At 36.1% G+C, this 53,820-nt stretch overlaps 1 protein-coding gene across 1 annotated transcript; it reads right to left on the bottom strand.

The window, feature by feature from the left end:
* Positions 1–3,654: 3,654 nt before the first annotated feature.
* GPR125 (G protein-coupled receptor 125) lies at positions 3,655–45,692 on the bottom strand. The gene is made up of 21 exons (XM_010076573.1): positions 45,503–45,692; positions 44,497–44,638; positions 44,078–44,149; positions 39,602–39,673; positions 38,218–38,289; positions 37,248–37,319; positions 35,492–35,652; positions 34,432–34,645; positions 33,335–33,499; positions 25,543–25,744; positions 22,232–22,381; positions 19,345–19,506; positions 18,867–19,070; positions 17,610–17,823; positions 17,250–17,458; positions 12,316–12,440; positions 11,665–11,775; positions 9,549–9,552; positions 9,319–9,464; positions 5,406–5,501; positions 3,655–5,233 (listed from the first exon to the last, which is right to left on the bottom strand). The coding sequence occupies exons 1-21, from the start codon at positions 45,690–45,692 to the stop codon at positions 3,991–3,993; spliced, it is 4,026 nt and encodes a 1,341-aa protein (XP_010074875.1). The 3' UTR covers positions 3,655–3,990.
* Positions 45,693–53,820: the final 8,128 nt, after the last annotated feature.

Genomic DNA, 53,820 nt, shown 5'->3' with positions numbered 1-53,820 from the left:
GCTGAATTTTCACATAGAATGGCATTCTGGGTGAGCAACAACTTACAGTTAGAAGGTAGCTCTGACTGCCAAGGCTGGATGTGATCACGGCTGGGGCGAGAGCATTGATTCACTGATATTCTACATCTGTGGAAACAAGGAGTTGGGGCCTCATTATCACAAGGCACACAGTACTGACAGCTCCCCTCCAGAATGCCTGCCTGATAGCACCCCAGCTTTGATTTAGTCTGTACAGAACGGGCAACAGAAACGGCAGAGCCGAGGAACAACGTGTGAGCATTAACAGGCATTCGCTGTAGCTTTGTAGTTCTGGACACCTATTCTGTCACAAATCGAAAGACTTGTCTTAACATAAAAATACACCCTAAATAGTAATTTGGATCTTTTCAGCAGGTACAGTTTGAAAAGAAAAAAACAATTTCCTTAAGGAGGTTTGTATGTGTCTTTAATTTTTAAATAGAGTTATATTAAACAGCCTTTTAAAAGTTACATTCACAAGTAGGCATAAATTTAGAATATCTGTCATGTGCTTTCAGAAAAAAATAAAAAGCTCAACCCTTTAAGTGTTCTCCTGTGCATTAAGAATGATGATTTAGTATTCTCTTGAGAAGACAAGGCTAAGGCGATACTTGTTGAAAAGCAGAAACCCTAAGGAAATTAACAAGAATAATACAGCAGCCTTTAGAAATCTCCAGGCAATCTTTCACATTTCTGATCCAGACTAATAACGGCATCATACTACCATAGGGCCCATCATCTTTACATAGGTGAACAGTTGCTGTCTCATAGAAAAAAATGCTGTGGCCTTGCAGAAATCTGCCATTTCTATTTTAATTTCAATAATGTTGAATTAAACTTCAAAAAACTCTTCCCGTTCAATAAAGCTGCCCTACAGAAGCAGCTAGCATTCCTGGGGAAGGGTGTGCAGGGGACTTGAGGTGGGCTTTTTGGACTTCTGCTCGTTATGGTACACATCTTTAGGAGAAAAATGATCTTGGGAAATGAGAAAATTAGATGGATCCTGTTAGTAGAGGAAAGACACTTGACATATGTGTTGGACAAGCTGAGCTACCAACTTGCTGAGTTAACAGCTGTTACCTGTTAACTTCATAGGGGGGAAGGAAACAAACCCCAAATGGTGCCTATTTAAGGTAGAGTATAAGCTGTTTGACAGCAGGGAGGAAATAACTTTACCCCAGTCCTAGGACTGTGGTAATTATACTGTTCTAAAACAAGATGTTTTGGGAGCACAGATCATCCCTTGGATAGCCTTGGCTGTTAATTGCTGTGGTATTTCTAGCATGTAACCTCAACTCCAAGTGATTTTTTAGTGACACTCCTGAGTCTGCCTGCCTGTTTTCAGACAAAAGTTTCAAAAATAGGCTGGTAGGGGCTGAATTAGCACCATAAAATCACAGCAATTAGACTCCAGCATTATCACCATGTCTAGACACTGGACACTCTAAGGGCATCTCAGTGCAAGGAGAAGCTTCATCTTTGCTACAGTGAACACATTTTTACCTACTAAGCAGTACTAAAATTTTGCTCTCATTCCTTTTGGGATCTGCATCAGAAACCTGTTTGGTTTCCATGTCCAGGAAGGCTTTTTGATTGTTTGCCAGCTTGGGTTTTGTCTTGTTTTTGGGTTTGTGTTTTTTTTTTTTTTTGCAAGCATTGGATTAAAACTTTTCCTATCTCCTTTATCATAAGTATTGTACAGGATCAGGAAATCTTCCTCTCATTCCTTGAGCTTTCCTTTATGCCTGAGGTACTTAAGAGTTCATTACCAAACTGATGATCAAGACATAAGCTGTCTTTATTTAGTGGTTCTTGAACACATGAAATGTAAGGTGGCAAACATAACAGGGAAGGGGAAAATCACACTGATTGAGCTGCTATCTTTAATGATTGAAACTTGCTGTGTAGCTCTGTGTTGAAATATTTGATGAGAGCAACTTACATGAAAGAAAGGTGAGAAAAACCTCAAACTACAAACCACTTTTGTTAAAAAGACGGAGACAACAGGGTTCACTTCTCTGTTGGCTGCTGAAGGTAACAAGAAAGCCATTGGGCCACACACAATTTGTTCCACATGCACTTATCCTTGTGCACCCGACTCCGTTTCTTTGCGTGCCTATAGATACAGTAGCTGTAAGGTTGGTTACAAGCTAAAAGCTACCTCTCTTGAAGACAGTAAAATAGAATAGCAATCAAAATTGAGTCATACACTTGTCAAAATGTTGCTTTTAACAATTTGTAAATGGCAACTACTCACAAGCAGCAAAAATAGCACCCAAAACCACTGTCCTGCTGGAGAGGTTTGTACAATGCATCCAAGATTAGTTCAGACTATGAAACCAATGAGTAGAGGGTGCAGTAAACCTGGCAAGCAATGATCAAACATAGTTGAATGTGTCCTCACATGAAAAACTATTTGACATAGTATTTGAGTACTGAGAACATTAGACCTATATCTGTACTCAGACTTAACTGTAAAATACCCAACAGCAACAAGTTTGGATTAGGTAACCAAGTAGACAAGTATGTACAATCCAATTCCATTTGTTGCTTAAAAGTTGAGTTATCAGTACTAGATGATACAGAACCATTTTTTTGCTATTTAATACATGTGGTTTTAGCAAACTGAGTATCAGTTACTGGAAACAGGTAAAGCCCCAAGCATTACTCTGCAACTACAACCTCAAATTTGTCACAGCAGCAGGATGACACAAAATATGATCCTGTTTACACTGAGGTGTCAATAATTTAAGTATAGAAAACTACACTCATCATTGGCATACAATCTATTCTACAATATTTCATTTTACATAAAATATTTTGACCTTGACTCTAATTTTCTGTGATTATACTGCAATTAAATTTTAATTAGAGTGGAATTTAACTACAGCTTTTATTTTTCAAGATTTACACTACCGTAAAAGAGTGCATGTTTTCGCTATTTCTACTGCAGGAATTTACATGATTTATAAAACTGATAATCTCATTAATATAGCCCTTCTACTTAAATCTTTTTTTTTTTCTTTTAAACACATATGCTGTATAGTATTGGAGATTATTTTGCAATTATCACATACAAGGGTGAACTTGTAACTCAAAACACTCTCTCAAGAGTCAGCTTGTACAACAGCACTGAACCTGATTTTGCATCCTGATTATATTCTTAACAGATTATCCCATTACCACCTATCAAAACACCTGTGCTACCTTTCTTCCACACTATTACATATCTATGAAAACTCACTCAGTTGTACTGACAACCTTTGCAAATTAGTACCTATTGTCTGTGAACATTCATAACCTTCTCAATTACAAATGAATAAAACAAATTAAAAAAACCCATCCTACTCAGGTAATTATGAGACCAAAATAGAGTATTATCCAAAAATACTACCAAGTAAACTAAAACTCTGTACAAATGCATTAAAATAATCCACAGCCATCTGAAAAATATAACTAACTTATGCAGCAAGTACAAGACAACGATTTTGGAGTAAACAAGTTGTCTGTATACTAAAAATCTCTTTAAAATGTAGCTTCTTAATTTCAAACAAATTCTAGACCTTATAGTAAAATCAAGATGATATTTAGTACAATAATCTTTAAAAAACCCAACAAGTAAGTGCAACACTGGGCTGCTGGGGAAAATACTATTTATTATACATTTAAATACAAATTTGAAATGTGTTGTGGACACATCTGCAGGGTTACAGGTAAAAAATAAAAATGTACAAAGTAGTGTTTTGCATCTCTCAAGACTTCTTAAAAAAACAATTTCACAAAACACTAGAAGCTCATCTTTGTAAGAACAGCAAAGATAATAATGCATACAATCTTTTGTTTGGCAGATTATCTTTGTTCCCTCCCTGCATAAAGTACCTAGTGTTTGTAAATAGTCTTTAAAAGTGTTAATAGCTTAAAGGAATGTGTAATCACAGTTCATATGTATTTGTCCTGCAATGAATTACAATGCTACACAGTAGTTTCGTGTTTCCACAAACCAGTTCTAATATTACCAGTACTGTCTGCAGTGAGCAAGGGTCCATCCTGTCCACTGCTTTTAAGTGGTCCATTCTGAATGGCTAAATTTAAGCCGTAAGACTTTTGTTGGTTTTCAAGTTCAACCGCTATTGGTTTCCTTAGAATATCTTTTTTGTTGTTGTTAGCTATTGTTTTTTCAGTATTTCTGCTACTTTTTGGAAGTGTACTGCAAGCATCACTGCTATCCTGTTGTGACTGGTTATACTGACGTTCTCTATATGCCAAATAGGCTCTTCGGCTCCTCGAATGCCCTTCGCTGTTGCTTTGTCGACTTTTCGGTAAGCCATTTTGCACACTTCCTTCCACACTTGTGGGAACATCATATGCGTATTCCCTCAATACTGCAAGCCTGCTAGCACGATGTCCCTTGCTTCTGTTCTTATGATGCCGACTTGGGTGTCCGTTTGTCCGAAACTGTACCTCTAAGGGAGCTATGTGCATTTTGATATCATTATCCACTGAATGTTCAGTGAGACTGTTATCAAGTTGAGGACCTGTGTTCAATGGCAGAGAAGTAGGGTGGCACTGAGCTGCTGCAGCTTGTAAGTTAGTTAGTTTACAACCTGGAGAAGAATTTTTTAGGCTTGATGCACTTTTATTTGTGCATGAAGATTCTGCACTACTGTTGGTGCACTTAGGGGCTTCTCCATTAGTTGCACTGGAACTGGAGGGCTGAACATTTACTTGCACTGAATACGTACTTCTTCCAGGGCAGCAAGTCGTTATCCAAGCGTGCCTGACATCTTCTCTGTTAACACAATGGTGTACCATAAGAAAGGCACTGAGGCTTAAACATGTTGCCCCAAAAAAGCAGCTGAAGATCAGGTCCATGGGATAATACAGGGAAACTGACAGAGCTCCAAAGATCCACAGAGCAACATACAAAAGCAAAGTAAGGCCCACTCCCAGCAACTGTGCTTGAAAACTGTGCTCGTTCTCCAAAGCAGATGTGGAAACTAATGACACCGACAATGAATCTTGATGAGCCAGTTCCCCATGTTCGTTGGTGGCCAGACGCTGCTGTTCCTCAATTGGTTCCTTAAGTTCATATTTACGTTCAGGGTGACGTTTTAGTTGTATGAATATGCTGAGAAAATACATACAGTTTATGAAAATTATAAAGCTAGCTGGTCCATAAAATGCTCCTAAGCTAGGTTCCCAAGTCATCCAGCAACTGAAAAAGAAACAAACCAGAAAATCAAAATTAACGTCTTCTCACAAGTCACTTATGCTTTATCAGTTCGTAAGGGTACTTTGAAATGATTTGGCTGTGTTATGTTTTCTAGAAGAATCAAAATTACTTGCAAGAAGTACTTAGAAAAGCAAACCCATGAAATTGTACTTACTAAGGAGCATTAGGTCTGCTGCCATAATTTCGGATGTTTGCTGCTGCTGTTATTCCACAAACTATGACAGGGATCCCTCCACCAATAAGGTAGAACCTAGAAAGTAAAGCCAGTATATCAGTGACTGCTTAGTAGCTATGGATGTTCTTCAGTCACCATGAAGGAAAGGAGAGCTTTCCAGGATTCAGGAAACATGCAAGTTCTTTAAGAAAATAATTAGGCTGAATCATGTTTGGACTTCTGCAATATCAATTTTTTCTAAGTGTTCCTCACTACAATTTTTTTCCTCCTCTTTTCCTCTCTCACAGCTCTTCACCTCCTTCGAATGCACGGAACAAAGGCGTACACAGAAGAAAGAAGCAAAAGCTGTCAGTCAAAAGTTGTGAACTGCTGGAAGAGAATTCAGAAACTTAGAAGGAAAATACAAAGTGGCATGTCTCTTGTTCCAGAGATGAACTTGCCTAATATTATGGACACTATGTTCGATGATCAGCCACAGGAACTCTTGTTACTTGTGGTTTTTTTGTGTGGAGGGGTTTGAGAAGTGGTGTCAGTGCTGGTTTTATTTATTTATTTTTAATGGTCTCTATAATCCCATAGTATATACCTCCTGCTTCCCTGCAATGGTGTTAATAAGAATTATGTCTTCACAAGGACGAGGGCATACATTGTTGGAGTATCTAACTTTTCATTCCAATTTCTATGAATTCTCATTGAATCTACTAGTGGCAGATCCATAATTACTGACAATCATTAAAATTAAGGGCACTCTGTGCTGCATCTTATGTTAATCCAGTCCAAATTCAGATCATATCACACAATGAAAACTACTACTGTGACTGACATACAGATGGGTAGTTTGTTTTGTCAACATGAGACACCTATTCCGATGGTCCTGGACCTTTCCACTGCATTTCAGATTATTCACCAGAAGTCTTTCTTGGAAGTATAGGTACAGTAAATATATTACTTAGCTGCTGAATCCTACAAAGATCAAATTCTGTCACTGGATTTTTCTGTATCCTGAGGCAGCAATCAGGAGCTGGCCAGATGAAATGGATCTTTGCGGCAGATTTTACTCTACGTATCTTTCACTACAAATTACTAAATCACTGCCTCAAAGATGCACCACTATTCACACAAGAACACCTAGGTGAAGTTGATTCTATCCATGTCAAATTGTTACTGGTGGGAGAGTGAATCAATATGGACTGTTTGTAGCCATAGTTCAGTTTGTTGTATTGAAGGAACATAGTTACAACTGGCCTTGAACCATACCAAGATACCAAGTACCAACACCAAAAAAAAAAAAAAAAGAAAGAAAACAAAAAACCCCAAACCACTTGTGTGTTGCTGTGTCTAAGTCTTCAGTAATTCCTAAGAGCCCAAATTACAAATCAAAATTGTCATGCAGCAAGGAGCTCTATGAACAGAACAGTAACTAAAAAAAAATAAAAAATACAAAGTATGCTAGAGAAGATGCAGTAATATTAACATTTTGGGGCAGAACGCTGTACAAGCTAGAACTTTTCCTTAAGTCAGACCAAAAAGAGAAAAACAAATCTAATGACATGGGTATACAACAGGTGTTAGGATGGTAACTGAAAAAAAACCCCATGTAAATAGTGAAATGCTGTGTTTCTAAGTAGAACATTCACCCAGTATTTGTATCAAAGTAATACAAGGATTTGTATTTATCTTATATAAAATTACAAAATAAAATAAAAAAACAAATATTTGTATTTCATGCTTTACATAAAGTATCCCATTACTAAGACCTTCAGTGAGGTTCTTTGTAAAGTAGTCCTTTCAGTTAAAAAAAACTGAAATGGTTTTGTCTTCGTTGGAATCTGGTGAACAAAATACACTTTCTGCATGACAAACTCCATTTCATTCTTGTGATTGCAAGTGAGGACCTCAATTATTTTTACACCCTCTTGCCTGTCATGGCAACGCAATACACTTGGCATAAGTTTTTCACAGTTAAGAAATTCCAACCAGTGCCAAGTGTTGCACTACCTTCTCAACACAGCTAATGCGAGCCACAGCAAATCACTTCTCTACTGTCTATAGTGGCTTTCTGTGAACACCGGATCCATTTCAAAGTCTTTTTCCACCTTGTTCATGACCTGTGACAAAGTCCCATTAACAGTTAATGAACATCATCACCGCCAACAAAACCGTCGTACATGCAATTAATTTCCCAAAATAAATAATAAAGCTTATCTATGCTAGAGGTGAAGGAAGCTTAACAGGCATGAAGTACACCCTCAGAAAACACCTACGGGAAATAAAGACCAGTGTAAATGGCACATCTACCTATCATCTTCAAGGTGAACTTCTTTAAACCCAAAGAACATGAAGCAGGATAAATTACATATGGCAAATGAGAAAAATGTGTACCTACATACATTTATCAGGGCTTTTTTTCTGTTCCAAAAGACCCTTTGTAATTCTGAAAATGCATACAGAGGAGAAATATAAACAGTGTGGAGGCAGAGAGTTGGCTGTTTTGTCTCTTTAAATTCAAGTAACAGAGGGCATGATAACAGTAGGCAACTGGTTCCAAAAAAGCAAGGAACTCTTTCACAATTTTTTTTACTATTGATAGTTTTGTTTTGAACGTAAGCTTAAAAGACAATTGAATGGGGGAAAAAAAAAAGCGCCTTCTATGGCTGTTCCATGCAAAAACATCACACATCTGACTGAGGAAATCTGTGATCTGCAAGAAGCTGGACATTGACAAAAATCTGAAAAATATGAAGCATGTTTGCTCTGTTCTGACATTTGTCTCCAGAGTTACTGGCATTGTCAGAGATGAGGTGTCCAGATCTGAAATAGTACGTACATGTTTATGTCCATACAGAGCTGAACCTGTGAGGCTGGCAATTTTACTGTATCTTTTTCCAAAGGAAGAATTCCATGACAAATAATAAGGGAAAAAAAAAAAAATCACAACAGATATTAAAAAGGCTACTCAGTACCCTGCTGGAAGACACATGTTGGTGATGGGCATGACATCCTGCAGCAAATACAACAGATTTACTTTCTCTTAAAAGAAAAATAATAAAAAGTTAAGGAAAACAAAGACCACACTTAAGTGGTAAAAATATTAACCTACCTTCTAACTTATCAATTAAATGTTTCTGTATGCTTGTATATAGTACTGCAAATTTTAGTTGATGATATTCAGAAAAGCATTTCTGATCTTCTGCAGTCTATATACTTCAAGCTTTCTAAATATTTGCCTGTAACTAATCAAAGTTAATCAACTTCTGCCACCTTGTGGAGAATTTCAGCTTAGTAGTTTTTAATTAATATCCAGAGGCTTAGTAAGCTATACGAAAAAAGTATGTTGATTGTTTTCTATTAAAACTATTTCACATAGGGTGAATTTCCCAGATAATTAGTTCGTCTGATTTCAGAAATAAAAACTCAAAGAGAAATGCTTCACAAAACCCACTATTTTCATTTGATAATGACTGATACCTAGTTTTCAAACTATTTACAAGCAATCTTTGGAAAATGTATTAAACTTTATTTATGTAAATTGCCGTGTTTGTTAATTGTGTGATAATACAGTTCTCCACATTCTTTCTTCTATGATAATTTAATGGGAAGTGTTGCTATCTAAAGTCCTAGTCAGTGGTGATGCTGAAACACTACAAATTTCTTGATTCACAAATCAGGAACACAGCACTGCAACAGTAATATGCTAAGAGCAATCATCCTTCACCTCATCCTCCTTAAGATAATGCTGAGGAACAGAAAAAAACTTGAAGGGACTTTACAAACCTGGAAGGAAAATCTTCTATGAAAGGCACTTGCAAAAATCCAGTAGTGATCCATTACATTTTCTGATCAGAATACGTTGCGGGAAATAATGAGTTGTAGACACAAACAACAAACTCACCTCAGCATTGGTCTGGGTGGAGGAGGTGGTTCATCAGGATCTTGACATCTTTTTGCTTTTTTGGTTACTTGCTTGTAAATATTACGAGACGTCACTCCAAGCCACAGTACTGTCGCAAGAGTGGAATAATGGAGAATTATCCCAACCTTAAAAAAATTAAAATAAAAATGAACCCCTAAACATTTCCTTTTTACCAGGTTAAAAATTTAATCATTTAACATGCAACTTACATCACTTCAAGAGGAAAAAAAAAAACCCTCTTATTTTACTATGACTGTTCTAAATGCCAAGTGATGATGGTTTTCAAAAAAGGAAAGTATGTTATGCAAATTCATCTTTGTATTAGTTGTCTGGAAAGGCTACATAGCTGCAGTTGCCTCTAGTGAAAGGAAAACTTAATAACGCAGGAAGAATTTTGCTGGCCAACATTTTTAATATTACATATCAATCATACATTTTATTAAAAGCTTAACTTTAAAATGTCTTGTGTTACAGATATTATTCAAGTAAGGGAAGAACAAGCTAATGATACTGTGGTACCTACATAGCAGGCAGCAAAATACAGGCAGCTAATGAACTCATCACGGATTTTAACACAATGGAAAAAAAAAAAAAAAGTCATACTTCAAATACTTAACCAGCCCAAACATTAATGCAAAGTCATCCTCACAGACTGACTGGGCTCTACCATTGATAAAATAGTTGTCTGTCAGATCCTTTTGCATCTGCAGTATTTTATAAAGTGAACATTGTTTTCTTTTAAGAAGTTCTAGGAATTCCCAAGTCCCTGGAGTTTTGTCAAGGAAAGGCACAATCTGGTTGTCTTGTATTTCCTTACTTATAAGCCAATGCTGAGATGAAGTGACTGTAAGAAGTAGGTTTCATATATCTCTTAAATGACAGCACACGTGCATGGAAGAGGAGACACTTCAGTTTCTGTTAAAATGACAGGAGGTGGGTTTTCTGGAAGTTTCAATCACCAGTAAAAGCAAAACTCTTAAACAACCCATCTGTATCACAGAATTTCTCTTGGAGGATTACTGTCTCCAGGAAGGCAAGAGAAAAAGATTACAGTTTGCCAAACTATTTCCTCATCCCCATATATATACATATATATGTGTGTATGTATGTATGAGGACAGGCTGAGAGAGTTGGAGTTGTTCAGCCTGAAGAAGTCTCCTGGGAGACCTTACAGCAGCCTTCCAGTACTTAAAGGGGGCCTACAGGAGAGATGGGGAAGGACTCTTGATCAGGGAGTGTTGTGATCAGATGAGGGGTAACAGTTTTAAGCTGAAAGAGGGTAGTTATAGACTACATATTAGGAAGAAGTTTCTTACTTTGAGGGTGGTGAGGCATTGAAACAGGCTGCCTAAAGAAGTTGTGGATGCCTCCAGATGGAGGTGTTCAAGGCCAGGCTGGATGAGGCTTTGAGCAACCTGGTCTAGCGGAAGCTGTCCCTGCGCATGGCAGGGGGGTTGGAACTAGACGGTCTTTAAATGTCCCTTCCAACCCAAACCATTCTATGATTCTACATACATGTGTACATGTGTGTATATACGCATGCACACAGACCAGCACTCTCTTCATAATTGTAGGAGAAAGAACAGGAACGTATTTTATTGCAACACCATCAACCTAATAACTACTGTAAATTCAAAACAAAAAGCAGTATGGAATATGGTGAGGGATTAGAAACTTCTATGAATCACTGGACAGAAAAAAGAAAACATTAAAAAAATTTCATTGGTATCGTTCCAAAGCGGCAGCGGTTATTATACTGAAACACTGCAACTGTATTAGAGATGGCCAAATCTTAGAAGAACAAATCATTGTAGAAGACGAGTCTCCATAAAGCTACTGATGTTTGTTTACAGAAAGCATGGGTCTTTGACTTGAAACACTCCTGTCTCCCTCCCTTTTAGATTTTCATTAGCAAATAGAAAAAAACATTATAATACCTGTGGAAATCAGTTGTTGCATGGGCTGTAAAGGCTACATACGGGCTTATAAAACAATTCCATAATAAGTCAGTCTCAAAAATAAAACTAACAGGTAAAACTTATTTTTTGTGATAGCATTTTGGGCAAAAAAAGTTTCTGTTGCACTTCTGAAATTATTTATCAGTTTTCAAGCAATGAACTAGTATTATCTTTATGGCTGGATGAAAATATGAGAAAGCTTTAAGGTAAAAGAAAAAGAAAGATTTAATTTTTTTGTCTAAATTTTACATTCTGATGAAAATGCTTGTACAGTACTACTGTTCTGTAGGAGGCAAGGGTGGCATATACATACATAGGAGTATGAAACTGGTAACTAATTTTTTCAAGTCTTTGTGTGTTTACTTACTGCTTGGTCCTGGTCTGAGTTATGCCTCCAATAAACATCACACATGTCAGGAAAATATGAAAGCTCAGGTTAACTAGCATATGCCAGCTTTTTACACTGATCCTGATCACACTGTTAAAAGAAACAAATTAGACAACATAAAACACAGCTGCATTATTGTGTTTCAGAAACTAGCAAGATACACTTGTGATAAATGAGATATAATTACTGTTAATGATTGTTTGACTACCACGTACTTTGTAATCAAATATAATCTTTGGTCTCAATCACAAGAAATTACAACACCCTCCTATTAACTAGCTTTATACAACTATTTGGGGCCTGATTCAAAAATGTTAGGCTTCAAGCTTTCACATCAACAGAAATGTAAAAGGCTGAACAGTTTGTTTAATGCTGCCATCATTCTTGAGTGGTCTGTTCTTTCATCATGAAGCAAAAGTGAAGAATTAAAGAGATACATAGTTATGAGAGCTAAATTGTCATACTCAAGAACAGATGAAATAGCTACTTGCCCAACTATTAGTTTGCATCAACAAATTTTATAGGAAAAAACCCAAATGCAGATTACTATATTGTGTTCCTATCAAAAAGAAAAAGTAGTCCTAAGCACTATGGAACTAATTTTTTTAGTCTAGTAAATTTGATTCATACCTGTGGTGGTATATGTAACTGACTATGATCATCAACAGGCACATTAACAAAACCATAGCAGTGGCATAAATTACTGGATGCAAAAGATCAGCTGGCTGTGTATATAATTCAGCTCCTGTCAAGTCCTGACAACAGAAACAAAATTAACATCAGTCTTCACTTTGTGTGGGCAGGGGGAACAGCAAAGGAAACACTAAATAAAGAGGTAACAGGAACCTTTTCTTTCCAAACCCCACCACAACCCCAACCCTCCAATTATTAATTATTTGATGTTCTTGGCTTTCTTACACAATTATCTGCCATTCTAGCTGACCATCATTAACACAGTTGCACATCTTATAGAACATGTAAACTCTGAACATATGCTTGAATACACAGAGGAGTTAGCAGCTTACAGACACACACCATTTTTTTCTTCTTAAAATACTTCTATGTATAGCACGTAGAACAACTGTGTGTTTCAGTTATTATCTTCTGCAACAACCCAAAGAATGTTACAGAAAGTGCCCTCAGGAAGTTTGCAGATGATGCTATGGACTGGGGAGACTGACCAATAGATTGGAGGATATTCAGAGGGATGTTGCCAAGATAGAGAAATGGGCTGATATCCTGAAATTTAGCAAAGAAAATGTGAAAAGATCTGCATCTGGGATGGAATAACCCCATGCATGCAACAGTACAGGCTGGGCAATGGCCTAAATAGAAAGCAACCAAAGAACCACTTGAGGGTACTGGTAGACAAAAGTTGACCATAAGTTAGCAGCCTGCAGCCCAAGGCCACACTTTGCTGTACTAGCAAAACCACAGCAAAAGGGTGAATTTATTATTTCCTTCTGTTCAGCACTGTGACCCCACTTCTGCAGAACTGTCTTCAATTTGAGGCTCCTCAGTACAAAAAAGACACTGACATCCTGCATGGAGCAAGTGTAACAGATCACAGGGATGACTAGCAGGCTGAAGCACACAGTATAGGAGGCTGAAAAAGGTGGGTCTTTTCATCTTTAAGAAGAAAAAAAGATGGGAGAAATCTCATTATTAATATTGAACTACCTGCTGGGATGGTATAATGAAGACTGAGCCAAATTCTTCTTGGAGATTAACCATAAAATGTTAAGAGGCAATGGACATTACCAGCAAGATGGAAAATTCTGATTAGATACAGGAAAAAAAATCTGATGAAAATGGTAACATACTGCCCAGAGAGAGTGCGTAATCTCTGTCCTTGGAGATACTGAAAGCTTGACTGAATAAGATCTGGAGCAATACGATCAAACTTTGAGCAGGTAATTGGATCAAATGACACCCAGATGTTCTTACCAGACTCAGTCTATGACCACTGCTTGACTGGAGTAGACAGTTGATTACTCAAATAGAATTCAACAGCTCTTTGGCATTGTTCAAGTTTTCTGAACCCACCCATCAAAATACTCAAGGAGTAAGTACGAAATAGAACCTTGGGCTGTTAAAGCATGCCAGTGTTTCAAGTACCATCTGAGGAGTGACATTTTCATCTACTAACAAGAATAGCAAGCCATCTGTCTGGATGCCGTTACAATTTACTAGGGTTCCATTTCCACAACTGAGGGGAAAAAAAAAAAAACAAACAAAAAAAAACCCCCAAAAAACAACCACCACACCAAACAACCTCAGTCCCTTCCAGCACAAAACAAAACAAATTTGCTTAACTAGGTTTAGTAGAAAAATCTATTAAAAAGAATTTTTCAGAACAGACAGGATACAGAAAATTGTCTCATCTATAATTTTGAGTGAGAGTAACTCTTAAACCTCTAAACTGGCAAAGTTCAAAAGTATGCTGGAGGAAAGGAGAACAAATTCGGCATTCACAAAGAACAGTAGAACATTAGGAGGAAACTTCAGTTTGTTTTGAGAAAAACACAGTGACATACAATCTCTTTTTAAGGTTAAGACAGGTAATCTGATTTCATGGACAGGAGAAGAGTTCTTGAACTGAGGCTTACAACTAGAGTCAGCAGTCTCTCCACCACTCCTTCAACTGTTCTTTCATCAGAACATAAATTTTTTTATTTCTAACTAACATTACCAAGCTCATTTCAAACTAATTTGATCAGATTTCCAGCTTGATTTTTAAGTATTTGGTTTTCTTTGGCACCTGGAAAAAACACTTTGAGAAAGATCATAAGACATTATGCCTCAGGCAGGGAGTGTGATGCTGTTACAAGCATGAGCGAATGTATTGTCACACATAGCCAGTGAGCTGAGAGAACAGAAACTATATTTTTTCCTGCTGCTGCTTCTAGATCGGTGACAGGTAACAAGATGTCATGCATCCATTGGTGTGAACTTAGAGAACAAGAGATACAAAATTGCAAGATTTACAATAATCTTCTAAGATACCTGATAAAACTCATCATGCCTAGCCTAGCTACCAAAGGCTTTGACCCAATATCCATTAAGTCAATGGAATTCTTAACTATTGCACTGACATTTTAAATCAGATCTACTAAAAGGAGTGAGGGGAGTTAATAATGTTATTTCTGAGCTAAACTAATCCTAAATAATAATTTAATAAAAAAGAATGACATTAAAGTAACAGTAGAGATGACATTAAGAGGAACACTGGGGTGTTTATAGCCAAGTAGCAGAACTGTGTTTCTTCTCAGCTACCATTGCTGGGTTTTGCTGTTGTTGTTTTGGGTTTTTTTTGTTGTGTTTTTTTGCCTCCCCCCCCGCTAGGGGCCTATAATAATGAGATTTCAGCTGAGCCTCCTGGTTATCTCTTTTACTATTAAACAGTGGTTAAAATGATTTCCAAATAAGTACAACATTTTATAACTGTATCTTCCTAAATCACTAGATTAGAAAACCAGGCACTCAGTTACGAGTTTCCTTATCAGGAAAATGTTCTGAAACATATAAAGACAGGTCAGTACATCACAACTTGCTTTCTACTACACACATGTACTAAAGCAAAGTAGACTAAAAAGGTGTGAAATAACTCTGGTTAAGTCATTTGACATCCAGCCAGGATGATGGAATATTGCACTAAGGTCCCTCCTGTCACTACCATTCATGTATTTGATGTTAATGACAACTGCTGAATTAAAAGCCAGACTTCTAAAACTGAACCCAAAAGAATATCCTATAAGCCTAGGACCAGAACTCAGACTTTTACAACACTATGAGAGTCTACAAATCAAATAGGCTACTATGGCTTTTTTAGTTTATATATAGATAGGTATTATGAAAACCTTTTTCAGCAGCTACTTAAGACATCCAGAGCTTTTGCAGTGTATTAACTGTGTGCAAGGAACATCTAATAGATGAACACTGTCTCATTCACCTATCCCCTCCTCTCCAGTCTCTACAGCCTAATGTTTTGGGAAGTAGCTACATATTTTTGAACAAGCATAGAATGACAGCCACTGGCAGAAAAGGCAGAAAGCTGCCCCTTCCTCTAACGTTTTGATTTCTGATTGTCAACAGTTCTCTGTATAATTCACAATAAGATATTGGTATAATCTTACTATGTATTAATTTAGAAACAGTAATTTACAGCAGCGGATTGAATATGATCTTCATTTTTCTTCCTCCAGATGGCAGAAATGTGACCGATTTAAAGCATAGTCTATGTTTACATGCATACTACATGTACAAATGAAGTTTAATTCAGTTTTAAAGAATGCTGTTATGTTTTAGGAAAGGATTATATATCTTTAAAATATCAAAGAAAGTAACTATAGGATTATAACAGTTTGAAGTAATTTAAAACAGTACCTTCAGAAGTAAAGTGAAAAGTTGCTCTCTTTGAGTTCTTTCAAAAAGCTTGGCATGTAAATCTTAATTTATGTTTAGCTTTTTGGTATTCTACTATTTAATTCTCTTAAGAGGAAGATTTTCAAAAATTTGAGTTGCAAAACAAAAACAGCAGCTCCTCATGCACTGATCATCAAAAATGAATCATCTTTCTTCCATGTACGATTAAATAAAAATATATACTTAATTCCACACAGAGCACTTTAACTTCAACAAAACCTATACCAAATTTACACTCGTTAACTGTTTCCTAAACCTCTTACTATTTCACTCAGCTTCATACCTGCCTACCATCTTTATGTATCACATTTTATCATTTAGCACCTGTGGTGATGACTGATGAGCAGGTTAACAGTCACCATCTGTAAAAAGAGAGGCTTCCCAGGCCAAATTCTGAAATGAAGAGCTCTGGGAACAGACAAAGAAGAAATCCTACTTCATAACTGAAGAGCACTAAAAGGTGTTTCACTCCCTTCTTCTTTAACTATCACTACATTTTAGAACTCATTAACCATTTTATTGACATCAATATGCTGAGACAAGTTCAGATACTGTCTTTTAAGCAATATTTCCAAAATATTTTGGATAGTAACTACGTGCTTTGATTTTTTTTTTTCCTTTTTCAATCCATGTCTTCTAGTAACAGACCTACACACTAGTGAATGAATAGCTAATTTGCAGTGAAATACGTATCTCCGGTTATGGATCATAGGGAAAAAAATACCTGGGAAAACACTTCTGTCAACAGACAAAGCTAACAAATTTAATCTAACACAGAGAAGAGAGGTTGACTGTTACCTTTATTTTAAACTGTCACTATTAAACTAAAGCTCATAAAAGCCCATTTGATTAAGCAGCTCATTAAAATGACTTCCTATAACATAGTACTTTCCATATGAAAATTCTTTTGTGTCTAGTATATTCAGCAATTAATTCCACTTTGACAGATTTCCACTTAAAACTCACCTTACATCAACATTTAATCAACACAAGCAAAAACTAAAGATCTATTTCTTATGTCTAGTTTTATGTGAAATGGAATGTGGAAATGCTTATTTTCTTTGACACAAGAAACACCAGAACTGTATTTTGAATATTTTTAAGTTCCAGAAAGAGAGATGTAATTTTAAGTGTCATACCATTAAAACAGCATAGTTGCTGAGGGAGTAGCACTGAATGGTAGTAATATTTTCATCCGACAGAAGAATGCGACAACCATCAGATTTCCATCCCCCTTGTCCATTCAGTAGATCAAAGTCCCACTGAGCTGCAACAGCATCTGCTCCATGCGCAATGCGCCGCAGTGTCACATTTATAGGAACATGGTGCCTGGCTAGGTTTAAACCATCTGTTACAAAAGAAATGTATTTGCACATAAATTTCTCAACATGTAACATATTAAATGCTAAAGCCTTTTATTAGATATACACTAGTTGAAACAAAAAAGTAAAAAAAAATGTTCCTTAAAGATCATTACAAAGTAATAATAAAAAACAAACCTATCTTGGTAAGAATAACTGGTGTTACAACTGTACGACGTTTCCCATCATCAGCCAGATTTGTTGAATTTCCTGTTGCTGGAAAAAGCTTTCCGTTGCGAAATGCAATAAGCTGAAGCTTATAGACAGATTCATCTGCTGGTCTGATTTCCCTTTTTTGCTTTTGGGTGAAAAGGGAAGGTGGCAACTGGATAGAAGCCTCTACAATTGTGTTCTAGAAATAAACATATTTTTAAAGTTTTAAAGAGAAAATTCTTTAGAGACTAAATTAGCAACTCCTCCAACTGAACAGTGTCAGAGATTAATGCATCTAGCAAACTATGTATTGTGACAAGACTATTTGACAGTGTTTCTAAGTAATCCATTCCAAAATAGTTGAATCCGTTTTTTTAAAAAGGAAAAAAGTTAAGATTCTGTAATTACCTTACTTGTTATAGAGAGTAAAGTTGAAGCTGATATCAGTAAAGTATTACAAGAGTTTTCCAGATTAGGCTATTGCCAACTATAAGCAGCAAGCAAGCAGAGAAATGCTGTAATTGTGTATTAGTACCATTCAAAATGAAATGCTGTATACAAACAGGTTTTGATAACTTGTATATAAATTATATTTGGTTAGGAAAGCATGCATGTAATTTCATAGACTTACATAAATATAATTTCAAATATACACCCTGCAGTGACATTCAAGCAAATTAAGTGATAAAAGCAAACTTGTAAGTTGGGGAATGTAACTGAAAAAATACTTTTATGGAATATGACCAAATGTTTCAATTGTATATTTACGTGTGTGTGTGTACATATACACACACACATAAAATTAACCTTGTCAGGTCTGTTTTCTACTTCATGCTTAATTACAGCATCACTCTGAGCAGACTATTTCAGATATTTAAGGAGACTGGTAATATTTAATATGTAATGAACATGAAAATACAGCAAAATAAAGCTAAGTATAATTATAAACTAGGGAGCATTTCAAACTCCATACTTATGAAAAGGTCTGAAAGAATCTTTCAGTTTAAGAAGTTTTAATAAAGAAAACCACACCTACTCATTAAAAATTGTATCCATTAAAAATCTCTTTTATAATCAAGCTTTATTATCCTTTGTCACTTTAATTATGTCTTGTCACAGTCATTCTGGATTACATAAAAATGCTACTTTAACATTAGAAATTAATAATACAAGCTTGCTTTCCAAATGACTAATATTTAAGATATTATCATCAACTCAGTAGGGAAACAATGAGTATCCAACCTTTAAAGCCAGACTTGACAGTGTATTTGAAACGTTGCACTTAAAGCTTAATTGTTTATCTAGATTTCCATCTGGATCTCTTCTCCCATAATCACTGAGTCCTGTACGGTCTGATGTAGCCACCTTCTGAAATACGGTGCACGTCATCCCAGTGAAACCAGCAGCCTTTATTACATAAGCCTCAAGAGCAATATTTGGAGAATACTGTGATGACAAAAATTAAACATTAAATATTTTTACACACCAAGGGAAGAATAATAAATAATCTTAAAGGGATTCTCTGCCTTAACAGAGAAAAAAACATCTATAAAACTGTTCCTGTTTATCTGGCAGGGATAAATCTGTTCAGGGTATTCCTCTTCTCCCTATAGAAATAGTAGGTATTTCAGATAATGCCAACATCTATTAAAGAAGATAAAAAGGTATTGAAACTCAATAGCCAGCAAAATGCCTTCAAAATAAATAAATTTATACTTACAGTAGAATAAACTTGAGCTCCATTTGCAAGGCGATACATAGCAATTTTCTGTAGACACTGTACAATTCTAGTACAAGCCTTGGCTTCCCTTTGTGCCATCCACAGAACACGTTCATCAGCTAACATTATGTTACTTGCTATGTCCACCATCACGTCACCAAGCTGACAGGGAAGGGAAATAAGACTATTTGATATCTTTGAAAGCATTTATCAAGTAGGATCATTATCAGAAAATAGAAAGAGACTTGTGTCAGCACAAAAAGCAAAAGGAAATTGGCTGTTCCTATTTCAAACACCGCTTGTCATGTTGAGATACTTAAATACTTTGACTCAGACCTTTACCTCCATTCAAGAAAAATGCTATGCCAGTGTAATTTTTCGCTTTACATTATACTTAGAAAACAAAAACATGAGAAATACAGGTATTTCCTTAAAATCAAATAGTTTATAATACTCCACGTTCTACTGTACTAATGACTTAAAAGGACTATTTATAATCAACTTTAAAGTTAAAATATATAAAAATAAAATAAACTATAAATCAACAATAATACAGTTTGCATGCATGGTGGAAGATAACAGGAAAGGAGTAATACAAGCAAAAATTAGCATGCGACCCTTCTCCTTCTCTTCCTTTTGTAATGTCTGCTTTGTCTTTGATTGCTTCCTTGCTTGCCTTCAATTTTGCATGAACTCTTTCAGGTCACAGGTTATAAATGAGAGAAACAGCAAATACCCATAGGTACCAGAGCTGCTTTCAAACCACCAATTACACTGCTGGAAGTTTGTGCTCACACTCCCTACCCTGTCCTCTGTATGACAGACAAATACAAACTATAAAGGGAACTCATTTATTTAGGCCAGAACTCTGCCAAAATTAATGAGCACCTACACTGACCTACACTGGGTTTTCACAGCATTTAAGAAAGAGTCACAAATATTAGACCAAAAGTGAAGGTGCATGTATTCTGTAGCTGAATTGACTGAAATGCAATTCATAGTGCCTAAATTTAGGAACTGGAATTTCCTCCATAAAGAGAGAGAGGGTGGGGTGAGGAAGACATCTCCTTTACCATCCAGGCTTCCCAATTTCTTCCTAGAACGTTACTAATAAGGTGAGAACACAGTAGTTTGTTCTTATTTTTTAAAATTTTTAAAAAGGTAAGCACAAGAACATAAAAATATTTACTGTTTTAAGAAGTGTCTCTTTTAGGGACAGAAGCTACAACCAGTAAACATTCTCAAGAGCCAACACAGAGCCTCAAGCAGCATTTGAGGGCTGTAGCCCTCATGAATAAACTCCCAAGAACAAATCAAAGTTAAATTAATTGAAGATGCTTATTATGACTTACTACTATTTGAAAAATGGTAACATGTTTTACACATCAATAAATATTATCAGTATTAGGATCCTGAAGTCATATGACTCAAAGCTCTTTCAGGTTTCATACTTTTTAAAAATATTACACATTATTCTTTCTCCTGCTTATCAAGGTACACACGAGTTGTTTTTTTTTCCAACTGCATTCTAACTCAAGGCAATCTGATAAGATTGCTGAACGTTTCTCTTCAGTTTGTTTCTTCTGACATGAAAAAGCTACTATATGAAGCTTTTTATAATTTACAGTTATCTTTCAAAATAGCCACTGTAACACAACCTAAAGAACTGATAATAAGATGGTGTAAGTGAACAGTGTCAAGAAAAGGTTTGTAGAGTAATAACCTAACAAGAAATAAATAAGCCTCATTAATACCTACTAAAAATTATTAAATGAAACTGCACTCATGTTCCTTGAAAATACCAGCAAATCAAAGGCTGACTTCAAATCAAACCAATTAAGATAAAAAAATACATCATCTAGGACTGAAACTACCTATGAATTTAACTTAATTTTTTTTTCATATAATTCATTACCTTCAAACATGGCAAAATAATGCCAGGTTGTGTCACTCTACAGACAATAAAAGCTGAGAAAAGAGTATCCTTCTAATGTAACAAACAATGTAGCAACCTAAAACATGTTTCTATTTTCAACTGGGTACAAACCAAGCCATTTAAACTGCTTGTAAAATTCCAAAATACACACAAAATATTTAAGCTATGATTGTAAAAAGGAGATTTGGCCTGAAAATTCTCCAAGGAGTTCTGCAAAGAATTTAGAACCAGCATTTATGGTTTGCTGAGGGTGGACAGGGAAAATTTGGCTTTTTTTTTTTTTTGCACAAGTTTAAAATTGAGTCATTGTGGTCTCCAACTTCCCAACATGCACTGTACAGTGAGATCAATATAACCTCTGTTCAGCAGTGAAACAGAGAGTTCCTACCCACTGGTGGGACTATTCAACCACTTGCATTTTTCTCCCCAACAATGAGCGTTCTCTAAGATTTTATTTTAGTATCTTATTTTATATCCTGCAAGATATAGGAATACTGAAAACCTTAGAGATACAGCTCAATACTGAATAAAGACAGCCTACCATGGTGGGAGGGGAGGAGAGAAGTCTTGTTTTATTCATTATTGAGAGGATCTCTGAGGCTTTCATTATTTTTATTTTTAGATAAGAACACACCAATGAAAACCTGTGTGACCCACTCCATATTAAATAAAAACAGACTTACTGTACCTATCTCCCTGCTCCAGTGCTGACCAGAGGTGTTACTCACATTACAGGTCCAGTGAATGCTGGATCATCTCAGCGCGAATGCAAAGTCTGTGACCATGGGTCAGCAACTTCAGGGACCTACTAAACAAACAAAAACATGGAGTAGAATCTGATAATCCACTAACTCAGTGCCTGCATCTAACGTTGAGAAGGTTTCACTGCTCAGAATACTTAAGGGCAAACACTTTGATTATCTTTTAAGTGATGGCAAATTATCGAGTTACCTCTTTATATTTTTCAGCAAATCTTCCAAATTTCTCTATCATTTCGGCCACAAAAATAACATCCATCTTATCAGAAAAATTTGCTGCTTCAACAGTGTAAGCCAAGAGCTGTCTTGCTGTTGCCACCGCATTAGTAAGGTTGAGCGGCATCTACATGGAGAATAAACATATGCATTTTGAAGAAGAGAACATTGAGTATAAGATAGAGGCAACACTTCAGCAATTAACAAATAAGCATTTTCCCAAAGAAGACAGCAATTCCCACAGGGATCACAGTGTTTTAAGTAGCCAGGGACTACCACCTTACCTGTTAGCAAAAACACTGCCTGCAAGCCAGAGAACCAGCATTTGTACCTGCAGCCAGAAACTGGGTTTTGTCTTGTTGTCCTAGAAGGGAGAGGGGTGTTGCACCAAGAAAAGGACCAGAAAAACCCAGTACTGTCAAATGCTTATTTCCCTATTCACCAGAGCCTAGGCATGACAATACAAAGCTCCTGAAGTATGGCTTTTTATAGCAAGAGAAGCCAAAAGAAATTCAAACACACCAATGCTATAGCATCCACTCTTGATTCTGTAATTACAGAAAGCATTGGGAATGGGACATGCACACACACACACACACAAAAGAAACCCAAACACCAGGACAGACCCTCTCTACGACAAAGCTCATGATCTCATTCCTGAAACAAGCACCATGCTGGAAAATTCTTCTCTAAATAGTACCCAACATCATTATGCCTCAGCTAGCAGGGACCAAAAATGGGAAGTTTCACATAATACAGTGGAAAGCTGTGCAAATGTTATCAGCTCATGTTCAGACGCTGTTTATCCATGATAATCCCAACAACGGATGTTCCAACTCTCCATATTTTGGTGTACAGATATCTACTCTGCACTACTGAGTTTGCAACGTGCCACATAAGCACAACTATGTATTTGTCACTGCAGGTCTTAGCACCTGTACATAGACTTGAATGCAATTAATGCAAGATTATGTTTTTTCAAAACACTAAAAGTAACGCATTTAAAGTGTAAATAAAGTTCAAAGTCCTAACACACACTGAACAAAGTCAACTTTCAAATTCAGATATTCCGTATAATTTCTTTGAACTTTTTCTTTAAACATTTTTTTCACCCAAAATGATACCTGTACAATACACAAACAAGAACAGTGAAACATAAATGTTTTTGTATAAATGTTACAAAGGCTTCACTCCATTTTAAACTTAAACCTCTACTTGATTTAAATAGCTTGGCAGAGTTCTAATGTTCAAAACAGCTCTTACTACCTCTATGTTCAAAGGCTCTAAAGATGGTTGTAATATTATTACGTTTAATATTAGCCTCAAAGAGACAATAAATTGCTGTGCAGAATACTGATAAAAATTCCAGACCTAGCACACAAAAGAAGAGGAAGGCAAAAAAAGAGGTACTAAAATCGACTCCTAAAACCAGAACATGCCACTTCTCCCTTTAAAAAAAAAATTGAAACCTCTGTTTCAGTGTAGCATACCTGTGTGCATGTATTTTTAAGCAGATAATAGGAAGTTATCTACTTCACACATGGAAATTACTGTTCTGTTTCTACTTTTCTGAAGATACCAATCTGACCCTTACATTTTAAACTTCCTAACACAAAGTTGGCAACATTCTTCCATGTCATGATAAATGTTGCCTAACCAAAAGAAGTCGTAACAGGCTGAAGCAATCCAGGCTCTTGAGGAGTTGCAACTCTAAAGCTGGGCCACCTTTCATAGGCAGGAGCAGCTCTGAGCAATTACAGGCCTTGCAGGAAAATGTGAATTCCCAGGTGAGGAATAAGCAAGGCAGTGGCATAAAAGCCCTCAATAGGTTAACATTCAACCTCACTTGTCCCACAAAGAGACAACAAAGGGATCCCCTGCATCATCTCCCACCTGCTAACCAGTTATTAAGCACCACCACCCTCCATTTCAGCCCTCAAACATGTTTCTTGTGACCAAGTGACCTTTAGTCCTTGGAATGTAAAGTAGTAGAGCACAAACAGTTATGTCAACTCCTAAGTTTATCTTGGATCAGAACTGGTAGTCCTTTCTCTTCCTCTTTCTCTCCCTCCCACCCTTTCCATCTTTCTTACACCAGTGCTCACTGGTCCTCAGGGAACCAGATCAGGAAGATAAAAAGCTATGTCTGCATTAGTAAGTAACTGAATGTAGAGGTAGCAAGTCAGCAACCAGTCACCTACACAATATGCAGTTCAATGCTTTTTCCTCAAACTAGGTTTAGCCCAAGCTACTGGACATGAAGCCTTCGCTATATGTATAAATTAGATACATCCAAAGGGCAAATATCAGTTTAGATCCTGACTGTCCCCGTTAGGGGCTGTGGTGCTTCCGACACATAATGTGAAGAATGCAGGCTCACACACTGAAACACTCTGAACACACACAGTAATCCTTCCCTGAGGTCAGACAAGCACCATGGCCCATGTTCAACATGAGCGGTGCTACCAACATCACCAACTCAAGTCGTATAGCTGTATTATTAAAAAAACCAAAAACCACACCAAAAAAACATTCTTATATGTCCATAGTTTCACCTGTTGCATTGAGGCTAGCGACCTGACAAGTACGCACTGGAACGTACCAAGCTTAAACCAGAGGTTCAAAGCTTATGAAGTATTTTACAACACAGCACATATACATACAGGGTTGGGTACAACATTGCAGGGCAGTGTTTGTGAAAGTATGCATTAACTAGAGATAAGCCTCAAAAGGAATTTGGAGATGAAAAATTTTATTTCATAGCTACATTTAAAATCTAGAATACTCTCTTGTATCATGATGAGTATTACAAGATTAGAGAAGCCTAGTTAATACTAATGACTTTCACTAGTTAACTCTCATCAGCCAGACCAAGTTTGTTAGTGGTTTACACCAACAGAGGCAGAGCAGAGTTTGACTACTCTCTATTATTGTAATGAAAATAGCTGTTCTCCATCACAACTTTGGCCTGCCTTGTTTCTTTATAGCATGTGGGCAGGATGGGCATCCAGATGTCAGAAACAATCATGACAAATACCATTCTCTTATACTTTACACAAGTACATCAAATAAAATTTTCCTTGCACTTTCAATCTAGGGGCACTCAAAATAGATACTAAACCAAACCCTTAACATAAACCTACAAGTTCTAGTGTTGTAGTCAGACACATATGTTCATCGTAATTCATCTAGACCACCAGTATTACCAGCTTGAAAAAAACCGAAGAAACAGACTTTCAAGTTTTGATTTTCATTAACGCATTTGATTTTACAGATAAACAAAATTACCTGATTGAACATATAAAGAACTCGAGTTACATCATTTGCATACTGGCACCTGGAGTAGTCCTCTTCTGCCCAGTACCCTCCCCTGTCACATCTGCGCCAGGCTCTTCTCTCATCTTGTGAGCTGCCAGGATATATCCCACTGCCAGCGGAATAACGTGTACACAGCAGGTATGCTGTGATGCCTGCCAATGTTCTAGGCCACCTAGGGAGTCAAAAGCAAAAAAAAAAAAAAAAAAAAAAAAAAAAAGACAAATTTACATGACAAGTAAATAAAAGGATTAAACATTACAACGTGAAATAAACAGACACTCAAAACTAAGCATCTCTAAACTATTTAAAGGGCCACCTTGGCTCGCCTTCAGTATTTTCAAGCTGTTCATAGCTGTGTAGTATTAACTAAATGAATTCTAATGCTAGCGTGCTTTTTTGAATTCTTTCATGAGGTGCAGGTGGCGAGAAAAAGGTGCTTATAAAATCACTGAAAATAGTTCTCAATTTTTTTATAAAAAACCTTGCCTACTTCATGAAAAATTCCATATTAACACTATTTAAAAAGTTAAATACACAGTAGAAAGCTCTGCAAGCTTTCTACTTGTCCTGTTCACATGCATCAATGTAACGTTTAAATGACTGCATTCGTATCAATATTAAACTGCAAATATGAACAGATGACTACATTTACAGTAATTAAGAAACAGTAGCAGTAGTACAACCACTTTGACTGATTTTGCAACGAAACATAATACGAAATAGAAATTAATGGGAAAAGAGCGTGTTCATAATGTTAAGAAAGTAGAAAAGAATTCACACAATCACAGAATGTTAGGGATTGGAAGGGACCTTGAAAGATCATCTAGTCCAATCCCCCTGCCAGAGCAGGAACACCTAGATCAGATCACACAGGAACGCATCCAGGCGGGCTTTGAATGTCTCCAGAGAAGGAGACTCCACAACCTCTCTGGGCAGCCTGTTCCAGTGCTCTGTCACCCTCATCGTGAAGAAGTTTTTCCTCATATTCAAGTGGAACTTCCTATGTTCCAGCTTGAACCCATTGCCCCTTGTCCTATCACTGGATGTCACAGAGAAGAGCCTGGCTCCACCCTCCTGACACTCACCCTTCACGTATTTATAAACATTAATTAGGTCACCCCTCAGTCTCCTCTTTTCCAAACTAAAGAGACCCAGCTCCCTCAGCCTTTCCTCATAAGGGAGATGCTCCATTCCCTTCATCATCTTCGTGGCTCTGCGCTGGACTCTCTCCAGCAGTTCTCTGTCCCTCTTGAACGGAGGGGCCCAGAACTGGACACAATATTCCAGATGCGGTCTCACCAGGGCAGAGTAGAGGGGGAGGAGAACCTCTCTCGACCTGCTGACCACCCCCCTTCTGATACACCCCAGGATGCCATTGGCCTTCTTGGCCACGAGGGCACAGTGCTGGCTCATGGTCATCCTGCTGTCCACCAGGACCTCCAGGTCCCTCTCCCCTACACTACTCTCCAACTCCTTTCACTCAAGGTATGTGGAACTAAGCACGTTTTAAGAAAATTTCTAACATCGTCTCAACTTTCTCCTCTGTAATTTTACTACATATTTTATATGTATAAACTTACACACTGATAAAAATGAAATAAAGAATAAATAAATATAGAGAATTACATTGCCATACACTTTTAGTGCGTTGATTATTCATGAGATCAGAACTGATTTAAAGAAAACATAAGAAAAGAAGGAAACCACGCCTGAATTAAGCTGCAATAGTGAGAAGAAAGAAGGACAGGAACAAGAAATGGCAGCCCGTCTGCCTGCCCCTGCTTCCAGTCCTCTTCCCTGTTGAGATATGCAGAAGTAGTATATTATCATTCCGAACACCAACACTTATTAAAAGCAGAAAGCATACATACCTAAACTACAGAATGCTAAGTATCTCAAATGCAACAACTCAACATATAACACCCAACTAAAACTGAGAATAAAAGAGAACTTCATCTTCTTATCTCACGCTTTCTGTACCGTAATTAAGCAAAGCTCCTTGAACAATTTTAGAGCTAAAATACTTTTGCTCAGTTGTAAGTATTTCAACGGCCTTGCACAAAGCAATCGTCTCCAAAAACTAAAATGGTCAAACAAAAAATTCTGTTAGATTACACTGTGATTATGATTCTATGATATCTGGACTGCATTTCAGTAAACGGCCATTTAGTCACTACTATCAACTAAATTAAGAGATGCTCTGAACATATCTATGTTAAAAAAAATAAATCTGTGTTTGTAGGAGGATGGAGTGAACAGCTTGAGGAATATACCATTTCAGGAAATTCAAATTAAAGTACTATTGCCAAAGCAGAGAAACTGAACAAGTCAGTTCCATCTTCCTTCCTTATTCATCAGGTAAATAACTTATCTTACTCAAGATGTTGGGATTTATCACAGTTCTTTCTCAAAGAAGAGAGTAACTCCAGGGATGGACCAAGGGAAGGCTACACTTTTCAATTCTATTAAATGATGCAAGAGATTAACCTTTGGGGTATACTGAAAGTCTTCTCTATCTCAAATTCCTCTTTATTCCTATACAGCTCCAACAAAACAATTTCAGCCTGTTCAATAATGGAAGAAGGACTCTTACTTCACGCCATTTTGGCAAAGATTACCTAGGTTTGGGCAACTAGCAACTCAAAGATAGATGCTGGTGGCATCTTTAAAACACACAGGCACAACCATAAAATAATTCAAAGTCTGTAAGGAATTTAATGGAAATAAACTAGACAATAATCACAACAAACCACAACAGCAAACAGGTTTAAATTTTACTACCTTTTCTAACAGCTATAATATTACAAATCAGTTCTCCATATTGTAGTGACATCATTTAGTTAACAAACTTATTATTATGACCATCACCATAGTATCCGAGTACTAGAAGAAACAGAGGATTATTTGGATATTGTAGCAGATTCATCCAGCCTAAAAAACACGCATCCACTTATACTCAGAGCTTCAGCAGCCACGTCAAGACATTAACAGAAGTGTCACCATTCAACTTTTATCAGAAAGGAAAACTTACACCAGAACTGGTTGCAATGGAGGTGGTCAAAAGAAAAAAGAAAAAAAAAAAAAAGAAAAAAATAATTAGCACCGTTTTAAATGCCAGGAATTATATACAGGTATTTTAGAGAATGTAAATTAATTCAAAGAATAGGTACAGAGTCTGCAATGGTAATGTAAATTATTTACCACCTCTTCTCCCATATAGACGAAAGGACAGCAAAAAGGACAAAAATCTCCTCTAGAAAAATCACAAGTGTCTTTGCAAATTGCTGCAATCCTGGTAGTGACTTTAGTGCAACACTACATGCACCCTACCAAGCTAACAAAAACACCACTTTGGATCACATCTGGCCAACTGATCATGGACAGAGCAAGCTATGGATCAGCTGGGAAGGGAGGAAGGGATAAGGAGATACAATACCTGTAAATTTATCTAAGACTCTGAAATTTGTATGGACAAATTAAAATAATTTCTGATCAACACAGACTGGGAAAAAACAAGTACAAAGATGAGCTACTTCTATGCTCTCACTTCTTATGGATACATAATGAGCCTTCAGAGAATGAAGCCAAAAAGAAAACAGGCAGATGAGGACAACTAATAAATCAGCTGGCACAGTTGTTAGAAGACATGCAGGCCCACAAATACCTTGCAAAATACACCCAAACCTCCATTTCCAGAGTGCAGAGTCAGGCTTCCAGACACACTGACACTGGAGTGTCAAAACATCATTTCCAAAACAATTTTATCAACACTGAAATTTTTGTATTAGGTTTCCGCATCAAAGATGCCACTTTGGAAGGAATATCTGTCTCTGCCTTTAAAGACGGTTTTCTACAAGTTTTACTTTTCCAAAGCATTTTAAGTTAAAGGGTGGTCGGCTCAGTTTTGACTAAATGTGTCGCCTTACAGACTGAGGGCCACACGGCCTTAGGATAATTTAAATTCTGCAGTCCTGACAGATGTCATATGACACAACCTTGAAGAGAAATATCTTCAACGAAAAATGGCATGTGCTGTTCCTTTCCTCACTATTCACACCTAGAACTAGCAGAAGAGAAACCAGAGTGAAACACCAGGACTCAAATGAAAAAACACGGTTTTCAGGAGAGCTTTAATTACTATATTTTAAACAAGTATAATTTCTAAGCTATATAAATCTTCTGGAACTTCTGTAGCCATCAAATGGAAAAAAGTGACGGTTTCAGTGTTTTACTCTACTTCAAAGGCTATTTAGATTATCACAAGATTATCTGCTCACTCTCTCTCTCCTTCTCTCCACTTCCCCTATTGTTTTATCTACTTCTTTCCCTTTTGTCACTGTCTCTCTATTCCTACTGCATTTACTTTTCATTCGTCTCCCTACACAGCATTTTATCATCTTATACCTTCTCAAAACAATGCTAGCAATGCCAGGCAGTCATATAGTCTGTGCTACCTTTATAACAAATTTATGTATCCACAGAAAGTTTACTAATAAAACTAATGTATTATTAACCTAATGATTTAGAAAGCTTTCCACTAAACTGGACATAAAAGGTGGGCAATTTTAAACTCCCAGCTTTCTACCATAATTTCACATGCACAAAACCAACACAAACGCACAGTGTCACTAACAGAAGTGCTTTGTGGGGAATAGCGTCCCTTATGCTCTTTCCTCTCCCATTCACAATACCCCTTGTGCAGGCAGAAGTTTCTTTACAGCCCTGTGGCAAACGAGATAGAGGAAATGATTCCAGCTGTAACTACACTTCCCTTATTGCCTATTTTTGCTAAGTGAATGTTAACCTGGACCATTCTCAGCCTCCCAATACCTGTATGAGATAAGCTGATGAGATACTCCTCACCTTCCATGTGCCAAAGAGGACATCCCTCCAGCAGGGCTCAAAAGGTGACAAATTACATGAAATTCTCATCATACAAACAAAGGCTACATAAGTTTGCCTGCATTCTTAATTTCTTGTCAGCCTAAATTTGAGTATCTTTCACAGTTTACCCAACTGCTAGCATAAGTGCAAATTTGGACTGTATTAACACTCTTATTTCATCACTGTTTATAATTAGGTGCTCAAAATTTATCACATATACATGAGAGTAGACAGCTGTGAGGGAAAAGATGGTTCATTTACATTTAAGTACTGTAATTTCATTACAGGAAAAAAAAAGACAGACCACGAGATTATAGAAGAATCCTTCTCTTCATGCATATAAATTGTTTTGAAAGCATTAATATCTTTAAACCAACAATAACTTTCAGTTACAATGAGTAGTTATACTTTCATTAGCTTATAGGCAGCCTAATATTTTTTCTTATTATATCTTAGTAATTCTCTAAATTCAGCATGACACTTGCAGTTTTAAGATTAATTACATTTAGTGAGTAACAGTCTTCAAAGGTATAATTCTAATTTTTAAGAAAAAATTCTACCAACTACTGGCATAAAATTATTCTAAACACAGAGTTGAAGGATTTACTGAAGCAGAAGCATTAAGTTACATTTTAACATGCAAATTATATTTTCAATTTAATCATGGATTGTAACAGGGATGCCCCATCCCTGGAGGCATTCAAGACCAGGCTGGATGGGGCCCTGGGCAGCCTGCTCTAGTGGTTGGCAACCCTGCCCACAGCAGGAGGGTTGAAACTAGATGATCTCTAAGGTCCTTTTCAACCCAGGCCATTCTATGATCCTATTAACATATTCAGGGATATTATCTGAGTAAGACTTAAAAGAATATCTAAATTAAAAAAAAATATTCCATGATGAAGACAGTTTTTGCCTAATCTTTATAAATTCATGCTAAACTACTATTACTGAGCTGAAGACACTGAAAGCAAACATCCTTCTCTGCTACACTTTACTATCCCGTCTCTGAAGGGATAAAAATCTAGATGCTAGTTTTGAAACAGCTTCCAAGCTAAAATGACTAACCAGTTCCAACTAAAAAACTATAAAATCAAATTCACCTAGAATCATTTACAGCCATCTGCTCTGAACCATCTTCTCACTAGTCAAAGCCTTATTTCCATATGGTCTCAAAGGTGAAAAATTACTCTTTATTATTACTCTACCAAAACTACAAATGGAAGTCTGTTATAGTAAACCCAGACACAGTGAACTTTTTGATAAGCTGAACATTTCCTGAAATCTTATTTCTTTCTACTGAATTCCAGAGGGGGTAAATCCTATTACACTGAACAGTCACTGAACAGCACAGGTTAATTTAATGGAAAACACTTTGAAATAAGCCTTTACCATCTGTTTTCACCTCTAATGGCAAATCAAAGAAGAACGATTCACACTAGTACCATTAAAAAAAAAGCATAAGTGATTTAAATAGATGTGTTCCTTGATGAATACAGTATGTATCTGTTTGACTTTCTTCACCTTTTATCTTAAGCAGGAAGTTCTCATCTTCTAATGTAATTCTCATCTCTGCAGTTTAAACCACCAAAGTGTAAAAAAGACAATATGCACAAAGTTTCTTGTACAAATAATTCCTTACAATGTGAAAGTGAAGCTCTTCAGTAGTTCCAAATTGCCTCTGTGCAGCAAGTGATCTTAACACTACTTCCCTTACTAATAGCTCCTCATACTCAGACACCAGCTACCCTTATCTCAAATTGTCCAACTGATGAACATAAACAAGATGAACTCAGAACAAATGCTCTCAGCCAGGACTTTACCTGAAATTTTGCTACAACTGGAGAAGACCTTCTGCACTTGAAAGGTTGTCTTCTTTCCCCCCAGAAACTATGTCCCAGCAACATGCTTTAAATTACTTTTCATTTCTTAAAATAAAAGATCTATGGTCTTAGGTTAGCTGTATAGAAAGACTACTTTAAAGAACTCTAAGGGAAAGGAAGAAATGTTTATAAATGTAAACAAAAGACCAAGCAGAAGATCAACACAGCCAAGCAGCATAAGAAAAGTGAAAAATGAGTGGGTAAAAGCACGTATTACAACATTAAGAAACCCTACAAACTGTATTGAAAACATACACTATTAAATATTCTAATTCTCAGTAGGAGCTACTGCAGGGAGGTACAACACAGAGTAGTTATAAAGGGAATTACCTTACATATAGAGAATCTATACAGAAGCTATCTGTTACAGCTAGCACCTCCAGGAGTAACGTGTTGTTAGAGTGACCAGCAGCAGAAAGATCAGAAAAGGGAAAACAGGTGAAATAAGAACAAAAGATAAAATACTCTGCAATACCCAACACAATGGAATGTCACACCTACAACTACAGCCCCAACAATCATTAAAAGGAAGCATTCATACTCATATTATTTACTTTAATACTTGCAGGGAAAACAAAACAAAACCAAACCTGTATTACATGTTTCTTATATAGTCATTTTGTCATATGGGAGCAGGAAGCTTTTAAAACCAGAATGATAACCTGGTGGAAACCCCCGTCAATGCGTGCTCCAACTCTAACTTACAGATTATCTGAAAAGTTTTACTCTATTCCAATAATTTCATTTATATTTTTCAAATATCATCACTTACTTTTCATCTCTTCCAAAGATGAGAGTTAACAGGCTGAAAGTTTAACATTTCATGGTATGGTTGTGTGCTCTTCTTCCAACACACATTAATTTAGAACAGTTAAAAATCTATTACACACCATTTACAAACGAATATCCACATAGGTACCTTTAAACCATAATACCTTAACTAAAAACAAAATTACATGGACTTTTATTCTGTCTGACAAAGAGTGGAGGTTACCAACCTGAAATCCCCTTTATTGTTCACAACCCTCTCTGGAGGGCAGTACTGTGCAGAGCTTTCTAACACCACAATGTCTACTGTCCTTGTGTTATTCCCACGTCTGGTTTGTACATGGCAACCCCAGTTTCCTGTGGAGCCAGCCTGAATGTTTGAGATCGTCAGTGCACTGGGAAGACAAAAAACCAAATAAACTCCAACAGGCTTGCAATAAAATTTATATAGGCTTTTACCAAAAGATGAATAAAGTACAGAAAGACAACGGAAGAAACAACCAACTACATACAACTGTGAGCTATCTATGGATCAATGTACTGTATCAACAGAGAAATATTTACCATTCCTCTAGCTCTCAATTTTGCCAATGTAGGAAAGAAAAAGAACAGGCATGGGAAAAAGTTCCTTGTCTTCAGAAAGAAAAGAATCCCAAATTCCTCAAGTATGTTATCACTGCTTTTCAACACGAAATTTTTATAGTTGTTCCAGAAATGCAAAACTAAAATAACTTCCCAAATGCATAATTTGTCATAAAGTTCGAAGCCCTTATTTACTAATACAATTACAGGATTTATAGCCCGTCTGTAGATGCTGAATGAGTCAAAAAAATCTGCTACAGGCAGAATAAGTTATATTTATAGATCTCTGCTGGAGATCTTCAATATTAGCAACTATGGTGTGCTCAAAAGGAAGAGGAAAGAATCCATGAGTGGCTCACTTAAATGCCTTGTTTTCATAATTTTAATGTTCCAAGAGAACAAACGTATCCTACCACAAACATATGTTACATGAACTAGATTGGGTAATCCTTGGAGATAATTAAAACCCAACTGCAACAGTCCTGGGCAACCTGCTCTAGTTAACCCTGTTTTAAGCAGCTCAATTTGACTAATCAAATCTCCATATCTCCCTCTTTGATGTGACTGTTAGCAACAGTCACCAAATCCAGGTAATTTAAGAGATGTGTGAAGTTACAGACTACTTCCCTACTTGGGATGTTTCTGTCTACGTATACTCAGCAAGGAGGATATGAAGGGGCCTTAGCGGTTATGGAAACAGTTACTAAATCAGAGCAGAAAATACATTTTCTCTTGGTGGATTCACCTTGCAATCAGTGAGCAGTTATGAATCATGTTTTTTTCAACAAAAATACCCTGGGACTCATCAGTTTCCACTATCTTTCCATCCTGATACCACAAGACTTGCATGTCTTGATCAATATACGAAGCCATACATTGGAAGGGTAGACTATCTCCTTCGAAGACAACCTGACGATGAGATGGGGTCATGTAGAAAGATGGTAATTCAAGTGGCGGTTCTAGAATTCAAGAAATAAAAGCAAAATTAATAGCAGTAATCTGTTACATATGTAATTTTCAAAAGAGGAGAAAATACACTGAGTATCAATTATTGATATAACCTCCTTGTAAGCTGTATCTTGCAGGATTTATACAAACATTACATTTGATGTATTGGATAATGAAAAATACAAATTCTCATGTTCTTTTTCAAAATGTGTATTCCTTTCACGTAACACATTTTTAAAATCTTTTGCTAGCCCACATTCAAGAGTGAAAAATACAAGCTTGAATGAAAAATATATTTATGCATCTTATTTCTTCACACTTTCTATTAATTTTTCAAAATCACAAATACGTATGTTTTATTATTTTGATACATGGAATAACTATAATACAACAACAAAGTTATGCAAGTTGGTCATGGTTTCATCACAACAAGAAAGCTAATCAACAACAGAATTACCATGTAGGAAAATAAATAATAAAATGAAGACCTTTTAACTTCAGAAATTTGGGCTTGGAGTAATCTGTACATCTGAAGTTGGATAGCTTTGGAAAAAAATTATCAGTTTGATTCCTCTTGTGAAGTTCAGTTAGAAATACCTGAAAAAGGAGTCTATCACCAGAGAGTGCTACTCATTCTTAGTTTCTACAGACCAACATCCACAATGACCAACTTATTTATTACTTATTTCCAAAAGCAAACAACACTGAATCACAGCTAAAGATCAGCATTTGAAAAACAATCAAATAAGTGCCGAATTTCAGGCAAACAATACAAAGCAAAAAAGCCTGTTCACTAATACCAACAGAATACGGAATGCACTAGAAAATAAGCACTATCAGTTGCCAGGAGTGCTCACCACAGGTCAGAAGTTCCTGCTTAACACCAGTCACCATCTGCGACTGAAGTGATTTGGGATAGGCACATTTAGTTTCACGTACAGTTATATTTCTTTCTTTTAACCACTGGTGCATCCACAGTAAGTTGCAATCACAAAGAAGATAATCAGTCTGAAATTCTCTGCAACACAAAATAGGGGTTCACAGTGACAAAATGCAACACACAAAGGGCTGAAAGCTTGACATCAAGAGCTGTGCAATGCCTCTCATTGTCACAGACACACAGACAACAAGCAGTCAAACCCCAGAATACAGCAGAGTTGCCTACCACTGTGTATTGGAAGACAACCCCAATCCTCTGCAAGCTGTGTTACGAGAACAGAAGACATGCTTCCCAAGAAAAGGAATTCTCTCCATAAATATTAGGAACATCTAATACCTGTACATGAAAAAACTTCTAGTAATTTATGTCATGGAGGGATTTTATGTTATTTAAGCAAGCAATAACAAAGAACTGCTTCAGTATGCACCATCATAACTTACGAACACGCTTCATTGCTTCACTTTAGCAATCAAATGCTCTAACAGTAAAATCAACAGGAATATAAAAATAGTCGCTCACCTATTTCTCTTTTCAGAAACACTGTTCACACAATTTTAATGATAGTCTTATTCTGCTTTATATAAAAATCTTATAAGGCTTTTCACTGATTCATAGTCTTCTCTGTACAATTTAATACCTGCTACTAAAAAGACATACCAAATCCCCCCAGAGGAGTCTGTTGCAGTGAGCTAATTTAAAAGAGAACATAAATATTTTATCTGTTTAGAAACAGTTAAAAAATGTATCAAAACATATCACTGTGTCTACACTGATTTTTACCTCTATTGGAAACATAATTTATTTTTCTTTTTGAAAATGTCTAAAGAATAACACAACTTCACAGGCAGAACACTTCAAACGCTAAATCAACATTCCTGTGAAACTCTATTTAGTCTTTGTTCACAGGAATTCCTCCAGACACACATTTTTTAATAGCAACAGTTATATCCAGGTTCTCTTGTCAGACCTGTGATGTTCTTGGACAGCAACCTTTATGTACACAATTATAATACCAGGAATAACCACTTCAGAACAATTAAAAGAAGGTGGAAGAGGGAAAGAAACATTTGCCTTTATAAACAATAAATTAACTCTGCGTCAAAGCCAGCAGTCAGAGCTTTTGAGAAAGTCCCAGCACAGTGAAACAACTGTAATGACTACCAGGGAAAAATGCAAGCACTGATAATTTTTTCCATTTACTTTCTTCCTTACACAAGATTACAACCCCCATGAAATTAAAGCAGAGAAAAGTAACATGAGGTTGAGATGTACTGACTGTTATGTGTGACAAAACTATACTGTTCTTCAGTGACCAAGATCTTCCTTAAAAGTATTTGCTCCTTTTGTTAAAAAAGGTGTAAAACGCTATTTGTTTAATATAAAGTAATAAATGATGCATACAGAATAAAACTTTCAGAAGCCCAGATGCTGGTATAACTTTGTTCTCTCAAAACTTCATTAACAAATAGCAGGCATCTTTTGAAGGAAGTTATATAAACACCTAAATATCTGTACACAGATTTCCCATGTCCTTATCCAGATAACGAAATCACTGTTATGAGGTTTAAAAGTAAAAACCACAAAAGTGTAGTACAAGCAAGTGTATATAAAATGTTTTTTTATAAGAACACAAATAATCATGCAAATTAAGATTAGATGTAATAAGTACTTACAGAGACTTTAGAGAACCAAGATGATCAAATGTTCCCTGCGTAAGTGTGGAAAACAGATTTCCAGAAAGATTCCTAAGAAACAAAAGTATGATGAATTCATGGTCAAGCAACTGACATTTGAAATAAAAAAAAAAAAAAAACCAAAACCCTCTTCAAGACAACATTATTTTAAAACCTACAATGTACTACTGTGACACTGTCATAGTTCACAAGACTGTAAGAATAACAATCAAATCTGATAGCCTAGCAAAAAAATCCCAAAATAAACTGTTCCCCAATACTTCCTTTTTAGCTGAAGAATTTTAATATTGGAAAGAAGGACTGAAACCAAATACTTTATTTTTATTTAAAGCAACAACTAGCACGTGTTGAGCATACATTTCAAGAAGTTAATTTTAAACTTTGTTGTTCACAATGAATTGATGTGTTGCTATTAACATAAGAAGCATGTTTGATCTAGCAGAATATTTTTTTTAAAATGTTATACATCCCACTTTGTCTGTGTCAGTGAAAGCATTGCGTAAGAAGCTAACAAGCAGGGCAAATAAACATTCCACAATCTCACATGTTCCTTTCTTAAAGCAAATGAAGAACTAAAAATGCGCAAGAAAGCCAGCAAAACACAACACTGATGCCATGGTAGAAGGCACTGACATGAAAAGATTCTATAACCCTGAAATATTTTTCTAGTGAAAATATTTTGGACAGTCTGCAACTTCCCTCCACCCCTATGCCTTCTAAGAAAATGGAAAATGGTTGCAAAGCAGATAGAGCACTGAATAATACAGTTTTGGTTGCCCCCACCACTTTTTTCTCCTTTTTAAGCTTGCTACTGAGGAACAAACCACAATCACAGCCACACTGCATGTCTTTCAAGCGCACACTTAAAACAAACTGCTCTCATTGAAACAAAGAATGTTAATTTACATAAGACTAAAACTTAAGAAGTTATATACAAAATTATACTTACAATCTAATGAGATTTACAAGTCCTCTAAATATATCTGCATTCAAGCAGCCTATTCTGTTATTAGTTAAGTCCCTATAAACAGGAAAAAGCAAAAATCAGAATAAACTGTTTTATTTCCAAATGACATACAGTCTGCAAACAGAAGTATTTCAACTAAAAAGCATGAGTAACAGATTGCACCATATACACATTTAGTCTTCTCTGGCAAAACCCAACAGGTACTGCTATATGGGTGCACACACATGCACAAAGTCCTTATTCCATTTCTAAAGTAATAACGGTTTGCCCATATACGGTTAAATGAGCCTAGTGTTACCAGTAAATCCCCTTAGACTAGGCTAGGCTTATATCACTCACTACAAAGTAAATTTTCATGTTTGTAAAGTATACTCTTCACATGTCCTACATCACTTAATTTTTCAGCATGCCAGAGATCTATACTAGTGCATTTATTGTACACAAATAGGGCCACTTCTACATTCGTACTTACATAAATATTTAAATACTATTCATTTTACAATGTAGGCCTTAAATCAAACTGCCAAAACTTCTTAAAGGAATGAAAATTCAGCTTGCAAGTAGTAATGGTCCAGAATTGTTCTTTATTTTTAAGGTTTTCAAAAGTGCAACTACAAAGAAAATTTCCTTTTAAGTGAGCCAGATAATCTCATCTGTGACAAATGAAGATACATACTACAAAAATTCAGATGGAAAGTTGTATGCTAACTGAAGGCAGAGAAGGTGACAAAACCACTAAGATTTAAAAGCTGACCCAGGTATTCTGAAAACCTGAAGTGCATTTAAAAAAAATAAAAAGGAAAAAAGTCCATCACGCTTAGGTCTTGTTTTTCAAGTTTCATCTGGGACAGAAATTTTACAGCCAAGGTATACATCCCAAAAAAGTGTTGATGGGAATGTTGGCACAACCTTCAATAAGGCAACATTAACAGTGCTGTAGCTTCAGTGTAGTATTAAAAGCGAGGGACTCTGTGTTCCACTATGACCCTTGGGGGAAAAAAAAAAAAAAAAATCATAAGTTTAACATTTAACAAGACTCTGAATGAAGGGTCACCCAGCGATGTTTCAAGTCATCAAAATACAAAAAGGGAGGAAAAACACAAGAGACTGTCAGTAAGAACAAGTGAGACTGCCAAGCCACAAGCAGCGGATGTTCTTGAGTCATAAGACTGAAAGCAGACTTTGTTTTATACATACTTGTGTATGTGTGTGTCCATAAATTTAGACAGCATATACATATTCAACTTTTAACATATAATAGCTTTGCTGTCTAAATTTACAGAACTTAAGACTTAATCTACTCTCAGGGGTTTTTATTTGTTTGTTTGTTTTGTTTAAAAACTGACTAGCTAGATATACTACTTACAGTCTTTTCAGATATGAAAGCCCCAGAAAAGCTCCTGGATCTATGGTACTAATAAGGTTGTTCTTAAGGTCCCTGTGGAGAAAAATTAAGGCATTACATTTATTGCAAGCTACCCTTTAAAACAGATAATACATGCATGAAGATACACTTAATGTTGCTTAAACTTATTTGAAAACTACCCAAAAAACCCATACACCACTTTTCTACTTTCTCAAACATAGATAGTATCTTTCAATGACTCGAAATCTATGTTTTAACTAGAACCAGGAATATGAACACTATATGTTCTGTTCTTTAAATATTCCGTGTTCTGTTCCTCTGTTCTGTCCTTTAAATATTCTATCAGTTCCTATCACATGAAAGGGTACGGAGTCAAAGATACTTTGCCACAGTGTCTGAACAGATTACAGCTGCTCAGGGTGTAACATTTGCTTACTACACAGAACACTACTGCACAGTGTTGTCTTCTTCAGCCTACCCAATTTTAAATACTGTAGTAGTACCCAACATCAACCGAAAAAAGCAAAACAAGATCCTAAAAATACACCAAAGACACGATGTTGAAAGTTTCCATCCTTATTGACACAAAAGTAAAGCCCTGGCTGAGAATCCCAAATAAAGCTGGTGAAAAGACTCAGTGTACAGATTTTTAAACCTTGTTTCCATAAAAGAAGGCTGCAAGGACAAATGTAAAGTAACTGTGTCATTACACTGCTTTATTAATTGTGCAAGTGATATAGGAGTTTTAATGCCTAAGTCAAGATATTTTGCAGATACAGCGTAATTTGAAAGGTCACAGAAAGCATCTGCCAGCATCTACACTTTTGAACAAACTTTGTCACTGCATGAATGCTAAAATTATTTCTACCTCCTTATTAGTCCAAGATTTTTATTATACTGTTATCTGAAACTTTGCAGGCGCTTATTACTACAAGCAAAATTTCTCATTCCTTCATAATATGTGAACGTTCTGCATTTAAAAAGAAAATTAGTAATTTCAATTAATAAAAATGTTTTCGTAAGCAAGGGTACAAAAAACATCTAAATCTATCACCACATGAACGATTCTGCCTGAAAGAGAATGGTACAAGAGGATTACATCTTCCATAGCACAGATATGCATGAACAAAAATATACATTCATCCCAAGATTTCACAATAGCATTTCTTGCAGACAAATCATGGTACAACAATGTCATGGCACATGGATCACACTTCAATGCTGTACCTAATAAACATCTGAAATACTTTAAATATTTTAAATTTACCTTGCAGTACAGTAAATTAATTTTAAATAAAACTACGACGTATACACACTTTTCTTATCTCAACTTTATTTTCTTGCCCTGTACAGTGGCAGCGACTGCCAACTACTTCCAAAGCAGTGTCAGGAGCCTGAAGAACTGTAATGTTTTTAAGTCTCTTTCAGTAGGCTGAATATCTTACCGAATTCCATGCCTGTCTTTTTTTTTCCCTCTCTCACGGACAATGAAAAATACTACTTTACAAAGTAATCTTCCTTATCCTTGTAAAAATCAACAGGCAGCATTAGCTAGCTTCCGGATGGAAGACAGTAGTCTGCTTGTAAGTTGCCAGATCTTGAATAATGCTATAGTCAAGTATCTACTACATGAAAAATTATCTGTCACTAACTAGTTGTGAAAGAAGTTGCTTCAACATTTAAACTGCAGAAAAGTCATAGCAAAACATAGCATTAACAAGTCAGTAGAGACTGAAACATTTAAACCTCTTTTTGTACAGACACATTGATTGCCACGTATGGCAGTAAAAATCTTTGACCTGGTTACTGTGATTCAGCTATTATTTGCATGATTTTTTTCTAATAACAGTAGATGTAGACACAGCACAGTCACTTTCTACTATAATTAACAAACATTTCACCCTCCAGTAAAACAAAGCTCTTATTTTGGTAATCTTATCACCGTGCTTACAAAATAATGCATTACCAAATTCTACATTTTCATAAATTAACATACACGCACGAAGTTATTAACAGATTTGAAATTCCTACTTGGGTCCAGCATTTTAATGCACTTCCCCATAGTTTTGGGGCATACAAGGAACAAATAAAACAATCTCCCCCTTTCAATAGTAATACTGAAGAACTGTCATATGGGAATGAGGTCAAGATATAAAGTGTTTGAGCAAAATGATAACCTAAAAGGAAACAATTTGCCAGCTGCAGATACCATATGCCCAAGTTTATCTGAAGAACTAAAAAAATAACAGAAACCATTTAAAAATCAGTAAACTTTCATTAAGATGTTCTAAGAAGTAAAGAGGAAAAAACAAGTTTAGTGTGTTAACAGGTAAATTATGAAGTTGTGAATGTGTATTTCAGAATTCAAAATATGGATTAAAATGTAGTTAAAAACAATTATTATGCAAGTACATGTTCTGACATATTAGTTTGATTTATTTGTTTTTAAAGGCTTTCATTAAATATATGTATACATCTAAACCCTATCCAAAAATCATTAAGGAGAAATGGGAGAAATATTTGCTATGAAGTATAACATCACAAGGAGTGAACAAAAAAGCACTAAATGCATACAGAAACTGTCCCCTAGTAGGCAGCAACGTTAAGTGAAAATGCTACTGTCTGAACTATTTAAATGCTAAATGAATTTATTTATTTTTTCTCCATTTCATCTATTAACTTAAAAGTGGAGGAAAAGAGTATATCTACAAAGAAATAAAACACTTAAGGAAACAAGGAGGAGTACGAGTAATAAGAAAAAAAATAAGCAAGAAGCTGTCAAAAAGTGCAATTTTAAAGGCATGCAAGTTAACACAGTGAACATTAAGACATATAATTTGAAACTTCTCAACATGTTAATCTTTAAAATAGTTACCACGGCTTTCATTCTTTTTTCCTTTTACTATCGACTATTAATTTAAGTTTGAAAAATTATTTTAATACAAGAGTAGCTTCTGTGCAAGGTCACAAGAACATTTAAAACAGAAAATTTTACTTTTACTGGGGTTAGTTTCTTTTTAAAATAAATCTTGCACACACACACAAAAAAAAAGACAGTAATTAATGACTACTGTATCATGCTAGTTATACCTTCCTTTATGATGCAGACACCTGGCCATTAATTATCATTTGTTGATGTATTAACTCCTAACACCAGTACACACAAAGTATGTTATCTCATTCAGAAGAGACCACCATGCCTTCTCAAATACTGCTATCCCAGATCACTCTAAATGCTCAAAACATGCCTTCCTTAATGCTTTCTTTTCCTTTTCATAAAGGATACTAAAATAACCTACAAAATTCTTACAAATGACAGGAGTTAAGTGGAAGAAAGATGGGTTCTTAGGATTTTAAAGAAAATTAAGATTTTGATTCATAGCGCAAATGTAAATTATCATCTCAAACCAATTAGTTTCAAGTATTTCCTGTTGGAAAATTGTAATGAGTTACAACAAATAACAACTGTCAGCAGATGCCTTTATTACCTAAGCAAGGACGCCGAAATAATGTGCAAAGATCTAGAATGCCATCACTGCTGATAACCTTGCTTCTTTGGCACAATGGCTTATTTCTACAATAAAGATCATCTGCCAGTGCAGAAGACAAATCTTTCTTCTGGCATGTGGGGGATGGAATGATGGAACTGTTTGAATCTATGTAGGCCAGGTGACCAGCATTGCAGCCTTCAAGTTTTAGAGGAAGAATAAAATATTTTTAATCCCCTGAAGCCAAAAGTCATCTGGAACTCTTCCTAGATGTTGCCAGATTATTATGAAACTGGCTACTTTCCCAGTCAAATGGCCTAGAAAAATCCTTATCTCTAAAGTTTCTGCTTGCTCTCAAGTAGTTCAACCTGCCAGTCCTGACCTTCTACCACCTGGAAAAAAGCTGACTGTAACAGAAGCTACAAAGGTTCTTACTACATAGGCGACATATCATCTGAAAGGGAAAATGAAAACAGGAAGGAAAAGGTGTTCAAGACTTTACTCTCATCAGACTCACTCCTATTTTCCCCCTCTCCATACATTCAGTATATAATAAAGCTGTAAATTAAGCAGCAAAACTGTTAAAATAAATATCAACAATAAATATACAATGAATCTAGCCTCTTTTAGAGGTTCTAATGCATCCACTTCCCTCCAAATACACAATTGTTTGATAAAGGGTTTGACAATTTGTAAGAAAAGAAATAATTTTTCATATTATGAGACCAACAAAAACAAAACAAATCCAGTCATCACATCATTCCAATGAACTTCCCACTCAAACTGCCCTTATCCCTTTATGCTGTTACATAACATTCATATTCATGAAGACAAAGCTTAACTATGTTAAGCCTTCAATCACAAAGAAAATACATCAAAATAAAGTAAGAATATCTCTCTTAAACAGGATATCTTGTTCTCAGAATTACTGAAGCATAAACAGTGCCTCAATTTTTAAAGTGAATATAGCTTTTTAAGAAGTGCTTACAATCTTTCAAGAAGGTGTAATCCAGAGAAGGAACCATTCTTCAGCTCTGTTATTTTATTGTTACTCAGAATCCTGTAAACAAAACCAGACAAGAAAAATAATTATAAGTTGGGTAAAAAAATTAATTGCTGCTGCTTACACTTCTGGTGTAAACGTTTTTGCTTAACAGCCTTTATATCCAACTACAATGCCTATCTTATCGTCTGAGGTGCATATAACTGCACTGCTTAAATATTATGAAGGAGAAGAAGAGGACTTTCTATGTTATGCGCCCTAAGTACCATGCAAGCTCATGTAATTAACATATGAAAGAAAGTATGCTCATATAGGATTATAATAACAAAACACCAGAACTGGCATAATAGAAAATGAAGTATAAAACAACCCATGTACACATTCAACATTCTGTTCTTCCATACCCATTTTGGTTTTCAAAACCACACAGCATATCACCTGTTTCCTCTGCTGCCACTCTCAGCCACTCATGCATGCTCACTTCTCCCATGTTGTGCCACCTTTCCCAGCCATCCTTCACACGTTCATCCTTCTCCTCAATGCAATCTTTTTAAGACAGCTGCAAATAAGCCCAGCAAGCACTCCTTTACTTCTATCTGTCCTTTCTTCTCTTAAAGGATCACACAACCACAAATTCCCTCTTCCACACAAACAATTGGATCAGGCCCACCTAGCTAAGTACCCTACTCTCCCATCACAGCCATCTGCAGATGCAAATTACCCTCAAGTTAGGAAATCCCTGGTATAGGTGGATGCCTCCTTGCCTAGAAGGACCTTTCTATTCAGATGCACATTTTTCTGTCACAGCAATGCCTATTTTCCTTTTGAACCATGTAAAATTTTGGCACCCACAACACTCCTTACAAAAGATTCCACAGCACAAACTCCATTCTATAAAGAACACCTCATCTCATTTGTTTTGAACACAGCTCCTGCTAGCTCCATTTGATGGTCCCCACTTCTTACACTGAAACAAGCAGTAATCAATCCCTACCTACCCTCTCTCTCTTTACCACATGTAATTAGTTAGAAATCTAAATGGTCTCTTGCCAGATAGATGATTTATATTTTACTTAATTATGCTTCACACAAAAGTAATTTTGTGCTGCCTTAATACTTTCTGAGCTCTTTCCAGCTTTGTTACACTCAAAAAATTTGGAGATAAAACCACCAAAACTGAAACAGTATTCAACACACTGACAAGTCACTAAACTACATAGTGGGATACTGATGTTCTGTGTTGTTTCCTACTGTTTTCCTGGCAATTCCTAACATCTGATCTGCCTTTACCACTTGTACTAAGAATTGAAGACTCCATTGAGAGAGCTAACTATTTACTTCCACATCCACTTCTTACCCTGCAGCAAGTTATCTGCTTATACAGTGATTTTCCATTTTAAGCTAACATACTATTTTCATCAAATGCCTTTGGCAAGGGACTGAGAGATGCCTTTCGGAAATGAATGTGCCTCATTATATCAACTGGATCATCCTTGTAAATATTTTGCTGATCCTGAAGAACCCCAAAGGTTTGTGGGGAAGAGCTTCCCATTAGAGGAGATATGAATTTTTCAGAGTACATCTCTCTCTCTTTATCCATATATCCAATATATTTATGGTAAATTCTACTGATTTGTTCAACACAAACATCAGACTTGGAACCATGCAGTTCCCCTAAACTCCTGATGCACTTACAAAAATCATCATTTGCCATCCCTCCAGTCCTCAAAAATCAAGTTCATTCTAAAAAAAACTTCAGACGTTCACCATTTGACTTTTTAATCTCTAAATTCTTTTAAAAACTCTTCAGTACACACCATTTTGTCCTGGAAATTTATTCACTCTGTCAGTTTCTTCCACAACTTCTGCTACAGTCACTTCAATTTCAGATAGGTCTTCTATCAAATGCACCCTGCAGATCCAATGTGTCCTTAAACTTCTTCACTAATACCAGTTACATCTTCAGGCCGGATAACTACTTCTGCACTTAACATCTGCCACTAGGAGACCTCTTTACAGTCTACTACATCTTTCAGATATCCTTTAAAATAGCCATAAACCAAACACATATACACCCCTTTCCTCTTATGCATAAAATTTATTACCTAATGACAAGGATTAGTACTTCAAAACACATTATGAATAAGATAAAATTAAAATACAGAAATACCAATCTATGAAAAAAAAGCATCATTTTGACACAACCATATATTAGGCTAAGTAGTTTTTTTTCTCCAGGTTTCTCAAAGATTGCCTCAAGCCTCTGTGGTTTACGACAAACACACAGCAGACAATTTTTTGTCTCAAAGCTCTGGCTTTGAGTCAATCTCTCTCTCTCAATCTCACATACACACATCAAGACATACATAGGATCAAGACAGCTGAACAAATTATTTGAAAATCTTTCCATTTCCAGTCTGACAGACAGAAGGTTTGAAAATCCTTGAAGGTAAGATTAAATCATTCAACCAAGATAACAGTTCTGATGCTAAAAGATCTCATTCCTTCTACTCCCCTTACAGTCATACCACGTATTTCTGCAGCTCGTCTCAAGTCATCCCTGGTGCCCACTGCTCCATGAGCAACTAACATTAAACTACACATTTACCCAAGGCATCTTCCAAGAGATTAATTTATACAGCAACTGCAAAAGCGTGATCAACATAGCACACTACACAGTCAGCTAATCCCAGGTGAAGACTGATCACAGGAATGGTGGAAAGAACGAGAAAAAAATACTTAAAAAGTATACTGAGAATTTGCTGTCGTACATGCCTATAATGCCTGTAACATCCACTTCAGTGTCAGCCAAGAAAATCTGCTCTTGTGAAAATACAAGAGTCAACTACATTAAGCTACCTTATAGGAAGGAAAGAAGGAAAATTGCCCCTTTGCTGCAGCTGTGATAGCCTAGAGGATCAATCAAATGAAACACAGTATTTTTTAAAAACAGATGGACAAATCAGAGAAGCCCAGGTACTTCAGAAATCTACATGCATTCAAGGAATCCTTGCATCAAAGAAGGCCCAACATGTAACAGAAAACCAGAATATGCATTTGCAAGACTGCAAGTTTTGTTAGTAGCAGGAGTAGTAGTAATAATCATCATCATCAACTTGGAATGCCTGGAAAACTAGTAAAATGTAACCGAAGCATTAAAATCACACATCCTAAAGTCTTTGAAACTATTTTCACTTTTTACTCAGAGGAAGAGGTTTCACCTAAATAGTAAGTATTATTTGTAGAAATGGTAGGTACAAGATTCATTCTGCAAACCAAACCTATTAAGAGCAAAGTACACCTTTATTTCAACATCCTTCCTGGTTTCAGAAATGTATGCGCAAAGAAAAATAATAATACATAAAGAAATGAAGAAGCTTATAAAAAACCTCATTAACAGTTAACGCAAATTGAACATATGGCATAACAAGAGCAGCAAGAAAAAACAGTGACCAATTTCAGACTTATAAATAAAATAACAAGAAAAAACATGAGGTTCAGAAAACATCCAACACTAGTAAGCAAGCAAAATACAACCTTCGGTAGCGCAAAACTAATTTGTCTTTTAGTTATAAGATTTATTGATTTTACCTGTATTTTTTTCCAGAAAAAGGAACTACTCAAAATGGAGCACCAACTACTTCAAAAGTAGTTACAACTGACTGAACTAAATTTAAAATAAATAAAAATTACAGTTCTGTAAAAGAAAAATTATCTTTCTGACAGTGTCTATAAAATAATAGGTCTGAAGTAGAAGCCTTTGAATATCTGTGCACTAGGTAAATTTCTCTCTGGAGTGTGATGTACAAATTATAGGCTGCCTGATTTAGTATTTTCTCTGCAGAGGCTGTTAGTTGCTCAACCATGAAGGTTTAGTACAATAAATGATAGATTTTACAACACTCCATATAACCCAAGACATTTCATCACACTTAATGCTGTAAGTGTAATCTTTAAAAGAAATGCAGTTTAAAACTTGCTATTAATATATTTAGTCTATACATTATTTGAAGCATTAAGGGATGTGACATAAGATGACAAAATACAATAAAGCATTCACCTCTAAGCAGAAATTTTATAGGCACTTTCACAATTTCTGTGCATTAATGTACAGTGAAATGATGGACTATTATGTACCACTTAGACACAGAAAATTATTTGTGATCAATAATAATTCTAAGTTACTAGTTTAAGATCATATTTTTTCCTAAGAGGCAAGTAATTCTGAAAATATGCGAACTTTTCCATCATTAAGAAGCTTTAAGGGAAAATGGTAGGTAGAGAGCTAGTCATCCCCATCTTGCTCAACTGTTCTTTAACAAGTGACTTTGCAACATAAGTTATGTACCTGGAGATTTCATGAAGGGGTTTCCATAGCCCAATGTCATTGTTGCTCTATACATCTTACCAGCTCCAGATCAGATTTTGTTTTTTTTCTTTGAAATGATCAATAATACATGCTTGGAACAAATGCATTTTGCTTGTCCAACCCTTACATAACAGAAAATAAAATGTGGAACTACTGTATGCAAACACATTCATAGCCACAGGAATTAACACCAAGAAAAACTGCAAGAAAAGGTAGCTGAAAAATAAGTTCTATAAAGCATTACAGACAACATCTCAAGTCACCTTAAAGCAATACATTTCCCTCTCCTTTGACTGAGTGGAATGGTTGTAGAGATAAAGAGGTGACCTGAAACAATACACCTCAAGAAAAAAAATACCACTGCCTCCCCCTCCAGCTTTTCACCCATTCCAAGAATACTGCTGAAACGTTCCTTTGTAGGAACAAATAGCTTGGATCTGAAAGCTTTATTTCCATTTTGCTCCATAAAGTGGCAAAAGAATTTGTTAAAACTCCGCAAAGAAACTCAACTCTGGCTCTAACTTATTGGTGAGACCTTTAGCAATAAATGCCCAGTTGCTAGCATGCAAAACACATCTATGCAGTCAAACTCAAAGCCTGTCCTTTGTACTACAAAGTTTTAGCAACAGATACTAAAGGTGATGTAATCATCCTTTTATTTTTGGAAAAAAGAAAATCAAGGCTTTATTTGTTTTTATCATCAGAATAAGGTGATAGCCACTAAGTGAAAAAAGTTTTGTTCTATGAAACAATTTTGGTTTGTCAGCTATAAAAAAAAACCATCACTAAGACAGCAGTCAATTAGACAGGAATTTAGAATGCATCTCCAAACCTCACCAATGAATCCTTTCATAGGATACTATTAAAATACACATACATCCATTATCACCATTACGAAACAGTCAAAATTACCTCCAAGAAGCTTGTATGAAGACTGGGAGACAGTGTAACTTTTAGCTGAATGCTGAAGTAGCTTCCAGAACACATTTTAAGAGACTCAAGTAGAGAGCCAGGAAATAGAAAATAAATCAGATCATTCCACGATGATGGCTGCATACTCTAAGGACTGGGAATGCAGCCACCAGCAAAAATCAGCCTAAAATAACCATCTGTACAACCAAGAAAAATGTTTTCTGCTTAAAGCTGTGAACACACAAAAATAAATACATTTTTCAAACTTTATGTTGTAGAAGCCGTGATTTAACAAGGATCTAAAACCAGTATTTTTCAGCAGCTAGTATTTTGCCTTCTACTGAGTTACTGGTGTCAAAGGAAAAGAAGTAATGGACTGAGCAGAATATGAACAGACTTGCAACCCTGAAATGAAAACACTCCACAAGCTACATACAGAGAACGAATTACGAATCTTTCCAAAGCCCCTAACAAAAGGAGACAGAATTTTCCAACTTACCAAAAAACATTAGAACTGAGGAAGCTTGGAAATGAAACATTTGTCAAATAGAAATTTGCAACAGATAAAAAATTTCCTGCACTATTTCCTTATTATGCACATTAATCAACATTGAGATTGTAAACTAAAACACTCAGAAGTAATTACATTATAGAATTAAAACGATCTATTTATATCACTCCCTTTTTAACTGGGAATACGATGTAATGAAGGACTTATTTTTTCCTACACAATCCCTGCATTATTCAAGTAACGATGTGCACTTTGTGCACTGCTACCAAAGATATTTTATTCTTGATATTCAGTATGTGGCCACATGCTTTATTTATTGCCTTTCTTTAAGGACAGAAATTATTTCTAGTGAAATACAGTGGCAATCACTGCAGCACCTCAGTTAATTTTCTATGTAAAAGTACTAAATAAAAATAATCTCAGAAAAAAGACAGAACTGAGGGGCAAAACATGATGCAAGAATGAGCAGCAATGTTGCTGAAAACACTGCTAAAGAAATTATTGTGAAATTACGACCTTACCAACCAAATCTCTCTTTCTAGTACTTATGTCAGGTTGGTAAGCCTACCTAAGAAAAAATTAAGAGGACACAGCAACATCCAATTTCTTCCAATACTAACTCTGAAGTGCCGTTTCTAAAGCTACCCAAAGCACTGGTAACCTAACCCTTGTGACCATTACATTCTAGGAAGCTTCCTCCAAGTTCTTTCTCTCCCCCTCTCATCTGTAGCATCAGCATTAGTTTAAAAGACTATGATTGACTTTTTCTGTAGTAACCCTCCTGTCTTACTCCTCTCCCTTCTGCTCCCTCCTGAGTTTCCCACTTTTTATCCATTATACAGATGTACACTTTTTAGGATTCACACTGATTTGCAGCTTAGTGCAAGTCTACCCTGCCCTTCCAATCTCCATACATACATGCAGGAGGATAACTCACTTCACAAGGAACACTGTACACACACAGATACCCAACCAGACCCTCCTAACTTAAGCTGTTACGGCAAACACATTCTATGTGTCATATCACAGTCATATTAATTATAGCATATGCTGTCACACCCAGTCTCCCATGTATTTACATTTCCTATCAGGTATATGTGCACTCTAGAAAGTGCTTTGTCTAGACATGTTAGCAAGTGCTTCCTGCCAACTGCTGGCACAAAGATACATTTTCACAAAAATGTATATCCTAATGCTACAGAAGTCAATAGTTTTTGGATAGCTTAGCTCCCTGAACTGACTAGGCATGGAGCCAGACAAATGCTAACACAGCAGCAAGTGAGGAGAAAAAGAAAACAAAACACCCCATAGCAAGAGACTGGGAAGTAGAGGTACAAGCACATCAGCTCCAGTTAAGGTTACAGTTTTACAGGCAGCTGAATGTGGATGTAACACATCAGAGGGAGAGATCTTCTTTCCCATGGGCTTGCTCCTGATCATCACAGTGCCAGAAGCAGGAAGAGGGGGTGGAAGGGGACCTCCCTTCTCCAGCACAGAGCCGTAAGCTCAGCTCACTGCAACCCACAGAAACTTCAATGAACCAATCAACACAAAATTTTGAGAATTGGTTTAAATTCCTGTGAACACCAGAGGCTCTTATCCTAAAACAACAGTTTGAGGTATTAGAATCAGCTGTTTGGGATGCCTTCCTTACAGGATGCTTTTAGAAATCTGCACAATTTGCAAACTGCCTGATACTAAGCTTCAAGGCAAAACCTATTCTGTAACAACATGGGTAAACTAATAATGAGTTCTTGCATCTGACAGAAATAAGCCTTTATGTTCATCTCATCAGATGGAAATAACACATCATGTGGACAATACTGGAAGAGTTTTCCAAGACCTAGTTATACCACTACCATTTCCTTATACAATCCTTCTCCTACTGGCATCCAGTCACTAATCCTGACTTTACCGTTTTTGTAGGTAGCTGCTAAATTTCCAAGAATTCTTGCCCATCTCTCACTAGACCAGTTACACTCACCCTTCAGCACCTCATCTGCTCTGCCTTCATTCCCTTGTAAGTCCTTCTGATTTTCCATCTCCATAACCAACACACTCATTCAAGGAAACCCTCCGTCGCAACTCCCAGTAGTAGCTTCTGCCTTTTAATACAATCTCTCTGCCTTTCTTCACTCTGTATCTAGACCCTAACCTCCCTCCCTCTACCTCAAAGCATCTTTTTTCCCCCTAGATTGAACTGACCTACGGGGGACACTGACTGCACTCTTAGACAAAGCACCTGAAGACAGCACAGCCCACAGCCCCTTAGGCTTGTAATGTTGGAGGCTTGCCTGGATGAATCCTAGAACACACTGTCCAGTGCAGATAGAATCGTGGAATTAAGCTGCCTATTTCTTAAATGTCTTTAATCAATGTGCATTTATTATGTTCGGTTTGCTAAACAGGCAAACTCTGAAATCCAAATGTGAAAATAGAATTTTCACCTATTTACAAAGACTAAAGATATTTAATAGATCATTTTAAATTTTACAAATTAGCCTTTAAAATTCATTAATTATCTCACTGCAGAAAGCAAACTCACAAAAGCATATTTAGTTATCTTCTCTGAAGTTCCTAAATTTAAAACAATTTATTATTACTACAGAAAAATGCTCAACTGCTTTTAATCTTCATGGATTAACTACTGGTACAAAGAAAGCATTTAAACTGTATAGATTCAAAAATTAGAAAGACTATTATGGTGAAGATGAAGAGTAAATAAGGCAGTAATGATAAATCCATGAACCTGCAACATATCTGGCCCATGCAAAGTACATATGGGAACAATTAAATTCTGAAAAATCTGATCTTGCAGCTCCATACTTGTTTTAGATTACAATAACATTTGAAACATGAACAAACTACAGGCAAAAAGGAATGAAACACATGCAGTTGTTCATTCTTCATCACTGCAGCACAAATTCTAGCTCTACTTCTTTACCTCTTGGAATTAACTTCTATATTTTAATATTTTTCAGTTTTGCCAAACTGAAACAAAGCCAGGATTTTTACTGATCAATAAAATACAACACTAAAAGAAAAAAGTATTAATCCTGAAGATTAAAATCTCTGTTCCTGAGGCTAGGTAGAGCATAAGACACTGAACATTTAATACTCGCTGAAGGGCTAATGAACACATAAAGGGCAATGCTTATATGGATATCTTCATGTGAATAAAGGTATTGGGCAATTCTACATTAACATTGTGCCACAGAGAATTAAGAAAAATAATTTGCCTTCATTACAAAAAAGAAATTTTGCTCTCCAGAACTTGCACAACTTACCTGTGTCTTTCACTCTTATTTTTAACTCAGCAGTAATCAGTAGTTGGTCTCATCCAAAACCTGAGCCCCAGGCTTGTAACAACTGCCTACAGTTATATCTATGGTACAGAAGTCACATTTCTAATAACTTCACGTATTTAATCAAAAGCATAATAATCTCATTGTGAAAGGCACCTAAAACAATTAAAAATGCTTATACAGAAAATAATCTTTAAAAAAAAAATCAGCATCCACTGATACAATCATTACTGCATGAAGACTATTACCAATTACAACCCACCGTGTACCTTAAAGCAATTACTGCAACAGTGAAAAAAACCAAGAGAACACTATTCAAACTTGACTGTGTGTCCCAGTGGATACATATTAACAACATAAGGTGATGTCTTCCAAAACTGAATAGTTATTTAGGTAGAACAAACTATTGCAATGTAGAAGAAAACGCTGTTCAAATTGTGACCTCAACTTTATTTTTTTTTTTTTGCAATACTCAAAGATACACAAAAGTGTACACAATCATAAAAGAATACTCTATGTATTCAATATCCTATAATAATAACCCCACAATAATGACTCCATGTTGGAATAGGGCATACAGCAAAGCATGGGTCTGCTTTTCTGACGGCTGTCGACCAGCACCCCTAGGTCC

The sequence above is a fragment of the Pterocles gutturalis genome, unplaced genomic scaffold (genome assembly GCF_000699245.1).
Source record: "Pterocles gutturalis isolate BGI_N339 unplaced genomic scaffold, ASM69924v1 scaffold39883, whole genome shotgun sequence".
Lineage (NCBI taxonomy): Eukaryota > Metazoa > Chordata > Aves > Pterocliformes > Pteroclidae > Pterocles > Pterocles gutturalis.
Note: the sequence above shows the minus strand (reverse complement) of the source record. Positions and strands in the feature narration are given on the sequence as shown.

What these genes read in the sequence shown, in the direction of transcription:
- GPR125 (XM_010076573.1), bottom strand. Translation starts at nt 45,692, where the DNA reads ATGGATAAAGAGAGAGAGATGTACTCTGAAAAATTCATATCTCCTCTA. An exon ending in TGTCAAGTCTGGCTTTAAAG is followed by an intron (nt 17,824 to 18,866) that starts GTTGGATACTCA and finishes GTTTATTTCTAG; the next exon opens with AACACAATTGTAGAGGCTTC. An exon ending in AGTTATTCTTACCAAGATAG is followed by an intron (nt 17,459 to 17,609) that starts GTTTGTTTTTTA and finishes CTTTTGTAACAG; the next exon opens with ATGGTTTAAACCTAGCCAGG.